At 34.3% G+C, this 72,089-nt stretch overlaps 1 protein-coding gene across 4 annotated transcripts; it reads left to right on the top strand.

The window, feature by feature from the left end:
* The first annotated feature begins 26,107 nt into the window (after window positions 1-26,107).
* Window positions 26,108-65,320, top strand: LOC107852295. Of its 4 annotated transcripts, XR_007052433.1 has the most exons (6): window positions 26,144-26,476; window positions 26,544-26,737; window positions 42,967-43,285; window positions 43,365-43,438; window positions 58,844-58,939; window positions 65,047-65,065. XR_007052433.1 is itself a non-coding variant. In XM_016697354.2 (5 exons), exons 1-5 carry the CDS (start codon window positions 26,381-26,383, stop codon window positions 65,080-65,082), a joined length of 741 nt encoding a protein of 246 aa, XP_016552840.1. In that variant the 5' UTR covers window positions 26,108-26,380; the 3' UTR covers window positions 65,083-65,320. The 4 variants fall into 4 exon arrangements, 3 of the variants coding, with proteins under 3 accessions (XP_016552840.1, XP_016552843.1, XP_016552841.1); XM_016697354.2 differs by lacking the exon at window positions 43,365-43,438 and having other exon boundaries at window positions 26,108-26,476; window positions 65,047-65,320; XM_016697357.2 differs by lacking the exon at window positions 43,365-43,438 and having other exon boundaries at window positions 26,140-26,476; window positions 26,645-26,737; window positions 65,047-65,320.
* Window positions 65,321-72,089: the final 6,769 nt, after the last annotated feature.

Below are 72,089 nucleotides of genomic sequence, written 5' to 3'. Positions count from 1 at the left end.
CATAAAATGTCTATTGTACTTTTTTTATTAAATATTATTAACTTTTTAATATGTAAATAACTTATAATAATTAATTAGGAATAATATAGTAAAATTATAGTTGAAGCGACTGAAGCAGACATGTCATAAATATCTAATTTTTATAATTAAATATTATTAATTTTCTAATAAGTGAATGGCTTATAATAATTAATTAGGGATGATATAGTAAAATCACTATTGCAGCAGCGGAAGTGGACATGTCATAAATATCTATTTTATTTTTTCTAATTAAATATTATTAATTTTTTAATACGTAAATGACTTATAAAAATTAATTAGGGATGATATAGTAAAATCACGAATGAAGCAGCTGAAGCAGGCATGTCATCTAGAAGCTGCCTGCTTCACCAGCTTCATTGCTACTTATATATATCGTAGTCTGCTTACGTTGTGCTACGCACGACCCAATGTTGATCCTTAAAAATTCTACGTTATGTATAGTTCTATCATTTAATTAAAACTTTAATTTGTTTGGTCGATAAAGTCTAAGTTAGGCATATATTATTATATTTCGATTGATGAAATTTGTATAACAATATTTTAAGTTGTTCAAACTTTTGTGGCATTGATAGTCAATTATATTTTTAAAATAATTTAAGTTTTAAATTATTATGGTTTATAATATGTTTTTCTTCTATTCTACTAATTAGAAGTGACATAGTAAAATTATTATAATAAATACTTGTGAAATTTTTAACAAATACTTGTGAATTTTTTTTAAGTGATCTCGTATAAAACGTCTAGTTAATTTAAAACATCAAAAAAAATTATCATTTACTAATTACAAGTGACATAGTAAAATTATCATAACAAATACTTGTGAATTTTTTTAAGTGGTCTCATATAAGACGTCAAGTTAATTTAAAACATCAAAAAATAACTTATCATTTTATGTTAATTTTATCTTTTTTATTAAATATTATTAATTTTTTAATACTTAAATGACTTATAATAATTAATTATGAGTTATAGTAAAATCACGGTTGAAGCAGTTGAAGCAGTTGAAGCAGCCATGTCATAAGTTAAACATTTTTAATTTTTTAGTACGTAAATGACTTATAATAATTAATTAGGGATAATATAGTAAAATCATGGTTGAAGCAGCTGAAGCAGGCATGTCGACCATGAGCAGCCTGTTTCAGCTGCTTCTTTGCCACTTATTATATATACTAGATGTCAAGGGCCCGTGTCAGCACGAGCCCAGTATATGTTATTTTTTAGTCTCAATTTATGTGACACAAATAAAATTTAAATAATCAAAAGCCAATTATATTTTAAAAATAATTAATTTTTTAATAAATGAGATTTATAATACTTTTTTTCTATTCCAATTTAAGTGGCACTGATATAATTTCTGGAGTCAACAAAATATTTTATATCTTTACAATTTTTTAAGTTATTAGTTATTGTGGTTCATAATACTTTTAACAGTATTTTTACATATATAACAAATTATTTTTTAGATGCTTTAAGATGTCAACTGTTGTAATTTATAATATTGTTTATGTGATTTTCAAATAATACATGTTACTCTCTTTGTACTAACTGTCTGGCGCTGATATTGAATTATATTTTTAACTATTCTAATTTAAGTGGCGCAGGTATAATTTGTAGAGTCAATCAAATATTTTATATCTTTTAAATTTTTTAAGTTGTTAATTATTATGATCTATATTATTTTTTATGTATTTTTTTGGAATATATAATAGATTAAATTTTTTAAAGATATTTTAAGTTGTTAAATATTGTAATTTATAATACATTTTATGTAAATTTCAAATAATATATGTTATTTTCCTTGTCCAAAATTTTGTAGTATTTATAATCAATTATATCTTAAAAATAATTTAAGTTTTTATTATTGTGATTTATAATACTTTTTATTCTATTCTAATTTAGGTGGTATAATGCTTAATTGATAATAATAATAATTAATTAGATGTGATATAGTAAAATCACGATTGAAATAGTAAATTATACATGTCTTGAATGAATTATAATAACTAATGAGAAGTGATATAAAGAAATTATTATAAAAAAAAATACTTATGCAAAAAAATTAAGTGGATCTCATATAAGACGTAAAGTTAATTTAACATTAAATATTATTAATTTTTTTAATACTTAGATGACTTTATCCTAATTTTTTAGTATTAATTTTTAATACATAGATTACCTATAGGAATTCATTAAGGGTGATATAGTAAAATAACAGTTGAACCAGCTGAAGTAGGCATATCAGAAATGTCTACTTTATTTTTTATTAAATATTATTATGTTAATTATTATGATATATAATATTTTTTACATATTTTTTGGAATATATAATATATTAAATTTTTAAGATATTTTAAGTTGTTATCCATTGTAATTTATAATACACTTTTATACAAAATTTAAATAATATATGTTATTTTTCTTGTCCAAAATTTTATGTATTTATAGTCAATTATATTTTAAAAATAATTTAAATTTTTTATTACTATGATTTATAATACTTTTTCTTCTATTTCAATTTAAGTGGCATAATGCTTAGATGACCATAATAATTAATTAGGGGTGATATAATAAAATCATGATTGAAGCAGTAAAGTAGATATGTCTTGAATGAATTATAATAACTATTTAGAAGTGATATAATAAAATTATTATAAAAAATACTTGTACAAAAAAATTAAGTGGATCTCAAATAAGACGTCTAGTTAATTTAACATTGAATATTATTAATTTTTAATATTTAGATGACTTTATACTAATTTTTTTTTAATATTAACTTTTAATACTTAGATGACCTATAATAATTAATTACGTGTGATATAGTAAAATAACGATCGAACCAGCTGAAGCAGACATGTCAAAAATGTCTATTTTATTTTTTATAAATATTATTAATTTTCTAATACCTAAATGACTTATAATTATTAATTAGAGGTGATACATTAAAATAATGATTGAAGCAACTGAAAAAAAATCCTCAAATAATAATAATTGGAATTTTGAAGAGCTTAGTAGTCATTTTAAAAACTATTATTTTATTAAAAATTATCAATATTATAATACTTAAATGACTTATAATAATTAATTAAGGGTGATATGATAAAATTACGCTCGAAGCAGCTGAAGCAGCCAGGATGACCCTAAGCTGCTCAACATTCACGTTTCTTATATGCAGTAAAGTAATGTATAGTAATATATATATATACATATATATTACTACTATATATAAGCATGAGTAACAGGCAACTGGCGGTTGTCATGCTTGCTTTCAGCTGTCTGCTTGCTCCGTGGTTTTACTATATCACCAGTAATTAATTATTATATGTCATTTATGTATTAAAAAATTAATAATATTTAATAATAGAAAAGTAAAATAGACATTTATGACATGTCTGTTTCAGTTGCTTCAATAGCAGTTTTACTATATCACCCTTAATTAATTATTATAAGTCATCTAAGTATTAAAAAATTAATAATATTTAATAAAAATAAAATACATAAAATGATAAATTAACTCTTGACATTTTAAATTAATTTGACATCTTATATGAGGACCAGTTAATATTTTTTATAAGTATTTTTATAGCAATTTTGTTATATCACATCTAATTAGTTATTATGAGTCATTTAAGACATGTTTGCTCCACTACTTCAATCGTGATATTTGATTGACTTTCAAAATTATATGAGTATCACTTAAATCTGAATAGAAGAAAAAGTATTATAAATCACAATAATTAAAAACTTAAATTATTTTTAAAATACAATTGACTATCAATACCACAAAAGTTTGAACAATGAGAGTCTAATAAATTACAATAGCTAACACCTTAAAATAGTAAATTGCGATGTCAAAAAAGTATTATAAATTACAATATTTAACGGCTTAAAAAAACTAAAAATACATTAAAAAATAATTATTTATTTAAATTTTAATTAAATATTTTATTTTACTTATTATATATTTGAAAATTGTGTAAAAACATATTATAAATTACAATAATTAATAATTTATTTCATATAAATCTGAATAGAGGGATAATACTTGAAAATTATGCAGAAAGTGGTATAAATTATAATATAATTAACAACTTAAAATATCTAAAACTATATAACATTTGTTCGACTTTCTCAAATATTTCATCAGTGTCACATAAATTGGGACAAAAAGAGTAGCGTATAATATATGGAGATAATGTAAAAGTACTATAAATCAATTACTAATAATGTAAAATATTTAAAAATATACAAAAAGTTATTGACTTTTCAAATTTTTTCTATACCACATAAATTGAGATAAAAAAAAGTAACATATATTGGGCCCGTGTTGGCGTGGGTTCCAATATCATGTGTGTGTGTGTATATATATATATACATATATATATATGAGCTTTTGATTACGTACTACGTACATCACTACATATAGTACGTATACATGTATATATCGTGCACATACATACATACTCTATCGATTATCAGATTCTAAATACGTATGTAGCATTTTTGTAACCTAATGATTTATGATAAAAATAAATTGATTAGACACATAATATACTTTCTACGTCTCGAATCATAAAATTAATAAAATTTAATTTTTTTAAAAGGTAAAATAGATATTTATGATATATCTGCTTCAGTTGTTTCAACCGTAAGTTTACTATATCACCCCTGAGTAATTATTATAAGTCATCTTAATATTAAAAAATTAATAATATTTAATAAAAATGGTAAAATAAACATAAAATAATAACTTAACTCTTGATGTTTTAAATTAATTTGACATCTTATATGAGGTCCACTTAAAAAAATTTCACATGTATTTTTTGTAGCAATTTTGCTATAACGAACCAGTTTCGTTATTTCAATCGTGATATTTAATTAACTCTCGAAATTATATATATATATATATATATATATATACACATAAATACTAGATGTCGAGGATCCGTGCCAGCACGGGCTAAATATATGTTATTTTTTAGCCTCAATTTATGTGACATACATAAAAGTTAGTTAAATATATGTTATTTTTTCTATTCCAATTTAAGTGCAGTGATATAATTTTTGGAGTCAACAAAATATTTTATATCTTTATAATTTTTTAAGATGTTAATTATTGTGATTTATAGTACTTTTTAAAGTATTTTTTAAAAATATATAACAAATTGTTTTTTAGATGCTTTAAGATGTCAACTATTGTTATTTATAATCTTTTTATGTGATTTTCAAATAATACATGTTACCTTCCTTGTCCTAACTTTTGTGGTGTTGATATTCAATTATACTTTTAACTATTATAATTTAAGTGGCACTGGTATGATTTTTAGAGTCAATCAAATATTTTACATCTTTAAAATTTTTTAAGTTGTTAATTATTATGATCTGTAATAGTTTTTACGTATATTTTTGAAATATATAATAGATTAATTTTTAAAAGATATTTTAGGTTGTTAAAATTGTAATTTTAAAAATATTTATGTAAATTTCAAATAATATGTATTATTTTCCTTGTCCAAAATTTTGTAGCATTGATAGTCAATTATATTTTAAAAATAATTTAAGTTTTTAATTACTGTGACTTATAATATTTTTTCCTCTATTCCAATTTAAGTGACACAATACTTAGATGACCATAATAATTAATTAGGAGTGATATAGTAAAATCATGATTAAAGTAGCGAAGTAGACATATCTTGAATGAATTATAGTAACTAATTAGAAGTGACATAACAAAATTATTATAAAAAATACTTGTGAAAAAAATTAAGTGGATCTCATATAAGACGGCAAGTTAATTTAACATTAAATATTATTAATTTTTAATACTTATATGACTTCATAATAATTTTTAATATTAATTTTTAATACTTATATGATTTATAATAATTAATTAGGAGTGACATAGTAAAATAACGATCGAGCCAACTGAAGCAGACATGTCAGAAATATCTACTTTATATTTTAATTAAATATTATTAATTTTCTAACAGCTAGATAATTTATAATAATTAATTAGAAGTGATACATTAAAATAATGATTGAAGCAGCTGAAAAAAAATCCTCTAATAATAATAAGTGAAATTTGGAGGAGTTTAGTAGTAATTTTGAAAACTAACTTTTTATTAAATACTATTAATATTATAATACTCAAATAATTTATAATAATTAATTATGGGTGATATAGTAAAATTATGCTTGAAGCAGCTGAAGCAGCAAGGACGATGCCAAGCTGCTCAATATTCACGCTTCCTATATATAAAAATACTAGACATCGAAGGGCCTGTGCAATATATATTATTTTTTGTTTCAATTTATGTGGTACAAATATAATTTTGATAATCAATTAGTAGAGTAATTTAAATTTTAATTATTATGATTTATAATACTTTTTCTTCTATTTCAATTTAAGTGACATTGATATAAGTTCGAGAGTCAATAGAATATTTTATGTCTTTTTATATTTTTTGATATTTTAATTATGTGATTTATAATACTTTTAAAATAATTATTCAATAAGATTTCAATACTCTCTCCGTACCAGTTTACACGTCTTCTCAATTTTAAATAATTTATAGTATTACTTTATGTGTTTTCCTGTCCCGTCGCAATTTTTGTGCCACGAATATAATTTTGATAGTCAACCAAATATTTTATATTAACATATCATTTTGTGTGTATTTTTTTTATGAAATATTATTAATTTTTATATTTTAATGCATAGATGACCATAAAAATTAAATACGGGTGATATAATAAAAATTACGATTGAAACAACGAATCAGACATGTCTTAAATGACTTATAACATCTAATTAAAAGTGATATTACAAAATTACTATAAAATATAAAAAATGCTTGTGAAAAAAAAATGAGTCTTAAATAAGAAATCAAGTTAATTTAACACGTCAAGAGTTAATTTATCATTTTATGTCTAATTTATTTTTTATCAATTTTTTCTTTAGTATTTAGATAACTTGTAATAATTAATTAAGGGTGATATAATAAAACTACGTTTGAAGCATCTGAAGAAGGCTGCACAAAGCATCAAGAGTTAATTTATTATTTTATTTCTATGTTATTTTTTATTAAATATTATTAATTTTTTAATACTTAAATGACTTATACCAATTAATTAGGAATGATATAGTAAAATTACTAATTAATTAGGGATGGTATAGTAAAATTACAATGAAACAGTTGAAGCAGATAGCATAAGCAGGCATGTCGAAGAGGTGTCTGCTTATCTCCCTTTATTATTAAGTAGAATACTAGTTATGAGTAGCACAGACCCATATATTTATGTTAAACTAATATTATAATAATAATAATAATTAAATTATATGATTTATTTATTTATTCATTTCAAAAAGATTTTTTTTCTTTTTTTTAAAGAAAATAATTACTCAAGTCTCAATTTACGTCACACAATTTGTAAATGGTCATAATAATTAATTAGGAGTGACATAGTAAAAATCACGATTGAAACAACGAAGCAGACATATCTTAAATGCCTTATAATAACTAATTAGAAGTGATAAGATTTATTTATTTATTCATTTAAAAATTCAAAAAAGTTTTTTTTTTTTTTAAATAATTACTCAAGTCTCAATTTAAGTGACACAATGCTTAAATGGTCATAAGAATTAATTAGGAGTGAAATAGTAAAATCACGATTAAAACAGCAAAGCAAACATGTCTTAAATGACTTATAATAACTAATTAGAAGTGATATAATAAAATTACTATACAAAAATACTTGTGGAAAAAAAAATTAAATAGACCTCATATAAAACGTCAAGTAAATTTTAAAATAAATATTATTGATTTTTTAATACTTAAATGACTTTATAATAATTTTTAAATATTAATTTTGTAGTATTTAGATGACTTATAATAATTAACTATCGATGATATAGTCAAATTATGGGTGAAATAGCTAAAGCAGATATGTCATAAATATTTATTTTATTTTTTATTAAATATTATTAATTTTTTATTCATAAATAACTTATAATAATTAATTAGAGATGATATAATAAAATCACGAAGGAAGCAGCTTATGAAGCAGGCAGGAGAAGCAAGCATTTTGACGAAAAGTTGCCTGCTTCTCCTGCCTTTCCCTCTTATTAGATATGACTAGATGAGAAAACCCGCGCTAGCGCGAGCCCAATAATAATGACCTAGATATGACTCATAAGCATCAGTTTTTATGTCACAATCAAAACTATATCAGAGTTTTTTTGTTTAAATGTTAATTTTGACATAAAAGTTGAGAGTTTCCAGGCCACTGTTTAGACTTAGTAAATTATAACTGAAGATCATATGTTATTGTGTTCACCATTGGTCATGTCAAGTCATACAGGACTCTCAGAGGTTTCGCCAACACAACCTAAAACAATTTGAAAACAATTGATTATTATATAATACACAAAGAGATAGAAAATTACTTTTTTCTTTTTAAATGAAATACACAAATGTTCAAGAAAAAACTATAACATAGGGCAAAAACCTATCGGTACTTAACAATGCTTGCAATATGCTATAATTTCACCTCTAGCTGATTTATTTAAGAAAATATCATTAAACCAAAGCACAAGTCATAGTGGCAGTTCCTAGCATTAATAAACACAGTTAGATAACATCAATAACCCCTCAAATGTGTGCAAGAAAGTGACTCTTACCAGGAAGTTCAATAGCCAAATTTGCTTGCTGATCTGCATCAGAGTTTGACTCTTATTAAAAGAAGAGCAGGAGACTTGTCAAGTTTCTGAAATTTGATAGTAGAAGATACAACAGTGATAACTACATACCCAGCATAGTCCCACAAAGTGAGATTTGGGTAGGATAGTATACATAGAGGTTATCCCTACCTCAAAGGTAGAGAGGTTGTTTCTACTAGACCCTCAACTCAAGAAAAACTGTCCAATCAAGGAGAAGATAATAGGAAATATTTCCATTTCTGTTTAAAGAAAAACTGCAGGTCATTACATATGTAGTTTTTATACAATAGTTATTGAACAGGTTTGTGACATAAAGTGAGACCACAACTTGATAAGTTAAGTTGTGCAATTGAAAAGGGAGAAAAATATTAAAGAACTGCCCGAAGGATATGAATGATGAGTAAAAAAATGAACCGTTCCTTCAGTTGTTTTGCCTACTCAAATACTGTGGCAGTATTTTGATTTTTAACCTTCCACAAACCTTGGACCTGTGTGGCAAATTACAACCTCATTAAAGTAAAATATCAAAGGGACGAAAAATGAGAAAAACAAGAAGCCATAAAATAAACTGAGAACAGAGGACAACCACTAAGCAAAAGTTGACAATATAGAGCTTGGGGTCAGCAATACTTTTGGAGAATTCGAGAAATACAGAGCAAAAGAACATCTCATCAGATCCTTACAGCCTTTTAATTTTCTTCTTTAAGATGAAAAGAGATTTCCTATGTGCGACTTTTTCTCTACTCTCTTGACCTTTCTGCAGTATGAGGAATCTACCTCTTCTAGACTTTTCTTGTTTTGCCAACTTATTTCAGTCCATCCTTCATTAGTATCATCGCCAAACATAAAACCATTACTCATCTAGAATATTTGTTAAACTTTCCCTTTTTTCAAAATCATATGTTTTCAGCACTTAAACTGAACTTGAATTTACAGTAGTAGCTGACCTACCAATGAATACTTTTTTTGGGGATTTAATCAAAGTTATCAAACTTTTCTTCTTTCTTCTCTAACACAGTGGTTGAGTTAGTTCAGAAGGAAATTATGGTTACATTATGTCACAGAGGTAAGAAGAACCTTATCCCATATAGAAAAAATAAAAGGCATAGTAGATTCTTAAGGAAATGGCACTACAATAACAATAACATACCCAGTGTATTCCCACAAAGTGAGGTTTGGGAGGGTATTATGGAATGAAATTAATAATTTCAAGAAGTAATGAGCAAACAGTCATTTCTCAACAGTCAGAAATTGTTAGATAGCTCGCTTCTAGATAAGCAAAATAATCCACCAATCCTGGTAAATATTAAAGAGAAAAATGGTCAAAATACCCTCTTATTTCCATCTATTAGCTACTATAGGGCCAAATATACCCGACCGCTCTTTTTAACACTTTTCCACCATAACAAGGTGAGAGCCCATATGGTCTGACATTTAATTGAGTTGGAATCCAAGTAAGATGCCACGTAACCAACATATTCTTTTTCTATTTCCATTTCAAACTCTTATTCTTTTTCCTTTTCCTTTACTCTTTATCCATTTACAAATAGCCCTAATACAAAAATTAATTCAAGCTTCTTAAAAAATAGGTGTAGATAAAAGTTCGTATTATAATATTTCAATAACATTGCACCTAAATTGTGCCCCAATACAAAAGAAGCAAAATCCATCAATAGTTGAAATGAAAGCTTTGTGTTGCTCTCTTTGAATTAGGGATCTATCTGGCTAACCCAAAATCCAGTTTGTTCCTAATGCTTTGGTTACTTTAATATTGATAACTTTCAAACTCTATATCAAGTATTGATTTTATTACAGAGGACACATTTTCTCTTATTTTATCTCCAAAACACAAACAGTAAATACAACCTAACTCTTGACCTATTACGGTAATAAAATCAAATCAGAAAGCTGCTAAATAATTGTAAAAATCAACAAATGAAAAAGACAATCAAAACATTATACAAAAATAAAAATTATACCTCTATTAGTTTTATGAAAGTCAAATCAGCTGAAGAAATAAATGAAGTTTTGTTCTGTTTCCAGTAGTTTTAATCTCTTTTGGAACATGAAAGTAAAAACTTTGTTTAAACAAAACCAAGGATTACGGATGTTGTTACCTCAATTAATTTACGTTTCTTAGATTTACATTGCCAAAGAGAGAGGTAGAAGTAGAGGATCGACAAAAACTATGTGCCTTTTTTATGTTTTTATATTAATTCTCAACCAACAATCATGTGGAGATAGTACAGAAGGATACAATAATTTCACTAAGAAGTGGGGGTGAAGTTTATAAGAAGAGGCAGTGTAAACAATGGGCAAAAGAATACAAGTAGCGGTGTAAAATCGAAAAAAAATTATGAAAAGACTTAATTGCCCTTGGAAGCAGACATGACGACTTTCAACTGCTTCCAAGGTTCTTCTATATATTACAACATACACATACACACACATATATGTGTATGTGTGTATATATATTACTTACTAATAAGAGGGAATGAGGAGGAGAAAGGCATCTCTCCGTCAACATGCCAGTTTCTCATGTCTGCTTCATCAGTTGCTTTCTTCGTGATTTTATTATATCATCTCTAATTAATTATTATAAGTTATTTATGTATTAGAAAATTAATTATATTTAATAAAAAAGTAAAATAGAGATTTATGACATGTCTACTTCAGCCGCTTCACTCATAATTTGACCATATCACCCATAGTTAATTATTATAAGTCATCTAAATACTAAAAAAGTAATATTAAAAATTTATTATAACGTCATCTAAGTATTAAAAAATTAATAATATTTAATGTTAAATTTACTTGACTTTTTATATGAGGCCCATTTAATTTTTTTCACAAGTATTTTTGTATAGTAATTATGTTATATCACTTCTAGTTAGTTATTATAATTCATGTAAGAAATGTCTGCTTCGCTGTTGTAATTATGATTTTACTATGTCACGTCTTATTAATTATAATGACTATTTAGACATTGTGTCGCTTAACTTGAGACTTGAGTAATTATTTTCTTTAAAAAGAAAAAAGAAAAACAATTTTTTGAAATGAATAAATAAATAAATTTTATCACTTCTAATTAGTTATTATAAGTTATTTAAGATATGTCTGCTTCGTTGTTTCAATCGTGATTTGACTATATCACTCATAATTAATTATTATGACCATTTAAGCATTGTGTCGCTTAAATTGAGACTTGAGTAATTATTTTTTTAAAAAAAATTAAAATGAATAAATAAATAAATCTTATAATTTAATTATTATTAAATATTAATTTAATATAAATATTGGGTCCGTGTATTGCACGGCCTACTAGTAACTAGTATATATATATATACGTAACGCCCCGAGTCTGCACCTTGGACGCCACACGGTGCTTACGACCCCGAATGACCATAAGCTAACCCATGATAGGTACCTGCTGTGAGCACTGAATAATAATACTGAAATAATGTGGAAAATAGGTTGAAATGCCATAAGGTTCATAATCTGAATACTGATAAATATAGTACTGAAATAACATCTGAAAAATTGAATACTATCTGAACTAGTCTAGTCTGAAAAGCCTCTAACAGAACTGTCTAAATGTGGAGTTGATGGGACAAGCCCCCAACTAACTTTGACTACTAAAATACTAAAATAAAAGCATATTCTCGATAGATAAGGACTTACTACTGAATCTGTTGTTGCTATCTGAATCTATCTAAGAGTGGTCAGGAACCTGAGTATTTGGATCAATGAAATGAGACATCATAGCGCAAAGAGAAAGTATGTATCAGTACGTGGAATGTACTAGCATGCTAGATGAGGTAAGGCTGAATGCAAGAGTTCACATACATGAACAGTAACTGACTAAATGATATGAGTATAACTGAATACGAGTACATAGATAACTGAAACTACTGTAAAATACTGTACATAAACATGTATACTGTATCTGAGTTTTTACTGAAACTAAGTACTAATTTTTTATACTGAGTAACTGATATCTAAGATTACTAATAACTGAATTACTGATATTGAGTGACTGTTTCTGACAATCCTAAATCTGTAAAACTGAACTGAGTTCTATATTGAGGGTGAAATTAGTACTGCGAGAGGAAATCATCTAACCGACATGCCCCTCTCTGAATGGATTGGGGTTATACCTGTAACACCAATCTAAAGGGTGTCAGTACAATGCCATTAGTAAAGACAAGCTAAAGAGTCACCTTCATCTGGCAGGTGCCCTGAATAAGAACGATGGTACCCTCAACTGGCAGGTAAAACACCTTATCAACCCTCAACTGGCAGGTTGATATCTCAACCTACTGCTTCTAAGGGTCACACCCTCTACTGGTAGGTGAGCCCTATCCTTGGGTTCACTCGGTGCTGAATCCTACTCCCAACTGAATAGACACTGATTGTTAAACTGAACTGGACTGAGCTGAGTTTAACTGAGTTCTGTAACTGACTGAGTACTACTGATTGTGACACTACCGAGACTATTCTGTAACTACTGTAGCTCTAGGTAAATAGTTAGATTTTTGGGTATTGAATACCCCTAGGACTCGATAACATTGCAAAAATAAAGCATGGCATAATTTTAAAAGCATAATAATACTTGCTTGTTAACAATACATTCATTTAGACATTTTGTCAAACACTTAATATGCATGAGCTTGTACATGAATGGAACCTCATAATAACATATTCACTATTCAGTTCACATAAGCATTTTATCAAGCACTTTGGGCACATGATTATTTCACATAATAATAGTCAATATATGAACATCATGGATACCATAATCAAATGTAAATTCAAGGGTTTATCATGATAATCACATATTCATCACACATGCTATTTAATTTCATGAAACTTGCAATTTAATCATGGATTGTAACCCAATTAATATCATGAACATGAATACAATCAATTTCAAGCGTGGAAATCATAAATCTATAAACTTGTATGTTTAAATAGGGTTCTTGGACTCCATGGGTGAAAGGGACCCATGAATGAATACCTAACATACCCTGATTGTTAATTTTGTGGAGGTTGTGGTGAGTTCTTTAGAATTGATTCTTGAGCTTGATAAAACTGGGGCTTGTTATTGAGAGTATTTTATGAAAAGGATGAGAAATTATGTTATTTGGGGCTTTAATCCCGTGTTATCTATTGGGTGAAGGGAAAATGACCCATTTACCCTTAAAAATGCGGAGCAAAACTACAAAAATTACTCGGACCGGACTAGCCAGGGTGCTGCGGGCTCTAGAGTACCACTCTGGGCAGGGCACCGCGGTCTGCATCGCGGGCTCCCCCCAACACCAGACTGGGCAGGGCGTTGCGGGCTAATCGCCTTGGGCCACTATTTTGTAGTTTCAAACATGCCCTTACGCTTGTTCGAAAATTCTGAAACTCACCCGAGATGTACTATTTACTTTCCTAATCATGAATAAACTTAGAAACTAACTTTTTGAGGTCGAAAATATCGTAAATAAATTTCTCAAAGTTTGAGGGCTTTAGAAATGACTAAGTCCTAACACTTAGCTTAAATTTTCTAAGTTTGGGACCTCTTTTGGCTTGCTTTAAAGGAATCAAACGACTATGATTCTGCGGGGCCTTACAATATCTCCTCCTTGGGAACATTCTTCCTCGAATGGGACTGATGAAACTGAGAGAAAGTGCTAAAAGGTACTTACACTGACATGCAGTACTAAAGCATGACTGAATTTTAGAGACATGACATATGGCTGAATTATTTCATGAATGTATGAATGATATGAGAATGTTATGCGACTGTAACTGAGCATGGAGTAGAGTAAAATCAAAGAAAGACTGTTACCTCAAGCTGAGTCTGAGTTTGCAGAGAAGAGGTGAGGATACTTGGTCTATAAATCTACTTCTGCTTCCCAAGTAGCTCCCTTAACGGATTGATTCCATCAAAGAACTTTGACCAAGGGAACTTCTTTGTTCCTCAGTTTGCGAATCTGACGATCAAGGATTTGGACTAGAAACTCTTCAAAAAAAAGATCATTTTAAATATTTACATCCTCTAAGGGGACTACAACTGCCGGGTCACTAATGCATTTCTTTAGCAGGGAGTCGTAGAATACTGGGTGTACTAAGGCTAGGTCGAAAGGCAACTCAAGCTAGTAAGCTACTTTTTCAAAATGGCTGAGAATTCTATAAGGACCTACATATCGGGGACTGAGATTTACCTTCTTGCCGAACCCTTTCACTCCTTTCATGGGAGAGATTTTTAAGTACACAAAATTGCCAATCTCAAACTCGATATCCATTCTTCTCACATCTACATATGATTTTTGTTGGCTCTGGGCTGCCCTAAGCCTTTCTTTGATTAACTGCACCTTCTCTAAGGCATCAAACACCAAGTCAGGCCCTGCTACTGTGGCTTCACCTACTTCGAACAAACCAATGGGAGATCTACATCTTCTCCTATAAGAGCCTCAAACGAAGCTATCTAAATACTAGAATGATAGCTGTTATTATACACAAACTCAATCAAAGGTAAGTGGTCATCCCAACTACTCTTAAAGTCAACAACACACGCTCTCAACATATCTTCTAGAGTCTGAATGGTCCTTTCTGCTTGATCATCTGTCTGAGGGTGGAAGGCTGTACTGAGGTGGACTTGGGTACCAAGACCCTTTTGGAAGGCTTTCCAAAAGTAAGAGATGAACTGCATGATGGATAACAGAACACCGTGCAATCTGAACAACTCTTTAACATAGATCTTGGCATAATCCTCAACTGCGTAAGAGGTATGAAATGGCAAGAAATGAGCAGATTTGGTCATCCTATCTACGATAACCCAAATCGAAATCATGTTGATGACGAGTGAGGCAAACTCATATGTGGGATTACTAAACTCCTGCATGGACCTACTAGGCTTCTGGTGCTCAATCTTAACCTGCTGACACGTAGAGCACTTAGCTACAAACTTTGCGATATCCCTCTTCATCCTACTCCACCAATAGATCTTCTACAAATTGCGGTATATCTTAATGGTCCCTGGATGAATCAAGTAACGCGCACCGTGCACTTCTGGAAGAATTTATTGCCTTAAGTCATCTACACCTGGTATAATAGTCGACCCTGGCAACGTAATACACCATCTTCCCCTTGGGAGAAAACCTCTACTTTATGATCTCTGACTGACTCTTTTAACTTAACAAGACTGGGATCTATGTCCTGTTTTTCCTTCACTTCAGAAATTAGAGATGATTCTAAACTATTCTACACCTACACACTACCCTCTGCTGAGTTGACTAAGCGAACACCTAGTCGGGTAAGCTGATGGACTTCCTGAATTAACTTCTTTTTACAATTCTCAATATGAGCAACACTACCTATAAACAACCCACTAAGAGTATCTTCCACTACATTGGTCTTGCCCGAATGATACAGAACGCACTCTAACCACCTTCTCTGACGTAGATTCAAATCTTTTTGAGAGAACGCATACCGCAAGCTTTTGTGATCTGTGAACACATCAATATACACCCCATACAAGTAATGCCTCCAAATCTTTAAAGAAAACACAACAACTGCTAACTTTAGATCATGGGTGGGATAACTCTTTTTATGGGGCTTAAGTTGTCTAGAGGCATAGGCTATGACCTTACCTCTCTGCATCAGGACACAACCCAAACCTACTTTGGATATATCACAGTACACCACAAACCCATTTGAACCATCTGGTAAAGTCAAAACTGGGGCGTAGGGAGTCGAGTCTTTAACTCCTGAAAACTCTTTTCACAAGAATCTGACCACTGAAACTTAACTTTCTTCTGAGTCAATCTGGACATTAGGGATGCGATAGGTGAAAACCCTTTAACAAACTGATGGTAATATCCAGCTAAACCTAAGAAACTCCTGATATCTGATAGAGAGATGGGTCTAGGCCAGTTTCTTACCCCTTCAGTCTTTTGAGGATCAACCCTAATGCTATTATCGAAAATAATATGACCAAGGAATGCTACTGACCTTAGCCAAAATTTACACTTACTAAATTTAACGAATAACTGATGAACTCTGAGAGTCTGAAGCACGATTCTGAGGTGATTTGCTTGATCATTCTCGCTACGAAAATAGATAAAAATGTCATCGATGAAGACTATAACGAACATGTTCAAGTACTGCTTGAACACGGGTTCATTAGGTTTATGAAAACTGCTGGGGCATTAGTGAGACCAAAGGACATGACTAAAAACTCAAAGTGACCATACCGAGTTCGAAAAGCTATTTTTAAAATGTCACAATTTTTTACTCTGAGCTGTTGATAGCCTGATCTAAGGTCTATCTTAGAGAAATAACTAGCACCTTGAAGTTGATCAAACAAGTCATCAATTCTAGGAAGTGGGTATTATTCTTGACTGTGACTTTGTTCAACTGATGGTAGTCTATACACATTCTGAGAGAACCATCTTTCTTACGCACGAATAAGACTGGTGCACGCCACGGGGAAATATTGGGTTAGATGAATCACTTATCTAGGAGATCCTTAAACTATTCTTTTAGCTCTCTGACTTTAGCTGGTGCCATTCTGTATGGCGGAATAGAGATGGGCTGAGTGTCTGGAAGAAGGTCTACTCCGAAGTCGATTTTCCTTTCGGGAGGAACTCAAGGAAGATCTTTGAGAAACACATCCGAGTATTTATTTACTAATGGAACTGACCCAAGACTAGGAGTCTCTGAACTAGAGTCTTTGACTCGTACAAGATGATAGACATATCCCTTGGTTATCATTTTTCTCGCTCTAAGGTATGAAATCAACTGACCCTCAAGCGTTGTAGTACTACCCCTCCATTCAAGGACTAGTTCATTTGGAAACTGAAAACAATTCTATTTCTACAATCAACTGAGGTATAGCATAAATGAAGCTAATCTATGCAGAGAATGACATCAAAATTTATCATCTCTAACTTTACTAAGTTTGCCGAAGTGACTTTCTGAAATATCATAACCGGATAGTTCATGTATACCCGCCGGACTATAATAGACTGACCCACTAGGGTAGAGACCGAGAAAGGTTCTGTTAAAACTTTTGGTTTGACCTTAAAATTGACTATTATTTAAGGAGTTACAAAACACAAAGAGGCCCCTGGATCTAATAAGGCATAAACATGTAAATGGGAAATCCATAATGTAGCAGTGACTACGTTAGGAGAACTTTCCTGATCTTGTCGGGACTGAAATGCATAGAGCCTCTTTGGGCGTTGCCCACTAGTGGCACTAGAAGTGGCACCCTACTGATTCGGGTGACCAAACTGAGTTAGGGGACAATTGTATTGACTCCGTGAACCTGACTGAGGACAATTTCTGATTCTATGGCCTAGCTTGCCAACCCAAAACATACATCACTGTCAACTCTGCAGACACCCTAATGGTTTCTGCCATATTTCTGGCAAAGAGGATTTGTTTGAGCACTACGGACACTACCCTGAGATTTAGAGCCTGGTGCCCTATCTTTGTTACCATCTCTGAACTTAGGTGCTGGAGCACTGACTGAGGACGGAGATAGAACTGAAGATTTTGGACAAAATTGGGTACGGTTACCGCTTTCTTACTTTGGCTGAGTGAAATTGAAACTACCTATTCTAGCTCTCTAGTTCTCCCTCTTTCTCTCTCCTCATTCTTAGCTTCTTCTATCTGCTGGACATGGACCATGAGCCTGGATATATCCATCTCCTTAATCAGCATCGTAGTCCTGCACTCCTTAACCATACTCTCTGACCCCCAGACACAAACTTGCTCATTCTGGACCTATTATCTGCTACTACATGGGGAACATACCATGTTTAACTAAGGAAATTTGAGGGAATACTTTTTCACACTCATACTGCCTTGCCTAAGATTAATGAATTCTAACACCTTGGTTTCCCTCAACTCTAAAAGAAAGAATATGTCTAAAAAAGCAGTAGTAAACTCTTTCCATTCTATGGGCTCTGCATTCGCGCCCCTGTCTACCTTTCACTGCTTAAACCACGTATGAGCTACATCTTGTAGCTGATAGGAAGCTAACTCAACACTTTCATTGGAAATTACTCCCATAATATCTGTGATTTTCTGCATCTGATCAAGGGACTTCTGTGGATCCTCTTCAGACTTAGATCTTGAGAATAGGGAAGGATTCATTCGGGTGAAGTCTCGAATCCTGGCTGCAATAGTATTGGCCACTGGGTTGGCTTGAAAAACAGCTGGCCGTTTATTCTGAGCTACTGCAAAATTGGCTAGAGTGGTGAACGCGACTCTAAATTCTACATGAGAGACATGCTCGTCCAAGGGATCTGCCTGAACGAGCTGAGGTGTTGGCTGGTTTCATGTTCTTCTTCCGTTGTTCTTTTTGGGAGACATGTTCTGTAAATAGAAGAAAGAAAAGAATTAGACTGAGAGTTTAACTTGAGCTCATGCTTACTCACATGACATGAATACTAAAAAAAAGTAACTTTCCTAAAAATGCCTCATAGCCTCTTATCCATAAATGTCTACACACCCATGCACAAGACTCTACTAGACGCGGCTTTCAGACTTCCTAGGACTCTGTTGAACCTTAGGCTCTAATACCCAATTTGTAATGCCCCAAGTCTGCACCCCAGATGCCACATGGTGCTTACGACCCTGAAGGACCACAAGCTAACCCATGTCTGATACTTGCTGTGAGCACTGAATAATAATACTGAAATAATATGAAAAATAGGCTGAAATGCCATAAGTTTCATAATCTGAATACTGATAAATATAGTACTGAATAACATCTGAAAAAATAAATACTATCTAAGCTAGTCTAGTCTGAAAAGCCTCTAACTGAATTGTCTAAATATGGAGTTGATGGGACAAGCCCCCAACTAACTCCGACTACTGAAATACTAAAATGAAAGCATATCCTCAATAGATAAGGACTCACTAATGAATCTGTTGTTGCTATCTGAATCTTTATAAGCACGGTCAGGAACCTGAGCGTCCGGACCTATGATATGAGACATCATAGCATAAAGAGAAAGCATGCGTCAGTATGTGGAATATATTGGTATACTAGATGAGGTAAGGCTGAATGCAAGAGTTCATATGTATGAACAGTAACTGACTGAATGATATGAGTATAACTGAATGCGAGTACATGGATAACTGAAACTACTGTAAAATACTGAGTATGCAATACTATGTATAAACATGTATACTGTATCTAAGCTTTTACTGAAATTGAGTACTAATTTTTTATACTGAGTAATTGATATTTGAGCTTACTAATAACTGAATTACTGATACTGAGTGACTATTTCTGACAGTCCTGATTCTGTAGAACTAAATTGAGTTCTATATTGAGGGTGGAACTGAAACTGTGGGAGGAAATCATCTAATCGACATGCCCCTCTCTGAATGGATTGGGGTCTAACCTGTAACCCCAGTCAGAAGGGTGTTTTTACCGTGCCACAGGTAAAGACAAGCTAAAGAGTCGCTCTTATCTGGCAGGTAACCTGAATGAGAATGATGGTACCTTCATCTGGGAAGTAAAACACCTTATCAACCCTCAACTGGTAGGTTTATATCTTAACCTACGCTGACTACGTAGTTTTGAAAAGGAAGGACTATTTCTAAGGGCCACACCCTCTACTGGCAGGTGAACCCCCATCCTTGGGTTCACTCGGTGCTGAATCCTACTCCCAACTGAATAGACACTGATTGTTAAACTGAAATGGACTGAGCTAAGTTTAACTGAGTTCTGTAACCGACTGAGTACTATTGATCGTGACACTATCGAAACTATTTTGTAACTACTGCAACTCTAGGTAAATAGCTAGATTTTCAGGTATTGAATACTCCTAGGACTCGATAGCATTGAAAATAAAGCATGGCATAATCTTGAAAGCATGAGAATACTTGTTTGTTAACAATACATTCATTTAGACATTTTGTCAAACACTTAATATGCATGAGCTTGTACATGAATGGTACCTCATAATAACATATTCACTATTCAATTCACATAAGCATTTTATCAAACACTTGGGGCGCATGATTATTTCACATAATAATAGTCAACACATGAACATCATGGATACCATAATCAATTGTAAATTTAAGGGTTTATCATGATAATCATATATTCATCACACATGCAATTTAATTTCATGAAACTTGTAATTTAAGCATGGATTGTAACCCAATTAATATCACGAACATGAATACAATCAATTTCAAATGTGAAAATCGTAAATCTATAGACTTATATGTTTAACTAGGGTTCTTGGACTCCATGGGTGAAAATGACCCATGAATAAACACCTAATATACCTTGATTGTTAATTTTGTGGAGATTATGATGAGTTCTTGAGACTTGATTCTTGAGCTTGATGAAACTAGGGCTTGTTCTTGAGAAGATTTTGTGAAAAGGATGAGAAATTATGTTATTTGGGGCTTTAATCCCATGTTATGGACCTATTGGGTGAAGGAAAAATGATCCATTTGCCCTTAAAAACACAGAACAAATTTGCAGAATTACCCGGACCGGACTGGCCAAGGTGCTGCGGGCTCTGAAGTGCCACTCTAGGCAGGGCGCCACGGTCTGCATCGCGGGCTACCCCCAGGACCGAACTGGGCAGGGCGCTGCGGGATAATCGCCCTGAGTCACTGTTTTGGAGTTTCAAACACGCCCTTACGCTTGTCCAAAAGTTTCAAAACCCGCCCGAGATGTACTATTGACTTCCCGGATCATGAATCAACTTAAAAACTAACTTTCTATGGTTGGGAATGTTGTAAATAAATTCCTCAAAGTTTGAGAGCTTTAGAAATAACTAAGCCCTAACACTTAGTTGAAATTTTCTAAGTTTGGGACCTCTTGTGGCATGCTTTAAAGGACTCAAACGACTAGGATTCTGTGGGGTCTTACAATATGTAAGTATTAGTAATGGAAACAATGACACTACCATCAATTGTCATGTGCAACAACTTCATTTCACCAAAGACTTCGAATTTCTGTATGTTAAAGGATCATTTGAAGGTGAGTTATAATAGTAGATTTTGTATAAGTAATAATATGTTTGATAGCTCTTCTAACAAAATTAGTTATTCATGTATAAAATTATTATGATGTATAATTTACAATATAGAAACCCGCATGTATATAAATTATGAGAGAATAAATGTATTATCTTACGCCAGATAGAAGATAAAATAAATAATACATATATAACTAATCCTTGCATAACTAATACACACATAAATAATACATAAATACCTCATAACTAATACCTATCTTAATAATACCTTTGAATCGATATAAGTAGCGACCAATGATCCCTAAGAACTTTTTGATCATTTTTATTAGAGAGAAGTTTTAAAAAACCCCTAAACTTGTAAAGTTGTATTTAGTGTACACCTAAATCTCCGAAACTTGTTGTTTCAATACATCGTGTAACCCCTCGTGGTCCAAAGATCACAATTGTGTAAAACACACCCGTACACGATGAAATAATAACCTATGTGTATGTCCACGTGGATAAATAATATCGGAACCTCTTTCATATTTATCCTATATCAAAAATCACTCACTTTCACTACATAAAAGTTTTGCGTAGGCTTTTAGTGAAGAACAAGGGTGAACTTTTTGAGTTTTTCTCGGCTCCAAAATAGAGAAAAGTTGAAAGTTTTGAGTGAATATTTAATTTTTGGATTGAATTTTCTCCGATTACGTAAGCTAATCTATATCTATATCTATAATCTATATTTATAATCTATAATCTATAATTTATAATCTATATCTATAATCTATCTATTCTATATCTATATCTATAATCTATATCTATATCTATAATATATTAAAAGTGTGACGGGCCTTAAAAATGTTGTTTGAACTTTTTGCCCTTCATTAAAAGTCTTTGCTTTAGACAAAATTGTCTTTTCACTATTTTTTTCTATTTTTTTAAAAGTTATTAGCTAATTCAAGAAATTAGGAGTCATAAATATATGGTAAGAGTTTAACTTATGGTAAATTAGGAGTCTATAATTCTATTCTATTTTCAATTGGACCATAACATTGAAGCAAATTTTACCTATATAAAGAATAAAATTTTGTTCATGCCAAATTAAGAAAACATCTCTGCACAAATTATTTTCGAGGCGATAACAAATTTCTCTCTTTTAGTATCATATTATCTTATATATGCATACTGGTTGATATATTTGTCTGCATCTTTATTATTGTGCTTCAATTTTTATATTTTATATATGTGATTTTGAATTATACTTGGAATAGAGACTAACATCAATTCTTCCTTAACCTTTTGCTATAATGTTCATAAGGCCAATCAATTGAAATACGAGTTGCCAACAAATATTGTGACGGTCCTTGAATTCTTGAGTGAGGATAGTGGAAGCTGCATAGGAAAGTGATGATTGGCTATCAAAATTCTATAGTCAAGTATTCTATTCGATAGCTCCTCAAATTATACTATTTTCTACCAAAAGTTATACTATTTTTCTATTAAAAATTATATCTGAATGTGATTCTCTATCTTCTATGTTATAATCTATTACGTTTGTTATATTAATCATAAATAACATATAACTTATTTTATTGAGTCTTTAACATAATTTTTTTATTTAATTTTCAGGTTTCAAATTTTCTTTTCTATTACATTGATTTTATCAATCAAGAATATCAAAACAAGTTTTTATGTTTGTGAGTGACTTTCATTATTGAATTTCCAACGTAATTTGTTGTTTCTATAGATTTCAGATATCCTATTCTATTACATTAGTGTTATTGATCATAAATAACATGCTTTCGTGATTGAGTAATTGTTTGTTTTTAACTTTCAATTTTTTTTTTCTATACATCAGTTTTATGGATCATAAATAACAAATCGCCCTTTTATGTTTGTGCATAACTTAATTTTTTGATTTAAATTTCAGGTTTCAATTTTTTTTTTCTACATTAGTTTTATTGATCAAGAATAACAAAACATCTTTTATGTATGTAAGTAACTTCCGTTATTGAATTTTCAATGTAACTTTATTATTTTAATAAATTACAGATATCTTTTTTTATTACATTGAGTTTATTGATCATGATTATCTATTTTAGCTTTCTTTTTAGGTGTTGAAAAATGATAAATATATGTTTTGACATACTTGAGACAAAGACTGACGACTTATTAAATACGAAGTTCATATTTAAGTCGAACTTTTTTTTCCTTGTAGTATTTTTTGTAAAATAAGGTACGTGTTTTATTCACGCTCATATATCTATATCTGTAATCTATTTTATATTTTTAATATTTATTTATAATATATTTAAAGTGTGAAAAAACTTAGAAATATCGTTTACACTTTTTGCCCTTCATTAAAAGTTTTTGCTTTAGACAAAATCATCTTTTGACTATTTTTTCCTAATATTTAAGAGTTGAAAATTAATTAAATATATTTATTTATGACAAGTAATACTTTTTTTCATTAGGTTAAGAATTCTAAATCAATTAAGTTTGATTTTAAGAAGATTTGAAAAATCTAGAAATAAATACAAAAGCGTTAGAATAAGAAAAATTTAAGAAGTACCAAATTTTTAAAAGTGTTAAGTTCATAATAAGAATGAAAATGATTTTGTAAAAATTTGACTTTAAAAATAAGGTAAGATTTTAAATATAGAAAAAAATAATTGTACCTTGACTTTAAAAACAAGAAAAAATTTTAAATAAGAAAAAATCATACCATAAATATGGTTCAAATTAATGCGTTTCTCTTAGCCTCTGCAAGGGAAAAAGGGCAAAAGTGATGATCAACCACTTAAAACTTCTGGTGGTAAAATATATATGTGCTTACACTAAAATATATCTTTATGTTTACATTATTGTATTAAAGTGAAGAATATTTGAAAAGTGATTTAAACTTTTACACTTAATAAAAATTCTCCGTACAGATAAAATTATTTAATTTTATATGAATAAATGTTACACGTGCAAGGCACGTGCGATTTAACTAGTATCTAAAAAAAGTGTTTTTTTGCTTATTTTCTTGTGTTAAATATGGAGTTATTTTTCCCGATTAGTGTTTTGTACTAGATTCTAATTGCTGTTTCGATTAGAGATTTGAAGCATAGAAATCACATTGAAAGAAAATTACTTTGAGAAATTTGAAAGTAATATAAGCAGAATGGAGAATAAATAGGAAGAAGAGAGAGATGGAGGCTTTGAAATTATGATAAAAATAAAGAAAAACAATATTATTTTTCGTTTTTTACCATTGCAAAATGATGATGTGACAATTTTTTTACTCCATCACACACTTTCTTGAGTTTGAACTCACTTTTCATGCTAGGTGGATCACGAAGGGTGGTCCACATATTAAAACAACAAATTCTAAGGGGTATTTGAGACAATCGACAATTTAGGTGTATACTAAATAAAATATTACAAGTTTAGAAATAATTAAATTTTCTCTCTTTTTATTATTACAATTTTATTTTATTTTTTGCTATTTTGGGGTTTTACTCAGAAGAAAAAAGAAAAGCTAATTTTGGACGTAATCTTGCCCAGCAAAACTCGATAATTACGTCCAAATTTTAAAGAAGTAACAAACACATTCCACAAATCGGCCCTTTTGCCATTTAATAACCGGCTTAAGAGCTCGTTTGGTAGAGTGTATAAGAATAATGCAAAATATAGTGTATTAGTAATGCTGACATTAACAATGCTTGTATTAGTTATGCTTTTATTAATTATGCATATATTATTTCTTATACATTATTTGGTTTGATGTTAAGAAATAATATATCTTATATAGTTTCTATAAAAAAAGTATTTGTTTACAATAATACTCTTCTTTGACTTTATAATTCTTTTTTGCAACAAATTTTTTTTGTCATCTCAAATATAATTAGTATTGTTGAACTAGTATATATAAATTTTGGATTAATTAACTTGTCTTTGCGCATGAAATGTTACGCCGACGAATTAACAAAATCGAAAAAATAAAATACAAGATGTAATTAATGAATAGTCTCAAGAATTTATTTTAATCTTTTTAAAAACCTTCGAAGCAAAGAAAAAATATGTTGCGGTTATTTAAATTAACTATCCATTGTTGTAAATTAAAATGGTCGTAAAAAAAAACTGATGAAATATTTTGATATTGAAAATTAAAATGATGGGAAAAAAACTGTAAAATATTTTGAGGTTGAAAATTAAAATGAAGAAAAAAGAAATTATGAATATTTTGTATTACTAATACATATCAAATGAAGTATATTGGTAATACACACTTTAATATAAAATAAAGTGTATAACTAAACATCAAAAAAAAATATATCAAATAAAATATTAGTAATACACATTAGTTAATGCATTCATTATATTTTTAAATGTACTCCGCCAAACCACCCCTAAATGGAGCAGCAAAGGCAGGATTGCTACTTGTTCACTGATCCAACGAATGCACATTCAATTGGGAGGAAGTGGCGTCGCTTTGTTCCGTTTTTGAGAAGCGAAATCGAACGCTTTTCAATGTAGAACCCCCCGTGGGGCGACGATCATCCTCTTTCCCATCTTCTGCTTTTCACTCCTTTTTCTTCTCTGTCTAAAGTGTCCACTGGATTTTCTTACTTTTGTGTATATGATGCTTTGTACTGCATTTAAGACTCAGATACAGACGTGGCTACGAGATTATGACAGGATTCAATCCTTTGCAGTTATTCTCATCTATGTTCAGGTACACTTTATAAGATTTGTCTTTTTGGGTATTAATTGGTGATTAATTTCTATTTTGATTGCCGAAGATTGGTTGTGCACTGATTGGATCTCTTGGGGCATTATACAACGGTGTTTCGCTAATCAATTTGGGTATTGGGTTATTCGCATTGGTCGCTATTGAGAGCAGCAGTCAGAGTCTTGGTAGAACATACGCTGTACTTCTCTTCTCTGCAATCTTAGTCGACATTTCTTGGTTCATTCTTTTTGCATCCGAAATCTGGTAAGCTTCATTTCATTCTCTTCCCACCCCTTTTCAGTTTCTAGTTCAATAAAATAAAAGGAAGAAAGATTATAATGCAGAATTTTATAATGTAGAGAGTCAATGGGGAAGGATTCACTACCAAGACATTATAATGCAGAATTTTATGGCTTTAGTGTATTAAAATGGGACTATAAACCACTTATAAATATTTCTTTGTGGTTTAACCAACCTATTAAGTTAAACATAATTCACCAACAACTATGTTACTTCATATGCTTCTGCTTTTTGATAATCTCTACAAGTTTGAGAATTACCTTCTTAAGATGTCCTTCCTCGGAGGTTAGTTGATACCAAACTTGTTATAAACATTTTTGAAGACCAAAGAAGTGAAACCTTAATGAATGCAAGGAATGTTTAGGGGTTTCATGGTGTCTTGATAATCATATTCATATGATTCTTTGTGTTTGAGATTTGTTTTTTCATTTTGGAAAGAACATATAATTTTACTTTTGATGATCTATTCTTCGGTAACTTATGCAGTACCTCCTAATTGATACATGCATTTCTTATCTCATTAAAATAATATGTCATCTATCCAATTTTTTTTATTTTTTTCAGATCAAGTTTTTTTCTAAAGATGCAAATTGTTAAAGTGAACTATTTGTGTGGATAATTGGTCGGTGAGTAAGATATTGTGGGCAAGCGTGTACTTTAGAAATGGAGTGAGTGAGCTATGGCTGAGTTTAAATTTTGATATATAGCCCCCTGTAAACATAAATTTAGGAATTTATTTGACGTTGAAACCACTATGATTGAGTGACAAACAGATGTTCATTTTTATGTTCTTAGATATAGCTGCAGATGCAATAGAAAGCTTTAGTTCATGCATATGACAACATGAAATTGAGAATTTATGAGGATCTAGAGAAGTATGATACTAACTGTAATGGTGGAATGTAATGGTGGAAAGCTGAAGTCTTTAAGAGTTCTCACAACTAAATGCATTGGTGTTAAATGGAAGATTGGAGCAATGTGAGAGACAAATAATTGATATCTTTAGTGATATCTCTTTCAGGGATAAGGCTCTGTAGAGATGCTCCAACTGTTTCTATAAAATGAGATGAATATAGGTAATTAAACTTGAATATATATGTGGTTCTTTCATTTCTCATGTAAGATTGGTACCAAAAATGTACATTTTATTCATCTGTGAGCTACAAATTTATAGTACAAGAAAGCAAACAAAACAGAATCAAATCGCTTGATTCTAGCAGCTATGACTATATCTATCAAGATGTGATCTTTTTGATCTAATTACCTAAACTATCTACAACAAATCAAATATGATTTTATCAGATCAATTAAGATCCTACAAAATCAAATCTTAAATATTCACAAATCAACACTCCCCCTCATGCCTATCTTGCTTACAAGAATTTCAAATTTTGATTTAAACAAGCCTTTTGTGAAAATATCTGCAATTTGCTGATTTGTTGGGACGAAAGGCATGCACACACTTCCTTCTTCAATCTTCTCTTTTATGAAGTGCCTATCCACTTCAACATGTTTTGTTCTATCATGTTGAACTGGATTGTGAGCAATACTTATGGCTGCTTTATTGTCATAGTACAACTTCATTGGTAAACCAAACGTTTTTTTGAGTTCTTCCATCATCTTCTTGAGCCAAATCATTTCACAAATCCCATGGGCGGCCATAGGTGTATTCATCTTCAGCACTGCTACAGGCTACAACATTCTGCTTTTTACTCCTCCAGGTCACAAGATTTCCCAAGATAAATGTACAATATCTAGGTGTAGACCTTTTGTCAGTAGTAGAACCTACCCAGTCTGCATCTGTAAAGCTTTCAATGCCTCTATGTTGACTTTTTCTGAAAAAAATCCTTTTCCCGGAGAACTTTTAAGATATCTTAGGATCCTGTAGACCGTTTCGTGGTGCTCTTCCTTTGGAGAGTGCATAAACTGACTGACTAAGCTTACAGAAAAAGCTATATCAGGTCGAGTATGTGACAAGTAGATCAATTTCCCCACTAGTCTTTGATATTGACTGTGGTCAACTGAATTTCCTTCTTTATTTCCGAATTTTATATTCGGATTAATGGGTGTTTCAGTTGGACGACAACCACTCATTCCCGTCTCTTTTAGAAGATCTAGTGCATACTTCCTTTGTGACACTATAATGCCTTCTTTTGATCTCGCTACTTCCATGCCAAGTAAATATTTCAACTGGCCCAGATCTTTAATCTCAAACTCCGAGGCCAACTGTTTCTTTAAATTCTCCATTTCGGGCAAGTCATCTCCTGGAAGTTTTATATCATCAACATACACTATTAGAATAGTTTTCATTTCCTCAAGAGAATGTCAAATGAACATGGTATGATCTGCTTGCCCTTGAGTGTACCCTTGTTTTTTCACAAACTGAGTAAACCTCTCAAACCAAGCTCTTGGAGATTGTTTGAGCCCGTAGAGAGATTTCTTTAGCTTGCACACTTTAGTTCCATAGTCCATGTAGACTTCTTTTTCGAGTTTTCCATTTAAAAATATTCCTCACGTCTAGTTGTTGGAGGGGTCAATCAAGGTTGGCCGCAATGGTCAGAAGAACCCTTATTGAATTCAATTTGGCAACTGGAGCAAATGTCTCAAGATAGTCAATCCCGTAAGTTTGAGTGAATCCTTTTGCTACCAAACGTGCCTTATACCTCTCCAGGGACCCATCTGATTTAAATTTGATGGTGAACACCCACTTGCAGCCCACTGTTTTCTTTCCACGAGGTAGTTCCACCATTTTCTAGGTTTTATTTCTCTCCAGAGCATTCATCTCCGCAAGAATTGCCTCCTTCCACTTGGGAACGTTCAAAGCATCCTGCACATTTCTCGGTATCTCCATTCCAGATAATTGAGAAAGAAATGCTAAGTAGGAAGGGGATAAGTTTCTATATGACACAAAGTTTGACATGGGATAGTTGCTGACTTTTCTTACCCCTTTATGTTTGGCAATTAGAAGATCAAGGTCTAAACTAACAAGGGGTAAATCACAGTTAGGTTCTGGAAAATTACCTTGTGTATCAATAAGATCTTGCGGGGCAAACATTTGGTTCTGATGAGAGTTCTTGATCTCTTTTTCTTCTCATGTAAACCTGTAATTCCTTTGCTTGTTCCCTGTTCTTGTCATTAATCGTATCATGAAAATGCTCTATTGCCTCAGTATCCTTATTTTCATTATTTAAGTTGGGATCTCTTACCTTATCTAGGTTGTTATTACTAAAAAAATATTTCCTGTATCCCTTGAAGGTGAGCTTCAAAAAACAGCTGTGATTCAAAAAAGGTGACATCCATTATGACAATAACCTTTCTAGTAATCGGGTCATAACACTTGTAACCCCTTTGACTAGGGGCATAGCCGCATAGCCAACAAAAACACATTTTTTAGCATGTGGATCAAGTTTACTCCTATTATGATCATGAACATGAACAAATAGGCTACACCCAAAAACTCTTAAAGGTAGATCAATTGTCAATCTAGAAGTAGGGAAGTATGTCTTGAACATATTGAAAGGGGTTAACTTAGAACACGGGAAGGCATCCTATTAATAAGATATGTGGATGTCAGAAGAGCTTCTCTCCAAAGAAATTTAGTGACCCTGCTTGTGAACATTAAGGCTCTAGTTACTTCCATAAGGTGCCTATTTTTTCTCTGCTACTCCATTTTGTTGGGGTGTATCGGGACATGAACTGTGGTGCACTATTCCCTTAGAAGTGAAAAAATTGCTTAGGTGGTCATTAAAATACTCTCCCGTTATCACTCTGAAATATTTGAATCTTCTCATGAAATTGTGTCTCAACCATAACATAAAAAGCCTCAAATATATGTTTTACTTTCCCCCTGTCTTTCAATAGGTACACCCAAGTTAGTCTAGTGTGATCATCTATGAAATATACAAACCACCTTTTTCCATTTACGGTTGCTATCCTAGAAGGTCCCCAAACATCACTATGGATTAACTTAAAAGGGTTTTGTGGCATGGTAACTTTGGGATGAAAAAGATGATAAACATAGTGAAGATTTAAGGGATGATAAAGATGAACGTCTGTGTTTAGCCATTTCACAAAATTCACATTGAAAAAGGATGTAGTTTTATTCATAAACAACTGTGGTAACAAGAGTTTCAAATAATGAAAACTAGGATGACCAAGGCGATAGTGCCATAAACATGACTTTATTATCAGCTAGAACAGAGTTCAAACAAGCCGAACTAAAATTTACTGAATTGCGGCCAGCTTTAAGAAAATAGAAACCTTCAGACTCTCTAGCATTGCCAATCATCCTCCCCGAGACCTTGTCCTGAAATACACATGAAATATCGTCAAAGATAGCACGACAATTAAGGTTTTGAGTCAACTTGCTGATGGACATAAAAGATTATGAGACAATTTTGGAACATGAAGGACATCAAAAAGAGTCATACAAGGTGTTAGTTTGACTGTCCCTTTCCTAACAATTGCTGAGAAGGAACCATCAACAACTTTGACTTTTTTATTTCCTGCTAAATGAGTATAAGTCGAGAAAAAATAGGAGTTCCATGTCATGTGATCACTAGCCCCTGAATCTATGATCCAAGAGCTTATACTAGTAGAATCTGTACTGAAAAAACACATGGCACATTACTTGTTTGGGTAAAAAAACAAGTGGGAGTAGAAGGACTAGGTTTACTGGATTGGAGTTGAGATTGGAGAAGTTTGTGCAGCAGCTCTAGCTATTCCTTGGTGAATGGTGGCATTTCCGAAGAAGATTTCAGCCCCGGTTCTTCGCTGGTACATTGAAAGGCTTGATTGCCATGGTTTTCTGCCTTTTTTTTGTTCCAGATGGGCGGTTTCCATGGATCTTCCAGCAAGTCTCACGAGTGTGCCAGTATTTTTTGCAAAAATCACACCATGGCTTCTTTTTCTTCTCGTTCTCATTTTTCGTAGCAACTTAAGTAGATGACTATATTTTTTGATTCCAGATTGAAATCTTTTTTCAGCATAACATTCCTCCTTGTTTCTTCACGCCTAATTTCAGAAAATGTTTCACTTAAAGTGGGCAACAAATTTTTTTCTAAGAAGTCGAGAATGAAATTCGTCAAAATCTTGGTTCAACCCTGCTAAAAATAGATATACCCTCTCACTTTCTTCTTTTTTCATTGCTTTTACGCTATCCTTCGAACATTCCCATTTTTCGTTACAACACTGATCTAATTCTTGCCACAGAGAAACCATCTCATTATAGAAAAGAATAACACTTCTCTCTCCCTGCCTTGCTTTCCACAGTTTAATTTTTAATTCAAAAATTTGAGAGGCATTTTCTACATCAGAATAAGTTTCTCTAACCGCCTCCCAGATATTCCTAGCAGTGGGAGGAAATAAATATGGTTTACCTATGGTAGGTTCCATGGAGTTCAGTAGCCAAGCAATTACCATCGAGTTTTCTGAGCTCCAGGAGTTCATTTTCGGGTCTCTTGGTTTACGCTTTCTCGTTTCTCCAGTCAAGTGCCTAAGTTTTCCTCGACCGTAATTGCCAAATGGACAGATTGCGCGCTATTCCAAATAATTCTTTCCATTCAGCTTGTGAGAAGTAAGCTGAGAGAAAAAATGAGAAGAATTGCCGCCTTGGTTCATTGTTGTCTCGGTCGGAACTTTGTTAACAGATCTCGGCTTCTGTTAGTGCCGCTGGGTGACGTAGCCTAGTAAATGCTGTTTTAGTCATCAACAACACAAGAATAAAACTGTTCCGATACCATGTAAGATTGGTACCAAAAGTGTACATTTTATTCATCTGAGAGCTACAAATTTATAGTACAGGAAAGCAAACATAACAGAATCAAATTGCTTGATTCTAACAGATATGACTATCAAGATGTGATCTTTTTGATCTAATTACCTAAGCTATCTACAACAAATCAGATATGATTTTATCAGATCAATTAAGATCCTACAAATCAAATCTTAAATATTCACAAATCAACATCTCACATCAGGGTTGAACTTGTGCTTTGGTACCAAAACTGACATTAGGCAATTTAAGCTGGACTGACCTGAAACTTTTGCCTGAAATAGAATATGAAAAAGGACTTCATTTTAAAGACTATGAAGCGCCAAAAAATGATACAACGGACAAGGAACTAATACACCTAGCTCTCTGAGGATTACATTGAAAGGTCAGAGTTGCCTTACGCCATTCAAGATGGAGCAGTATTTCTGTGAATTTCTCAATTGAACAAATTAGTTGAAGCTTATAATGGTTATTCCCTAAAGAAAAGGGCGATATCTTTGATTCTAAATGAGAATCTTATTATTATAAAGAGTGCTGGTGTGCTCAATTTCAAAAGAAGTGCTGGTGTGTACAGAAGGATTACAAAGAATAACAAATGTTGAATCCTGGGTCTTCTTATTTCTTTTTTTTTTCAGTAATCTACAGATTTTATAAATAGCTTAAAAATTAGACAATAGGAGTGACACAAGACTATGTTTGTATCGAGAGATTCCAACCAACACAAGAACAACAAGATGAACAACAAGTTGCTAGTGAATCGAAATAGGCCTCACACGGCTTCACTAGACTTTGAGTTTGTGTTTTGAACAAAAAAATGAGATGAATAACAAGGCAACAATACTAGTGAATCGAAAGAGCCCCACACGGCCTCACTAGACTTTTAGATTCAACAACACAAAGTTAACAAAATTACAAAAGAGATAGAAACTTGACACACAATATTCAAAGATCTAAAAAACCCTAACAATGAGAAAGGACCCTAAGACTGGTGAATATCAATACCAAGTTCTTACTTGGACCAAGAGGAACTCAAGAACCCCAAGATCCTAGTTTCTAGCTAAGATACAACACAAGGATCATTCTCCTTGTGAATTTCGGTTTTGGGGCTTCTCAAGTGAAGATAGAAGTTCACAAATATTACAATGTAGTTGTTGTCTTCAATGTTATGGAAGAACTAACTCAAAATAACCCTAACACTATCTATTTATATTACTCCACAAAGTGGGATAACAAATGACCATCCTACCCTTGCCAAGGGGTGGCCTTGGAGTGTAAGTTTATTACACTTCAAGGCTCCTCTTCACACTTAAAAACATTTAGTCCATTGGAAGGCTCAATTACCAACTCACACACAGCCATTTGCATGAACATAGCTTGGAGTTTTTGTAACTCCCAAGCTTGGCTACGTGTGAATGGTCGTGAACTTGTTGGACAGTTTGTAGAACCTGTTGGACAACTTGGTACACCCGTATCATCCTCTTCATCTTGAGAGGAATTTGACCTCAAATTCGGCATTTGGTCATCCTCAACCGCATCCACTAGAGAAAGATCATACACGTTGAAAGTGTTGTGCACTTGGTATTCCGGGGGAAGGTCAATCTTGTAGGCATTATCATTGATTCTTTTAAGTACTTGGAATGGACAATCACCCCTTGGTATCAATTTAGTCTTCGTTTGAGATAGAAACCGATCCTTCCTAAGGTGCACCCACATCCAATCTCCCAGTTCAAGAATGAGTTTCTTTCTTCCTTTGTTTGCTCGCTTTGCAATCTCTTGATTTTTCTTCTCAAGTCGAAGCCGCACCTTCTCATGCAACTTTTTCATAGAATCTGCCCGCTTTCTTCCATCTAGGCTTATTATAAGATCACTTGGTAAAGAAGTTAAATCCAAAGGGGTAAGGGGGTTGAGGTCGTATACACACTCAAAGGGAGTTATTCCCGTACTTGAGTGTATGACACGATTATAGGCAAACTCAATCAATGGTAGGTGTTCCTCCCAAGAAGTCAATTTTCCCTTAACCATGGAACGTAGCATAGCACCCAAAAGTCCCAAAAGTCCTATTTACTACTTCCGTTTGGCCATCGGTTTGTGGGTGGCAAGAAGTGGAGAACAACAACTTGGTACTACCAAGCCTACCCCCCATGGACTTCCAAAAGTGACTTAGGAACTTAGAGTCCCTATCATTCACAATGGTCCTCAGAACACCATGCAACTTGACAACATTATCAACAAACAGAGAGGCCACACTAGGTGCATCATCACATTTAGAGCATGGAATAAAGTGTGCCATCTTAGAAAACCGATCAACCACAACAAAGATACTATCCTGACCTCATTTAGTCCTTGGCAACCCTAACACAAAATCCATAGATATATCAAGCCAAGGACGTAAATGGGTGGGTAGCGGGGTGTACAACCCATGAGGTTGGAGCCGAGATTTGGCTCCTTTGCAATCTACACATTGGCCGCAAATCCGAGACACATCCTTGGGCATTTTTGGCCAATAGAATTGTTCCTCCAATATTTCGAGGGTCTTTTCGACCCCACAGTGACTCATTAGACCGCCATTGTGTGCTTCCCTCACAAACAACTCTCTCCAAGAGCTAGAGGGTACACACAATCGTCTACCTTTAAACAAGTAACCGTCAAACTTGGCATAGAGATTTGAACCCCTAGTCGTATTCCACTTGTCTCTACCCCATTCTTTGCATTCCCTATAGATAAGTGCAAAGTGAGGGTCCTCGGGATACAATTCCTTTAAGCTCTCAAAACCCATCAATTTTGAGGACAAAGTAGACACAAGAACGTGTTTTTGAGACAAAACATCGACAACCACATTGTCCTTACCCTTTTGGTAATGAATAACATAAGGGAAAGTTTCAAGAAACCCAATCCTCTTGGCATGCCATTTTTTAAGCTTATCTTGTGCCCGAAGATGCTTCAAGGACTCATGGTCCGTTCGGATCACGAATTCTTTAGGCCATAAATAATGTTGCCAAGTGGCCAAGGCTCTAATCAAAGCATACAACTCTAAATCGTACGTATAGTAGTTTAAAGTTGTTCCTTTGAGCTTTTCGCTAAAGTAGGCAATAGGCTTCAATGCTTGCATTAAAACTGAGCCTATGCCAACGTTGCTAGCATCACATTCAACCTCAAAAGTCTTGTCAAAATTCGGTAAGCATAACTTTCAAGTCCTCGAATGCCTTAGCTTGTTCATCTCCTCACTTGAAAGGCCGATCTTTTTTAATCACTTCGGTCAAGGGGGTGGCAATGGTGCTAAATCCTTTGATAAAACGTCTATATAAACTAGCCAACCCGTGAAAGCTTCTCACTTCACCTATGGTTTTGGGAGTTGGCCAATTTTTGATGGCATCAATCTTAGATTCATTTACTTCGACCCCTCTTGAGCTCACCACAAAACCGAGAAATACAACTTCTTGGACACCAAAAGAACACTTTTCTAGATTAGCATATAACTTCTCCTTTCGGAGGACATCAAACACACATTGTCAATGTTTTATATGCTCATCTAAGGACCTACTATACACCAACACATCATCAAAGTAGACAACAACAAACTTTCCGATAAAAGGCTTCATCACATGATTCATTAGCCTCATGAAAGTACTTGGAGCGTTTGTTAGGCTGAATGGCATAACCATCCATTCATAGAGACCGAACTTGGTCTTGAAGGCGGTTTTCCATTCATCATTCGGTTGCATACAGATTTGGTGATAGCCACTCCTCAAATCAATTTTAGAAAACAAACACGAACCACTCTATTCATCAAGCATATCATCTAGCCTAGGAATAGGGTGACAATATTTTACCGTTATCTTGTTGATAGCTCGGCAATCAACGCACATACGCCAAGTCCTGTCTTTCTTGGGAACTAGTAGCACCAGGACCGTGCAAGGGCTTATACTCTCCTTGATGTACCCTTTATTGAGAAGTTCCTCAACTTGGCATTGCAATTCTTTGGTATCCGTCGGGTTGCCTTTATAAGCCGGTTTATTGGGCAATTGTGAGCCCGGTACAAAATCTATTTGGTGTTCAATTCCCTGAAGCGGGGGCAACCCTTGTGGAAGTTCTTTGGGAAAAACATCTTCATAATCTTGCAACACACAAGAAATCAAAGGAGAAATAGAAGAATTAGTGGGGTTATTGTTAAAACAATGTGCCAAAAGAAGCATGGGTGTGTCCTCATCATGATCCACGAAGAGCTCCTTCTTTCTAACCGACATCACCATATTTTTTTCCCCTAGGATGTTGAGGCAGCCCTGGATACCCCTACTACCCCACCTACAGTTTCCCCTTCTTTTTCTTCATTTTCGGGTTTCTTCCTCTTTTCTTTCAATTCTCTCATCCTTTGATGCAACTCGTTCACTTGTGAAGGTAAAAGTGGATGAAGTGTGACCTTCCGGCCATCCTTCTCAAGTGTATATCGATTAGACCTCCCATCATGTTTGGTAGACCTATCATATTGCCAAGGTCTACCTAACAACAAGTGACACGCTTGCATTGGTATCACGTCACAAAACACTTCGTTATGGTAGTTTCCTACCTAAACCGTATTACACATTGCCTCATGACTTTCAATTCGCCACATTCATTCAACCATTGCAACTTGTAAGGGCTAGTATAAGGGCTAGTATGAGGTGTAGTTGGCAATTTCAAAAAGTTCACCATAGCAACACTAACACCATTTGCACAACTACCACTATCTATCACCAAAGTGCACACCCTCCCCTTTACAAGGCATTTAGTATGGAATAGATTTTCCCTTTGACTAGGGTCATCTATTGCCTTACTAATCATGACGCGTCTAACTACAAAGTTTGGAACCACACACTCCCCTTCTTGTGGGTAAATATCTTCACCATCATCATCATCGTCGTGGGGTCCATTTTTGGTTTCCTCGCCATCTTGAGGCTCGGCCTCATTCTCTTCTTTTTCAAGACCCACCTCCCCACCAAGGTAATACAATCTCCCTTCCCTTAGGATCTCATTGCGTCGGTTTGGACATTCATTGGCTTTATGTCCCCACCCTTGGCACTTAAAACATTGGAACCCTTTAGGATTAGGATACATGTGTGCTTCTTGCCGGGGAGGAAATTTGTGGACTGCTTTAGGCTCGGGCAGCCTTGTAGAGGCGGGTTGGTCCTTGTTTTTGGGCCAGCCCGAAGGTGGTTGAACCATATCTTTGCTCCTCGGCCAACCCGAGGTTGATGGTCCCTTTGCCTTGAATGACGACCTCTCTTTTAGTTCCTTTTCAATCTCAAGAGCCGCTTAGAAAATTCCTTCAACAGTATCAAACTTATGAAACATCAAATGAGTGGAGATCTCTTTGTTCAACCCACACTTAAACCGAATGATGTCATGGCCAATTTGTTCCCCCGATGATCAAGCTTCAACATGAGTTGTTGAAACTCGTTATAGTATGCCATAACACTTCGATTTCCTTGACGCAAATTGTACAACCTAGCAAGCAACTCATGACGATAACTTTCGAGAAGATACTGTTGCCTCATTAAATACCTCAACCGAAACCATGGTGGTGGTTGCCCCTCTACCAACTTGTTGCCGAACCGCTTGATGTATTCCCACCAAGTGTTAGCATAGCCTTCAAAATGAGCGATGGCATAATAACTCTTCTTCTCCTCCGAGATATCATTCAATTGAAACACTTTATCACACGCCGACTCCCTAGCAAGATACACCTCGGAGTCACTTTCACCCTTAAAGATAGGTAGGCTCAATTTGATTATTGATGCTTACGTCTTTCTCTTGGTGTCGGTTTCCCCTTTCTCCATACCCTCGGTATCTCCTTGAATCCACATGTCCCCCTCTCATCTCCTCCTCCCTCATGTAAGTATCATCGAAGGCTCCATACCCTTCATAATCCTCTCTACCATATTCCTCAAAGTGGATGGGACGGTTTTGGACGTTTGGAACTTGATTTGGAGGAATTGGATTTTGTGGAGGTAGTTGTCTTTGGTTTAGTGGAACTTGGAAGGGAGGGTTTGGATTTAGTGGAGGTATTGGACGTCCAAGTCCCTTTTACGGAACTTGAGGAGTTTGGGAATGGGTTGGTCTATTGGAGTCTTAGGTTAGGTGGTTTTGGGTGGTTTGGCTTGCGGCATTTAGTGGAGCTAGTGAAGGATTTGGCAATTTAGGCCATGTTTCGGGAGTAATGGTAGCGGAGGAATTTTTATCATGTCCACTTGACGAAACATGTCAAGGAGTAGAAGGGCGAGAGTTCCTTTGACTCTCCACTTGTTCTAACCTCCCACTAATAGTCGTCACTTCCCTCCTTATGGCTCCCACTTCCGTACTCTACCTTTCAAGAGTTCGGGTCATAGCCTCAAGAATATGATTCTCCATTTCATTAGAATCCACGGTTTGAGACGTGGTTCCTTCTATTGTCAAGGGTATCACCTACACAAGTAACAAACAAGTTAGTTTAAAACCTCCCCTTACTCACACTCTCTCAGATCACTCACTCACACTTGAGCTCCACAAGTGTTGTAGATTGGCTAGTAACCCGTGAATATTTAAGGTATGAGTATGCTCTTGTCCGGAGTGGATTCTTGTTTGAAACTCAAAGAATTCTCGTCGAACTAAAGTCAAGAGTTACAACGTATTCAAACGATAAAAGCACACAAACAAACGATGACATGAATACAAGGCTTCAAAGGACTAATTGACAACCTAGTAGGAGTGTTCTAGCTTGTTAATTAGTTCTTGAGTCTATTAGAGGAAACTAGGAATCAAAAATTAGAAACTAGAACATCCAAATTTGAGCTTATTAGTGACGTGGCAATGGCAAAAGGTGACATGGCAACATTGTATTAGGTCTTGGCCCTACACAATTTTAGTTGCAATTTTGAAGCTTCAATCTTCACACACTTTGGAGTAGATGACAATTGGTTTTGGAGGGAAAAGTATAAGTCTTGAGTCTTCTTTAAGTACAATCTCAAATGGCAAGACTTGACTTGTACCAATCTCACAAAACAAGGTCCCTTAAAAGATGGTAAAAGTTGTTGAAAAGTAGATGTCAAGTCATGGAAGTGATGTGCTCAAGTCTTCTTACAAACAACTTTACACTTTGTCCTTCAACTTTTTGGATCTATTTTACTCTTGTTAGTGTTCAAGACATGAGATGAAGAGAAGATTAAGATGAACACAACAACACCACCTTAAAAACACAACACCAACACCAACAATGGCCACTTTAACATCCAAACACAAGCCACAACACACAGCCAACTTCAAGAGCAACAACAAGTCACTTATCATTAAGCTCAACTTTAGATCTAGACACCTTTTGTGTTGATGAGATAGAAACCAACACAAGAAACAAACTAAACAACTAAAATCTTTTGTAGATCTACAACCAATTTCGACCAAGACAACAACACAACACAATTTTCTCGGCCAAGAATAAGATGGACAGATTTCTCTTTTTTTTTTTTCTGGAATTTTCAGATTTCCACAATTTTTTTTTATTTGTATTTTTCAACTACCAAGTCCAAGATTGATTTTGTTGGAACAAAATCAACCACAAGCTTCGATACCAAATGATACAAGACTGCTTGTATCGAGAGATTCCACCCAACACAAGAACAACAAGATGAACAACAAGTTGCTAGTGAATCGAAATAGGCCTCACACGGCTTCACTAGACTTTGAGTTTGTGTTTTGAACAAGAAAATGAGATGAATAACAAGGCAACAATGCTAGTGAATCGAAAGAGCCCCACACGGCTTCACTAGACTTTTAGATTCAACAACACAAAGTTAACAAGATTACAAAAGAGATAGAAACTTGACACACAATATTCAAAGTTCTAAGAAACCCTAACAATGAGAAAGGACCCTTAAGACTGGTGAATATCAATACCAAGTTCTTACTTGGACCAAGAGGAACTCAAGAACCCCAAGATCCTAGTTTCTAGCTAAGATACAACACAAGGATCACTCTCCTTGTGAATTTCGGTTTTGGGACTTCTCAAGTGAAGATATAAGTTCACAAATATTACAATGTAGTTGTTGTCTTCAATATTATGGAAGAACTAACTCAAAATAACCCTAACACTATCTATTTATATTACTCCACAAAGTGAGATAACAAATGACCATCCTACCCTTGCCAAGGGGTGGCCTTGGAGTGTAAGTTTATTACACTTTCAAGGCTCCTCTTCACACTTGAAAACATTTAATCCATTGGAAGACTCAAGTACCAACTCACACATAGCTATTTGCATGAACATAGCTTGGAGTTGTTGTAACTCCCGAGCTTGGCTACGTGTGAATGGTCGTGAACTTGTTGGACAGTTTGTAGAACTTGTTGGACAGCTTGGTACTCCCGTCTCAAGGAGGTGATTGGGATGTACAATGCTGGGCAGTTCCCTACTTAAAAATAACATTAAAGAAGGAAAACCTCTATACAAAAGATCCTATTCTCGAAGGAGTTAATGAAATCAATCATTTTGTGTATCTCATAAACATCCTGGAGTTCACACCAGAAATCTAATGTTCATAGGTACCTATATTTCATCTGATGTACAGTGTTTTCTTTGCCCTCATAGAACCTAGAATTCCTCTCCAGAGTACCCAAAAAACATACATGCTGGACCATTTTATTCCTTAATACCCCGAACTAGCAGTAAATCCTTCATTGAGCTTGGTGTGACCCATTTTAAACCAAACAAATCAAGGAACAAATCCCGAAGCTGTCTGGCAACTCAACAGTGAAAGAATGAGGGGATACCATTCTCTTCCTGTTTGTCGCAGAGGTAATGTCAGTTACATAATGCAAAACCCAAAGAGAAGGGTCTAAATATACCTGTTATGGAAAGATTTAAATGAGACAATCTCTTTCCCATTCCATTTACGTGTATCTGAGTTTAATACTAAAGTGACAAAGAGCCTTGGTCTTTGGCAGAAGTGTCAGTTGCAGCTTCTTTTTTTTTTTTTTTTAAAAAGTTCAAGAAATTTACTTATTAAACACCAAGTTGGTGTCAAAGAATATGTACAAATTATGAAGCTGACTCAATTTTAATCATCCACAGTTATCTACCAAGTTTTGATCATCTATTTGTACAACACAGTATTTTCTCTTTACCTTAAGAAAATGAAACAAAAAACTTTAATGCTTTTACATCATTCTCACTACTCTGAAACATTTCTCGATCTCATTCGTTAACATTGCCCTAATGAGACAAAATGGTGTTGTTTTCCTTGCATTCTTTCATTCATGTCGATCCTGTGTAATCTCCAATGGCAATTCGTAATTGCTTCCTCCATTGTCCTTGATAATGCCCATGAGTTGTTGGACAATGAGAATACAGGGTTCATGATCGAACCTACTGTGAAACAAGAGATGATTAGTATTTTCTTCAAAGTTTTCACATGCAACTCCAGTTCAAACAATAAATCCTTCTGCCTTCTTCAGATTGTCTCTTTAAAAGAGCATCATCTACTTGCAAACCAATCAAAGAAAACTATTTTTTTATTTCCGGAAATTAGATTTCCTCACCTTAGATCCTCTTTCTAAAAGATGCTAGAACAGAGAGAGTAAAACTTTGCCTGGCCCTCCCTCCCTCCCTCCCTCCCACAATATCATTATATCTCCCTTAGTTTGCGTTATTTTGAAGTTATTTCCAGATTTCCTTCTTCACAGATGCAGAAAACAATTATGCATGAACTTTTACTTGTCTTGTTTGATTTTTCCGAATCCACGAAATTCCTTCGCTTTCGAATCCTGGGTTTGACAGATTATCAGTGCATCATCTTTTGGAAGATTTTTCTTTTAATCTAGATGGGCTGCTATACTTCGGAAAAAAGGTTCCTGGCGAGGCCTCATCTTTCACATTTAAGGATCAATGTGCTCCAAATTTATTCTTTCCTATTTTATATAACATTCTTATCAAATGCTATTGAAGTAGTATGAGCTCCTGTAGCCCCATGTTATAACTTTTCTGAAAGAATTGCCTTGCGACCCCATAGCATAAATAGTCCTGGACTGATGATAAGCATTCACCTTTATCCTTCCTATTTGTAAAGCAATCAAGTAATAGGCTAATAAAATTGGCGTGCAGGCTAACTATCAATGAAGTGATTAACTTCTAGCTTTAGTTTTTTGCACTCCTTTGACCACATAATTCTCAATCCTAAAAAATGGTTCAGCTCAACTTTATATGTTGTACTGTAAGCTGTTCTATTGGTCACCTCATGGATATTTTCAGTTTGGTTTTAGTAGCATCATTGGCTGTTGCATCACTCTCTAAGATTGCAGGTAGAGCGGCCTTCACTCAAACATTGCGTTCTCAAACATCCTTGTATAGTAAATTTACCACAGCTGTAGAAATGTTAGAGAAAGTGAAATCTTTCTTCCTGAACTTCATTGATTCATGCAGGAATATTTCGTCTGGGGTTTATGGAACCTTTATTATCTTCTCGGTGAAACTCACTCTCTCCATGCAAATTATTGGATTTTGTGTGAGATTATCATCTTCACTACTGTGGATTCAAATGTATAAGCTGGGTGTTTCTTATATAGACTGTTCAGTTTCCCGAGAAGCAGATAATGATATGAGAAACAGTTTTCTCAATCCTGCAACTCCTATAACTAGACAGCCATCCAATTCTGATGATGCTTTAGGTGGTTCTGTATACGATCCTGCATATTATTCCTCCTTGTTCGAAGATGGAAAAGATGAAACGTATTTTTACAGGGTACGCAGCTCCACTTTGGAACTTCCCGTCCTCTTTTTCTGTTATCCTTTTATAAACAATTGAATTTGTCCTGTTTCAGTTGCTTTGAATTGTTTGACCAAGTGATGTGGACATTGAATCTGATCTGTTTTAGAATATTTGAACTCCTCCATGGTATATCCTCCAACTTGTTTGCCTCACAAAATTTACAAAGTATATGAAATGTAATGGACGTGGAATCTTATTAAAAGCATAGTATAATTGGGATGCTGACATGGGAGTTGGCCGGAGGAATTGCTGTAACATAAAGATGAAGTGAATTAGAAAAATATTTTCCCATATGCTTAATGAGTTCATATCTCAAGATATATGATTTTATTTTCATCTTTTACTGTTTTCAAAAAAGATATATGGTTTGGTTTTGGGGCTATCTATTAACGGGTATATAATGCTAATAATAATCTTCATTTCTTGAATCCTCATTGAATATTTAGTTTGATTTGAAATCATTAGCTTGGTGAGAATAAAAACATGTATAACTTTCGTATTAGAATGGAGGAAGTGGTCAAAGTTACAACTTTACCTTTTGTTCTTTTCAACGTATTGCTATAACTTATCGCACAGATGTTTGGAATTGGAGGTTGCTGATTGATTGAATGATTGCTGCTATACATTCAGAAATAAGCTAAATTTGTTAGATGAGTAAAACTTTTCAACAAATTGGTATAGTTTTGGGGCATTGTACAAAACTAGCAACATTTGATTAGAAGAAATCATTCTATAAATTTGCAAGAGGAGGTTATGAACTGGGATAAGACACTTGATTGCTCTAATTTTGAGATTTAACCACCTTAACTTGTAGAACCTAATTTCTCGATTACATTAGATTCCTCTGCTAGTTTGTTTGATTGACCAAATTCCTCTTTACCTGTTACGAGTTTCATGTATATCCTGGAGACTATTTTCTATAGCACGCCAGTGTCTTTGTTCCTATATATGAAGCTTCACTAAATTTAATATATGGAAGAAAGTACTTTCACCAACATTTGTATGAAATGATACAACATTTTAAACAAAAGTTTCAATCTATTGGTTAGTACTGCTAGTCGTTGTTTTCCGGCAACATGTTTGGAGTCCGTTCAAAACAGTATGTGAGTGTTTATTGTAATGCCGATTTCAAGTCCTATGAGATTGTCAGATGCGAGTACGGTACTGAAAGGTGGTTTGAGTGGATAGAACGCAGCAGAAACTTAATGAGAAGAGTTAAAGTCAGCATTAAATTTTTGAGATGGTTAGTTACAACATTTATTGAAGCCTCAAAGATACAGGGGAATGTTGTGAAAAGACGGAAAATGAAGGACCACTTCTTAGAATTCTTCTGTACTCTCAAGCACAATGAGAGTGGTAGGTACATCAGCTTCATTGCTATTCAGGGGCTAAATAAATCAGTAATCATCACACCAGAATCTTCATACAAGGGGGGATGGGGAAACATTGCTCAAAAAATTGCTAGGTTCATTTATGAGCCTGAAAAGGAACAACAACAACAGCAACAAACCCAGTGTATTCCCACCTAGTGGGGTCTGGAGGGGTAAGATGTACGCAGTCCATACCTCTACCTCTAAAGAAGTAGAAAGGCTGTTTCCGATAGACCCCCGGCTCAAGGCACGAGATACCACACAAACACATAGTAAAGCACAGAAGCAGATTACATACCATAAATACGGCACCCATAAGTAATATAAAACAGAGGAAAGCAGAGGAAAGCACACAGATTCGGAAAGCAGAGGAAAACACAGGTTCATTTATGAGCCTGAAAAGGAACAGAGCATTCAAAATCACAATCTGAGGGAGCTTGAAGTCTCATACAAAGAGGCTTTAGATAGAATCAGATGGACGACGGAACCAAACAAGGAGGCTCAGCTACAAGCTAATGAAGACAACATCAAGTTCTTGGGGAATCCATCGATCTTGAAGAGGTGCATCGTCGGTAGTTTCCAAAATCATTCCAAGAAACCCCAGGTCTGACTGACGTGAGAAAATGAGCGTGTAATAGCCGGAAGGCAGCGATGGGAGTCAATGTATTTGCAATGAACGACAGTCAATTCCTGTTCTAATTTCCATCAAAGACAACCGTAGAGCACATCTTAGCAGGGAAATGGTCTTGGAAAAAGATGACTTTGGTCCTTGACTGGTGGAATCAAACGATGGGTTGTTGGCCGGCACAGATAAACAGAGACGGGGTCTGGATAAGAATTCTGGGCCTTCCTTTATGTTTGTCGTCAAAGGAAATGTTCAAATTGATCAACGATAAATGTAACGGCTTCTTAGAGACAGAGGAGGAGACATCTCTGAAGAACCACCTACACTGGCTTAGGATAAAGGCGAAAGGGGATGGGAGTAAGGTTTCGAAGGAAATCGAAGTAGTCGGTTAGGGTTTTGTATAGACCATTTTGGTGTGGTGCGAGATTCTGTGACAGTCAGGAAGCTGGAGGACAAAGAAGAAGGTTTGGGCTCTTGTCCAACGGTCAATGAAAATCAATAGCCCCATTCTAAGAAGCGCCAGCGTCCACAACTCGTGATCCAAAGGTAGGAGATTGTGCAGTTGAGGCTGCTGGTAGAGATATATACTTACTTTCTCAATACTGAAGATACTTATTATATTCCTCTTTAGATAAATAAATCCATTGATTACCTGTGGTGTTAGACAGAGTAACAGGACCATTTTTAGGTGGTTGACCATGCCAAGAATAACATATTTCATGAGTATGTCCAAGCATATCACAATTACACTTGTACCGAGAGTAGCATATGTCACGAGTGTGTCCAAGCCTATAACAGTAACTACACCTAGGCCGAGATCTTTCAAAATGACGTTCCTCTTGTCGATTCTTCATGGACTGTGATGTTTGATTGTCTGATCTTCTCATTAAGGATTCAAACTTAATCATAGGACTAAATTGAAATTTAGTGATGAACGTTTGTAGAAATTGTACTGAACCACCGGAAAAAATCGAAAGGGGTCTGACAGATCTCGCTGGAAAACTATTAGAGAAATAGTTGCTCGAACTGGTTGGAACAAGCCTATAATCGCAAGCATAGTGCTGAAGCCGTCAGATTATTAGATTGACCACTAAAAAAGTGGTTAAGATCTGAGAAAAATCATAGGGTAGGGTTGGAATGATGGCACGACCCTACTGGAAAAGAGAAATTGCTGAAAAAGTATCTCACATGCCGAAATTGACGCAAGTGACTTGTCTGATTGAGTTTCTCACTAACAATCTGACACCAGATGAGAAATGTAGGAGACAAATATTATTGAATTGTTGTTTCTTTACTATTATGCTACAATATAATCCTTTCCCATCTAGGAGACTACAATATAATCCCTTTCCAACTAGGACACGACATTGCAATCTTGTTTCAACTAGGATTCTATATACTATTCGCGTTCCTACTCCTATCTAACATGTCGTATTTGTTGAAATTTCTTGAGCAAAAGAACTTTGAGAAGTGGTCCCGGAAATTCCACCAGCGTATTGAGCTTACTCGATATTTTGATGCTTCCTTGAGTGCATATACTAGCCACTCCTAAGTCTTTTGACTGATACTCATCCTTATCATCATATTGCCTTTCTCAACCCAATTGTACCATGTTTTTGTTCTAGAAACCTGCCTGGTGATATCATGACTTAAATCCCACTGCAAAATATATGGTATCGTCCCACAGGGCTGTAAGGGAATTCTAAGAGAAAAAAAATTGAAGAATAGGAAAGAAGGAATGTGATTCCGACGATGGAATATCGCGGTAAAAGAGGTCCAGAAGGGACCTATAAAAGGTTAAGTCAGGAGTTGTGCCTGAGTTTTTTTAAAATAAAGAGAAAGGATACTACTGGACAGAATTCCTCTGAAGATGAACTCCAAAAAAGCCCTTTTAGGGTTCGTTTGGTAGAGTGTATTGGAAAGTTAATGTATGCATTAGTTTAATGTGTATTAGAGAAGTACCTTGTTTGGTATATCTTTTTACCCCATGTATAACTAATGCTTACATTAGTTGTACACTCTATTGTGTATTGAGGTGTGTATTACTAATACCTCAAAATCCATGGCATTAGTAATGCAATAGATCTAATGCATGCATTAATATGCTTAAAGACACTATTATCCCTCAAAAAATTTTCCGCATCCTTTCCAACATATATATTGAGGGTATTATGTAAAAAAAATAACTTTTTCGAAATTATGTAATTCATATTATTTTTAATATATCGAACCAAACACTGCATAAGAAAAATACAAGCATAACTGATGCAAGCATTTCCAATACAAGCATTACTAATACACCATATTTTGCATTATTCTTATACACTCTACCAAACGGCCCCTTAGAGAGTTTGAGCAAGTGGCTAGGAATTAGGAGATAGCTTGGAGGCAAAGATCTAGAATATAATGGCTTATAAATGGTGTCGAGAACACCGAGTATTTTCATTGAATTGCCACAACGCGTAGGACATTTAATTCCATTGACAATTTAGAGGCGGAAAGGGCCTCCTTTACAGATCCTGAAGATATTAAAGTGGCCATTATCAATCTTTCCTAGAATCTTTATAAAGAAACATAATGGAGGCCTGTTTTTAAGCTTCAAGGGGTCTCAAGTATCAACATTGAGGAAAAAGAGTAATTGCAAGAGCAATTTGATGCAGCTGGACCTGTGGATTGTGCCATATTATATGCTAGGTATAAGGCTCCTGGCCCATATAGTTTTGAAATGAGGAAGAAATAGAAGAAAAAAAAAAAGAGAAATTAGTACTTACTAGTCGCCATCTCACACAAAGTCATAGTCGCAATCGCCAAGCAGTAAGCAATCGAACCAAAATGGAAAAAAAAAATCCTAAAATTACCTTTTATCCCTAAAACCTTAATTTTTTTAAAAAAGTAAAATGGCGTTGCCATTATCGCCTCGCCTCGCCATGTCGCCATCCTCACCTAGGCGTCGCCCTTTTGCAGGTCACAGTGCCACGAAGGCAGGTGACGACACTGCCTCGCCTCACCTCGCCATTCGCCATTGGCGATGTGGCGAGTGACATTAATAACATTTGGTTCGATAGTCTCGAGAAAGTATTAGTCATTGATGACCATACTTTCGTAAAAACACCATTGAGCGGTCGTTCCTCTCCTTTATCTTGAACCTCAAACAAAAGATCGACCTCACCATCGCTCGACTAAGAATTTCAAATGGAAAAAATAATTGAACTCCACTTAAGGCGAAGGAATCGAGTGAAGGCTTCAAACTAATAGTCATTAGGACTTCTATGAATGGAAAGTAACGAAGTCCTTTTCTTGACTTAGCCTTCTAGTGAATGGAGAACCTGTTGTTTTTGTTCCTTCATGATGTTTCCTCTTTCTCCTTTCCTTTTCATGTTAGCCATGGAAGGTTTCAACAACATGATGAGGGTGGGTACTCCAAATAGGTGGTTGAAAGGGTTCAAGTTAGGCAACAATTGAGGAGATGAGATGCATAAATGTCTATGAAGCTAAGGCAGAATAACTTAGTGGGCATTTTGGCGATGAAAACAAAAAACGTTTCACTTTATTTGAAATTTTCAAAGTTGGAGTTGAATTGTCTTTGCCCATACTTCTTCATATGTTTAGAATTTGAATGCACAAAATTATAAACTATGATTTAAACATGAAATATAATGTAAATGGGGTTAATTTTATAAAAATAAAAAATTTAGGGTAAATTTGAAAAAGAAAAATTTATAAAAGTGAAAAGAATAACAGGGTTTTGGGTGTTTTCGAAATTTTAAGTACAACTTCAAGTTGTATTTGGAATTTTTTGGCCAATGATTTTCAAATAAAGTGATTTTTTTGGGAAAAAATTGAAAAGCCAAATAGGTCCTTTACTTTATGAGAATGATTTTGGTGATATTTGTGGCTACTTCTGGTTTGTGTGTAAATTAGAGGATGATCAGTGTATTTCCTATCAAAGAAGGTGTCACACATGCAAATTCTGACTAGCGTATGGGTATGTAGAATAGACCAATTCCTAACTGTGTATCTAGGCATGCTTTTAGGCAACAAACATAAGGAGTTGGAAATTTGTGATGGAATAGTAGATAAACCTGAAAGAAGCTATCAAAGTGGAAAAGTCAATACCGAGGAAGAATTACTCTCATAAATTCAGTATTGGATTCACTACCAACAACAACAACAAACCCAGTATATTCCCACGTAGTGGGGTCTGGGGAGGGTAAAGTGTACGCTGTCCATACCGCTACCTCCAAGGAAGTAGAGAGGCTATTTCCGATAGACCCCCGACTTAAGGCAAAAGATAGTAAACAAAGTCGTAATACAACATGCAACAAGGTGGATAGAATAACAAAGATACAACACCCACAGAGTAATACCATACACTCACAAATCAAAGACACTCACCACACCCAAACTCTCCTAACTACTTGCTATAACTCACCCACACACTAGCCTTCTAACCTAATCCGCGTCCTCCAAACCTTCCTATCTAGGGTCATGTTCTTAGTAAGCTGTAACTGCTCCATGTCACATCTAACCACCTCCCTCTAGTATTTCTTCGGCCTGCCTCTACCTCTCCTGAAACCATTCAAAGCAAGCCTCTCACACCTACAAACTGGGGCATTCGTGCTCCTCCTCATCACATGCCCAAACCATCTCAGCCTCACCTCTCGCATCTTGTCTTCCACCGAAGCCACTCCCACCTTTTCCCGGATAGTCTCATTCCTAACTTTATATCCCCTATTAAGTCAACACATCTAACACAATATTCTCATTCCTTCCACCTTCAATCCTTGGATGTGAGAGTTCTTGACTGGCCAACACTCCGCTCAATACAACATGGTCGGACAGACTGCCACTATGTAGAATTTGCCTTTAAGCTTGGGAGACACCTTCTTATCACACAACACTACCGAGGCGAGCCTCCACTTTATCTAACCTACCGTATTACCCAATACCATCAATTTCTCTATTCCCTTGTATCATAGACCCAAGATACTTAAAACTATCCCTCTTACAAACATCTTGGGAGTTCAACCTCACTACTACCTCGTCCTCCTGCCTCTGGTCATTAAACTTGCATTCCATATACTCCGTCTTGGTCCTACTCTACCTGAACCCTTTGATTTAAGGGTTTGTCTCCAAACCTCTAATTTCTCATTCACACCCCCTTGCGTCTCATCAATCAGAACTATGTCGTCCGCAAATAGTATACACAAAGGCACCTCTCCTTGAATACTCTGCGTCAACACATCCATCACCAACGCAAACAAGAACGGACTAAGCGTCGATCCCTAGTGCAACCGTGTCAAGACAGGAAAATGGTCTGAATCTCCTCCCACCGTCCTCACCTGAGTCTTCGCTCCATCATACATATCCTTAATAGATCTGATGTATGCCACCGGAACCCCGCTCACCTCCAAGCATCTCCAAAGAACCTTCGTAGGGACTTTGTCATATGCCTTCTCCATGTCGATGAACACCATGTGTAAGTCCCTCTTTCTTTCCCTATACTGCTTCACCAATCTTCGCACCAGGTGAATTGCCTCTGTCATCGAGCAACCGGGCATAAATCCCAACCGATTCTCCGAAATAGACACGATCCTTCTCAACCTTCGGTCGACCACCCTTTCTCAAATCTTCATAGTGTGACTCAACAACTTAATACCCCTGTAGTTGTTGCAACTCTGAATTTCACCTTTGTTCTTATATAACGGGGTCATAGTACTCCATCTCCAAGCCTCAGGCATTTTCACAGTCTTGAAAATGTCGTTAAACAAATTGGTCAACCACCTTAAACCTGTCCTGCCAGTATACTTCCAAAAATCCACCGGGATCTCGTCAGGCCCCGTCGCCATACCTTTTCGCATCTTGCAAATAGCCTCTCTAACCTCAACCCTAAAACGTTTACAGTAACTGAAATCATGACACTCCTCAGAGTGCTCCAGCTCCTCTAACTCAATGTCTCTGTCTCCCTTATCGTTCAAGAGTCTATGAAAATACGTCTGCCATCTCCTCTTAATGTGAACGTCCTCCACCAGCACTCTACCATCATCCCCCTTATGCACTTCACTTGATCGAGGTGGCGACCCTTCCGTTCCCTAGCCTTAGCAAGCCTATACAACCTCTTTTCCCTGCCTCTCTCCTCTAACCCCACATACAGGCTCTCAAACGCTGCTCTTTTAGCAGCCGTCACTGCTAACTTAGCCTCCTTCCTAGCTAACTTGTACTCCTTCCTATTCACCCGCTTCTCATCTTCATCCTTACTCCCAACCAACTTAACATACGCCCCCTTCTTAATCTCCACTTTCTTCTTAACTTTTTCGTTCCACCACCAGTCCCTTCGATGTTGTCCAGCCCGGCCCCTCAAAACACCCAACATCTCTTTAGCAGACTCCTTGATGCAACTGACAGCCCTATCCCACGCACCATCCACGTCTCCCCTACACTCCCACACCCTCAATTTTGCCACCTTCTCCCCTATCTCCAACGCACTAACAGGCGTCAAGCCGCCCCACTTAATTCTGAGTCGACCTTCCTGGTCCCTTCTCTTCTTTTCCTTCTTGATAACCAAGTCCATCACCAGAAGCAGTGCTGGGTCGAAAGATTCTCACTCGGAATGACCTTACAGTCCTTACACAACGCCCTATCACCCTTCCTAAGCAGCAAAAAGCCAATCTGAGTCTTGGCTATCGCACTTCGGAAGGTAATCAGGTGCTCCTCCTTCCTCGAAAAACTTGAATTCACAATCACCAGCCTAAAGGCCCTCGCAAACTCCAATAGGGAAGCTCCCTCTCCATTCTTATCCCCAAAACCAAAACCTAAACCTCTATGCACATCGTCATAGCCTCCTGACAATACCCCAATGTGCCCATTGAAATCCCCCGCTATGACAATCTTCTCTAGGCACACTTCTCATCACCTCGTCCAAAGCCTCCCCAAAACTCATTTTCTCCTCCTCGCCCAAGCCCACCTGCGGTGCATAAACACTACATACATTCAGAGTAAACCCCTTAATGACCAACTTAATTGTCATCAACCTATCACTGACCCTCTTAACCTCCACTACCTGCCCTCTAAGATCCTCATCTACTAGGATGCCTACTCTATTCCTACGCCTCTCACTTCCTGAGTACCACAACTTGTACCCATCCACATCCATAGCCTTAGACCCTACCCACTTAGTCTCCTGAACACATAATATTGATCCTCCTCTTCCAAAGAATCTTCACAAGCTCTAGGACTTACCCTGAAGGGTCCCTATGTTCCATGACCCTACCCTCAACCTATCCTCTCTTGCCTCACGCCTACCTCTACCACCCCTCCACCCAACCCCAAACCAGCCCTGACCCCAGACCTTGACCCCACTCCCAACCCTGCCCTCCCTTCTTCCCCCACTCCCAAAACAACTCCCAGCCCCAATCCCCTTGGACATGACCCTATCCTACCATCAACCCCCAAAGCCACTACTCAAAAAAACAAAACACAAACAAAACAAATAAAACAGTAGCCACCAATACAAGCAAGCAGGCAACACACTAAATTCAATGGAAAATTGAGAGACACAGAATGGCTAAGTTGCTTGGACTCGGGTGCATACGGGCACGGATCTAGAGGTCGGATCCTTCACGGTCTTAATTTAAAGATTCGAGGATATGGATCTAGGGATGGATACGGGTACGGGGATTCGATAAAAAAATATTTATTTAAGTATCTAAAAATAGAGTTATAAAACATAAATTATGAGATATTATATGAAGAACTTGAGGAAAAAATGTTGTTCAAGAAGAAAATCTTGGAAGACGATAAAAAGAAAAGCAATAACATAGAAATTTCTATATACAAGGTATTCCATTTTCTTCAATTTCACCTTAGCTTTTTCTTATTACAAAATTTCTTAAATTTGTTTGGACTTTTCCAGTTGATTTTAGTTAAACTACCCAAAATCGGTTGACCAGATCGGGTACGGATCCAACACCCACACCCACACCCATGTCGTGTCGACACGAGTGCAACACCAAAAGTGAAGATTCTGAGTAACTTAGCAGAATAGTAATTTCACTTAATAAACAGAAGTTAGAAGTCACCGTGATACGCTTGTAGGCCAAGTCCTCTCTTCTTGCGTGCTATGTTGGATTCCGACAAATTGATGTAGAAATTGATTGCTGGAATATTGTCGTTGGGTCTTCGCCGAAATGTCGCTGGAATGTCGTCGGAGTATCGTTGGAATTCGATCTGGTCGAGCACAACCTATTAATCTGGGCACCGGCTGTCGTCGGACCAACCCGAGTGGCCGGCGCTGCATACTCACTACCGTCGTCGGGGTCGAGCCAGCGGAAATCCTGTCCCGCCGACAATAGCAGTGAAAAGACTGAAAAGAGAAAGAGGGAGAGGGGGAGGGAGAGAACGGGGGGGAGAGAGATAGTACACTTACCTGTCGTCGGCGCGATTAAGCTGTCACCGGCATCGGAGTAGCCCAGATCACGTCAAATTGACGTTAAAGAGACGTTGGGGTGAACGACTCAAGAGAGAGAAAGTCTAAGAGAGCTAAAAGCGATGAGGTTAATAAAATAAAATCGCCGATTGGATTCATTACCAACTTATGTAATATCATTATTCCCCATTCCTTCCAAGGTGGAGAAGTGGTTGGATAAGTTGAGAAGAGAATTTTTGTGGATGGGGATATAAAGAGGGCAAAAGAATACATTTAGTTAATTGGCACACTATTTAGTTGAGCAGGCATTAGTTGAGCAGGCATTCTGGTGGCCTTGGTATTAGGAATTTGAAGTGATGGAGAAGCCAGGGGGAAACAGGTCTAGAAAAACATAGCTCCAACCATGGTAAAGTGTTTTTCTTGATTGATAGTTAGAGGAGCTGGTCTTACCCATGCCTTAACCAAGAAAGATTACGAAGGAGATGTTTCTAGATAGCATCTAAGTGTATCCTGTGCAATGAGGCCGAGGAAACTAAACATCCACTTGTTCCTACATTGCGAAGTAACTTCACAGATTTGGCCATTATTTCTTAGCCTCACAGAAACTAAGTGTATAATGCTAGAACATACGACAAATTTTCTTAGCTGGTAGGGAGCAAACGTCAGAAGAAGTGCTGGAGAATAATTCCACCTTGTATATGGTGGACAATATGGAGAGAGAGAAACAATAGAGGTTTTGAAGATAGTTTTATTTTCACTCAGAAGATTAAATGGAATGGTATTGTAACCTTTCGTTTTTGGTGTAAAGAAAGTATAGAGGAAGCTGAGTTAGTAGTACATCTTTTAGGATCCTTGAAATTGCCTTAGTTATTGTTTTGGTTCATAATTTTTTGGAGGTCTTCAACGTGTCCTTAAAGCTGAGGAGTACAATAGGCTGAATACATCCGTATTGGCATCTCAATTAGGCCATATAACTATTGAATCCTTCTATCATTCACAAACCGTGTCAATTAAGCACAATCTGCTGATGTGGCAAGAAATATTAAATGCGTGTAATACACATGCTAATGATGTGGCAAAGTGGCAAATCAAATAACGACACATGACATTTTAACTTTAAAAAAATCATAAAAATGATTTTTTAATGTAATTAAATCTAAATAAAAAAAAAGAAGAGAAAACCCCATTAATACACCCCACCCCCACTGCAGCCTACCCAATCCTTACCCCCCTTCCAAACACCCTTTTCCCGTGTTTGAGCACAAAAAAAGGAAAAAAAATTGAATCTTCTTCTTCACTTATCTCTAAATTTTATTTCTTTTTTTATTATCTTTTTCTTCACTTATCTCTAAATTTTATTTCTTTTTTTTTTCATCATTGAAACACTTCTTCCAACTTTTTTTGCTTTTTAAAATTTTTCTCACTTCTTAAACCCAAGTTTTAGTGAGAAGAAAAAAAAATATCTCACCTTCACTTCTTCATTTCTCCACCAAAACAATACCCACCAACAATTTTAGATGAAAAAATAATAAATTTTGGATTTTGAAGAACCAATAATGGGTAATTAAAGAACCAATCAAAAGAAGCCATTGATTGAATTTTTATTGTATACAAAAAAATACCATTGATTTCTGATGCAATTTGAAGTTATAAAATGTTATGTTTAAAGATTTATGGAAGAGGAAGATGGTGCATGGGAGGGATTACAATGGATAAGATGATAACTTTTTTTTTTTTTTTTTTAAAATTCCTTCCACTTGTCTTTTTTCAATTGGTTGTGTTTTTTATGTTTAATTTTTTTGATTAATTATGGCTTCTCACTCTCCTAGTGGAGAGTGTTACACATGCTATGCCATGTCAGCAATTATGCTTAATTGACATGGTTTGTGAATGATAAAAGGATTTAATAAATACATGGCCTAATTGAGGTGGAAATACGGAAAAAGTCAAAAAGTTTTGGACCTGTGTATGTATTCATCCAATACAATATTGCTAATTTCAAAAAGATAATGATAATTATTTCTAAAAAATGGAGAGCTGAAAAGTCGACATCTGTAGATACCTCAACTCTTGGAGCGTTAAATTAAGATTGAACTCAAAAATTCTAAATGTATATATATTGAGATTAGCACACTTATTGTCTAACAACATAATTATTGTCAGGTTCAACAAGCATGTTTGGATCTAATTGTATTGATGGAATTTGGTTCTCAATCTTGTTAAACGATGTTTGTTTAAATATTTAAAAAATTTAAGACTTCATTTTTTTAGGTGTGCAATATTGAAATTTTAGTATGAGAGGAATAAAATTTTTGAGTTCAAATCTTGGCTCCAATTAAATTTCATTGAGGTTTATTGGATAAGTGTTTTAAAGTAGAGGTGGACATAAATACTGAAAAACCGAAAAACCAAATTGAACTGAATTAATTCGTTTTTTTAGTTTCGGTTTTACCGTTCAGGTTCTGTTCATTTTTTTTATAATTTCGGTATTTCGGTTATAGGGTTTAGGTAATTCGGTTTTTCGATTAAACCAAAATTTATAACATACCTCTACAAATGTTTTTTAGATACTAGATCACTTTGATGAGTTCAAACATTACACTAAATAGGATAGTTGTTTAAATTATAAAGATGAATATAATAATTAAATTTAATATCTTTTGAGTATGTAAAGATGGAGAATTTATTTATTAAACCTACCATTTACCAAAAGTATTTTTAAAAGTCGATCGATATTTATCTACCATCTGTAAATTGCAATAAAACAATACAATGATAGAGACATTAAAATAATACAACTAAATCTAATCTCTACACACAAAAATTTTCTCAAAGTCTTCCGAAATTCTTTAAAGCCGACCAACATTTATCTATCACTTGTAAACTGCAACAAAATAATACGATAAAAGTGATATCAAAATAATACAATTAAACTTAAATTTTACGCACATAAATTTCTCAAAAACGATCAAGATTAATCTACGAACTATAAACTACCACAAAATAACAAACTAATAGAGATATTACAATAATACAATTAATCCTAACCTTTATTTAATTTTTTTTTTAAAGCCGACCTGCATTCATCTAGCATCTGTCAATTAAAATAAAACAATAATAAGATAATAAAGATATCAAAACAATACAATTAAATTTAATCTTTACACAAGAAATTCTTCAAAGTCAACTGACATTCATGTACGACCTGTAACTATAAAAAAAAATAATATAATGGTGATCACAAAGCTTCGATTTTGATCCAACTAATTCTTGTCTGAGTGATCTTGTTGGTAGGTGGTAGATAAAGAAGATAGTTATGAGCAACAAAAAGTATAATATATTCTATTAAAGTGACACATAGAATGGAATATGTTGAGGTATGCTATGAGAAGTAGAAAATAAAAAATATTGAACTAAAAGGACACATTAAGCTAAGCAAATTAAGTTGGCATAACAAGTAGTGTTGTGTTTAAATTAACAATGTAAAAAGGGAGAGATTATATAACGATAAAAAACCTGAAATTGTTGAAACTGTGCTGAGACGGAAAACAATAAACTTTGTTAAGACAAACAACAATGAAAGATCGCAGCTGTTTATAATAATGAACAATGAAAAAAAAACTCAAACGTTTATATAAAAGGACAGAAAAAGCCGTGGTTGAAAGAAACCAAGTAGGAATCAAATGGGATTAAAAAAAATAAATTAGGTAAAGAAAAATTTGGGTAAAGGAAAATTTTATTATGGAGAAAAGCTAAATTTGGTTAAAATACAGAAATCGAGTAAGAAAAATTTGGATATAAGGAAAATTAGGAAAATTTTAGTTAAGGAAATTTTATTATGGAGAAAAGCTAAATTTGGTTAATATACATAAAACGGGCAAAGAAAACTTTGGGTAAAGGAAAATTTGAAAAATTTTAGTTAGGAAAATTTTATTATATTTATTTTGTAGAATTTAATTATAGGGAATAGGGTAAAAGACGGTTTTGTCTAAAGTGTACTGTTTTAATGAAGGGCAAAAAGTTCTATTCACTTTTCTAAGGGCCTTCACACTTTTAATATATTATTATAGATATAGATATAGATTTGTACATATATATACAAAATACAACAATCTCTTAAATAATCCAATGCCCAAATGGCAAATACAGTAGCCCACTTACAAAGTTAAACCAACAGTCCCTAGGGCTAAATCAACATTCCGAATTCCACAAAATTTTGAATTTTTGTAAGTTGTAAGCAAATTCGCAAGACATAAAGACCTTCATTACCAATGAAGCAGTACATAAATCTTGTTAATAAAATTCACAGACAGCATAACATATATATAACAAAGTTAAAAGTTGTAAAACATAAATTTATTTTACTTTAAAGAATAGTTCAATTTACAAACAGAAATAGTCCCATTAAGTAGGCCCAAAACCGAAAAAATCGAATTTAATAAACCGAAACTGACCCGAACCGACCCAAATTGTTCGGTTCAGTTTTCGGCACACATTCCCATAACCGAAAACCGAAATAAATAAACCGAAATCGAACCGAATTACTGAATGCCCACCCCTAATTTAAAGTGACACGTGAGTAGAGTGAGACACGGATATGGGAGATTGCTGTACTGCCAGAAAGTTAATCTTGTATGTAGCGGTCGTTGCTAATCAGAATGCATCTCGAAGGTCATATGTCCACTTAAAGAAAAAGTAGCTTAGACAAACACTTCAATGATTGAGGTTATAATGTGTTTCTCAAGAGTTATGCAAACCTTAAAAGACAAAATATTAAATTAGTAGATCAAAAGTTAATTTATTTGGAAACATCTCGACTTAAATTTGAATTATTAAATGATAGATAAATTTTTAGGTCATCCTAAAGTAGAAAGCGTCTTTCTTAAGTTTGGAGGAGTGTTTCTGAAGCTAGTAAAAGCAGAATAATACATCTCTGTAGGAGAAAATTTGGTGGGCTTTTGTTAAAAAATGCATGCCTACTGTGGTATTTACTTTGATATTGAGAGCATATTTTACTGTATTTTTGGGGTTTAGCTGGGTCATGGTTAACTATTATGATACTTGTTATGTTATATTTGATGGCCCTTATATTCTCGTCTTGATGTTTCTAGGGTAGTCAAAATAATGGCTTTGTGATTGGATCACCTTCTACGGCGAAAACAGCTCAATTTAAGACATCAATGAGCAGATCTATCCACATCACAGATGTGAGTTGTCCTTAAGATGTTTGATGTTCTCAAGCTAGCTCCTCATAACGCTTAGTTTTAGACTTTATATGCTCTAAATGTTGGTATGGATTGCAATGTCCTTCTCTTTATTAGTTAGTATAGTTAAGAATTGCTCAGCGATACTTTTGGATCATGAAGAGCACTTGAGTCTCGAGACCTTATAGTGATAGGAAAGTTTAGTCACATATATAGATGGTCTGCGTACACTTTACCCTCCCCATACCCCACTATGTGGGAATGCACTGGGTATGTTGTTGTATAGATGGCTTCCCTTGAATATTTTCATCAATGGAATCAAGTTGGAGTTTATCTGGGAAGTTCTTCCAGATCTCATAATCAGACTTATTTTTAGTGTCAATTGTGAACAACTTTGAAGTGTTCAGTCCTAAGCGAGAGATAGTCCTCTTGTGATTGGCGTCCTGTTAATAAATGATTGCAGATCGACTTATCTGCACTATTATTTCGGTCTCAGATTACAATGAAGAGTGGAATATATATTCCAATAGACCTTCTTGGTTGAGATTTTGCAAGTCATCCAAATAGGAATTGGTCCTATTTCTACTGTTGTAATATTACCAATTTTACTGCTGAAAAGGCTTCGGATTTATTTCCATTTATATCTCATAGACCATGTAGTCTCTACTGTCATCAGTATTTAACATAGCTGCAAAACATTAGTGTCTGAGAGAAGTGCAAGTCCTTTCTGTTGCGTTTGAACTTCTTTGAGCTTTCAATAGGAAGAAAACTATGTCTATTTGTAAAATATACATTTTGCAGTTTCTTTTGGTGCAAGTACTTACATCGATCTCAGGGACAAGGCCAAAATGAATCATGTACCATCATCTTATTTGCTAGCTAGTTTCTCATCTTTTATCTTAGTTTCATCAGACAATATTTTGCAAGAAATATTTTGGCCATGTTTATGGATAAAAAACATTAGGGGTTGTTAGGTAAGTTGTATAAAATAGTTCTGAATAGGGTTGTATTAGTAATATGCCGACATTAGTTATGTTGAGATTATGCTGTAACGGTTATTTGGTTTTGTGTATTAAAAATAACATGCATTGCATAATTTCTAACAAAGGTTATTTGATTACAAAAATATCCTCCACAAAATACGGTGGAATGGATGTGGAAAAGGTTTTTAGGGTCAATTGTGTCTTTACCCATGTTAATGCACGCGTTAAAAATCCGTGCATTGCTAATCTCATGGTTTGCTATATATTAGTTATACATGGGATAATATAAAATAGAGTGTATAAGTAATGAGGTTGAAAAAGTGTACCAAACAAGGTATTGGTAATACAGAAATGGATTATTTTTTCTAATACATTCTACCAAACAACCCCTTACTTGATCAAAAAATATTTTGCAACACCTAAACTGGAAAGGTGCCTTGGTCAACTGTTAATGCTCCCCCATCTTGTTATTGCCCAAAAGGAAAAGTAAGCATGATGTTGAAGTGTTGGAACTGTGGAGGTTGTCCTATAAAAACCCATCGATTGTCATGAAGCTGTTTGTTGAACTATTGGAGATGAAGTTGTTTGTTGTTTCAGTTTGGCTTAGCCAACAATTACTCCTTTTTGGTCTCTGAAATCCATGTGATACTCCAGCTTTTCCTTTGTTTTCCCTTTTTACTACTCTTCCATGCCCGTGGGTTGATATATATGTATGTCTTCCTTGTCAATTTGTTTGTCATAGCAGATTTCATTTTCCATTGTTCTGAAACTTTTTCCTTGTTTTTTAGTTTTAATTTCTTAAATTGTTTTGAAGCCTGTAAAGTCTTGTTTCATACATGTTCCGCATAGCCCTGTCTACAAAGATCTTTGTGATCATCACCATAACAATCTCAGTTTATCCATACCTTATCAAAAAAAAAAAAGGAACATTCTTATTCTTATCCCTCAGGTTAGTTCACCCCTCTTGAGTTTTTCAAAATTTCGTTGCGGGTTGCCCATCTTTCTTTTCTTTTATTTTCATCTAAAAGTATGAAAAGTCAAAATACAATGATAAAAAATTAACTGCTCTCTCTGGTCCATATTAAGTGAATTGCTGAGAAATGGCACACCCTTTAAGAAAAATATTTAAGCACATAAACCAGAAGGCTGTTTTCCACTATTACCTTTTTGATTATTTTCAAACTATTCTCCTAGAAAATGTAAAGTAGTTAAGAACCATATCTAAAGGAAGGATAAATATGGAAAGAGTCCTAACTATTCTCTTGAACTTTAAAAAATTCACCTATTAAGAACTATGAAAAAAGTCTCAACAATTCACTTAATATGGACTAGAGGACTACCTAAGTTTGTACCAAGAAAGTTAATATCACTTAAAAAATACTAACTTATTTATCTAAACCTAATTAAGAAGACAATGTTATTTTGTGAAATTTCTCTTTCTTTTGAAATGAAACAAATCTGCTATCCCAAAATGCGGTGTAGTTTTCGTCTTTTCATAAGTAAAATGAAATAAAACTCTAAATAATGAAATTAAGTCTAACAGAATATTCGCTAAAATAGTGTAAAAACAACGGTGGGTTAAAATGACATGTCTACATCTGCTCCTCTTTGACTAGAAATATGAAAAGTTTTCAAATAAAAAAGTAAACAACAAGACAAGTTTTGATCTTGACTTTCTTACATTCTCTTGTTTTTTGGTTTCATTTGATTTGATTGTAGACTTATTTTATATATGGCATATTGATGCTTGCTTCCTTGATATTTCCATCTACTTTGATCAGGAGTGAGCTAGAATTGCACATGCATACGAACGAAGGAATCTATTTTATGCATATTGATGTCAATTAACCTTATATATTCTCTTTCCTTTGGCTGCCTTTTTAAGTTTATTTCTATATTTGATCTCATTAATCATTTTTATCTACCAACTAATTAACCAGCCAATTCCAATATCTTTCACCTTTAGTTCTATCCCCATGCCAACCTCATTCCAGCCTCTCCTTTCTGATTATAACTCAAGGTTTAACAGCTGCAATTGCACCTCAATTCCAAGCAAGTTGGGAGTGGTTATCTGTATTCTCCATTTAAACCTATCAGTCCAACATTATAAAATTAGTTTCTTCGGCACTGAAAGTTCTCTTTATTTTTTATCGCATTTATCTTTTAAAAGACCTTAACCTCTAATATTCATATTGAACCTAAGGTAAGCACAAGGGTAGATCCACAATGTGGCATGTGGGTTCATGGCTTTGCAAAACCCAATAGCTTTTGTCTAGACCTTGTATATTTAGTAAGAGTTCTACTACATATTTATACATATGAGTGTGCATCTAGTTATTATTGTATACTAACTTGAGGTCATTCTAAGAACCCACAAATTTCAAATTCTGAACTTGCCTCTAGGTAAATATATTAACATAGTTAAAGCCTCACCCGTTGCACTTAATGGAGGTCTGACTCCGGATGATTGAGACCTCAAATGATTAAATGGATTTTTTTTATAAGAATAATTTAATCACTTAGGATTTGAATAGGTGGAAATCATTCATGTCTTTAACAGTCTTAATATTATTAAGAGACTATTCAAAGATTTTTTGTGAAGATGATTTTTCACTACCATTTTTGTACAACAACCACTATCAGTTATCGCTGCACAACCACCGCAGCACTACCGCCACTGCCGACCACCATCTATCCATCACCCCCACTGGCCAGTGGCCACTACCATCAACCACCATCATTCCAACAATCTTCACAGTCACAACTATCACCACTTGCATTGCTAACCACCGCCACTAACATACCATTGTCACAATCAATACCAGTCACTACTTAACCATCATGATCAACCACATCCACCGTTACAATCACCACCGCTGCTAGCGATCACTACCTTTCCTACTATACAACATCCACTGTCACCACCAACCGCCACCGTACAACCTAATAGTTTGTGGATATAGTATTTAAATTATCTTGTTTAAATTTTATATTTTTTAATAAATGGGACAAGGGTTAAAAATACCCCTCTACTTTAGTTTATTGGTTAAATTTTCCCTTCGTTATACTATGGGGTCAGTTATACCCTTATCGTTGTACTATAGGACCAATTATACCCCTGCCATTATGAAAGTTAACAAGATTACTCTTGAATTGGATGAACCCCCCCAAATTACCAATTTTCCCAATTTAACCGATTCATACTTACCTAAGTAAATTAAATAAATAGCTTAACTTAGAAGGTATGATCAAAGCAATTCTTCTTCGTTCAACTTCCAAGTATTGGCAGTCAATCTTTTTCGAATTTTCACAATAATTTTTTAAAACAGTGATATCTAAAGCTCTAGACTAATTTTTTGCCTGAATGCATTTTTTATCATAAAGTTATTTGAGAATCTTTAATGTCCTTTGATTTTATCCGAAGAGTGTACAGGCAGATGATAAAAAGGATCACCCCAACTTCTACCAGTGGAGAAATAGAGCTCAATTCTCAAACAGATGTTTGAGGAATCTATGGAAGAACATAGCTCAATTTTGTCGAGAATGCCTTAGCAACCACACTAATTGTCGAGCCACACGCTAGAGCACCGCCTTAGCACAAAAACCATATAAATCAACAAGGACTGAAGGTTTTCCTACTGTTAGCTATGGTGGTTAATTGCTTTCGTGGATCACTTGAGATGGCCGCTTCGCCGGATTACTTGAATGTGTATAAAATCGAGGAAGGGGGGAGATGAAATGAGAGCAAGTGTTGATCGGTGATGGAGCGCTGGAGCAGTGGGCTTGAGACCAAGCTGTTGTTCGTGAAAGAGAAGGAACAATGGGGTGGGGTGAGTGTATTTGGGGTATGTTTTGTATGGGTTTAGGTGGAAATGGGTCAGGTTAAATTGGAAAAAGGGGTAATTTAAGGGAAATTGGGTAAATTTTTTTTGTTTTGGGGGAATTCATCCAATTCAAGGTAATCTTGTTAACTTTCATAATAGCAGGGGTATAATTGGCCCTATAGTATAACAACAGGGGTATAATTGACTCCATAGTATAATGAAAGGAAAATTTAACCAATAAACTAAAGTAGAAGGATATTTTTGATCCTTTTCCCTTCATAAATAAATTACGAACATTTAAATTTGAGAAAACAAACCATCTTATTGTTCATCTGGTTACATCTTAATGTTTATATGTATACACAGATTCAGACTTCTTAATATATATATATATATATATATATATATATATATATATATATATATTTTTTTTTTTTTTTTTTTAAACAGACGTCCCTACAACTTTGTCCCAACTAATTGGTATCCCTTAAAATGATCTGTATAGGTGATACCAATTAGTTGGAATTATGTAACATGGACCTTGAGAATTTATGTAACCTATCCCAACTTGCTTTGAATTGATAGCTGTTGAGATTGGGTGGTTAATTTTAAGTGGTAGATAGAAATGATTAATGCTCTTTAGAATACTACCGGAGGAGGCAGCCAGTAAGATAATAGTAGCAGAAATGTGATGTCAGGGCTTCGTACGTTTCTGAAAGCGTTGGGATAATTACTGCTTTATTATGTATAGACATTTGCCTATTTTGATTTTTAGTTGCATTAATTATAGCTTCCTTGTTAATAGAAAAGTGGATTCCGAATTATCTTTCATTTGAAGGCATGACATGATCTTGTAGCACTTACCAACAAGGTCCTATTGGTTAGTATTACTCCCAAGAAATCATTATAGAATTTAATAGAATTCTCATACCTACTTGCTGCCCCTCTCCTTTCTTTTGTCTCTCCCTATTTCTATCTTAGCCCCAGAATGACCCTGACACAAACATTGCTCCTTTAAGGTTTTAACTATGGTGCTACTAGATACATGATTCTGATCTCAACACTATTTCTGCTTCCTGTGAGCTTCATTTTGCTGTTAAAATAGTAGGTTAAGTAGCTGCCTTTTCAATCTCTTTCAATTCAGATTGGCAGAGGAGGTATTGTTGCCAAATTGACTCTTGGGTGCTACATAGAATATTCTTATTACGTAGTATTTAATTTCGAGGATTGATTCTTTCCAAGCTCATTTATTGAGTTTGAGGATAGATTCTTTCCAAGCTCATTTATTGAGTTCCATTTGCAGGACGACAGTGCTACTAGAAGTCCCCAACATGTCTGAGACTTGGTTGTGTTACAATGAGCATTTTGGAAAAGTCCATTCTCCATTTTTTATCTGGAGATTCAGTTTGTTCACTTGATTCAACAAGTTTGTGTATGGTAGTGAGTTCTGTACAGTGACCGAATGGTAGTATTCTTTTCCAGGATAATACAAATTATAAACCTCATTTAGTTGTCCTGTAAAGATAACCGTGTAAGTTCCTATATTCTGGCAATGCAATTTTAAATCTTTCAAGTTAGCTTCTTGCGGATGTCTCAGTGTGAGGTTCATCAATTGGAGATAGGTTTTAAATTCTATCGCATAGGTAATTGGCTTCTACTTCTTCCCTTGTATCTTCCTCACCATTAGCATTGGACTTGAGTGATGCAACTCAATATGCCATTGGAAATCTGTGATATGATGTCTGGCAAGTCTATCATTAATAGGGAACTTGGCAAGAGCCAGTGCAGTCAGCATCTTTCATCTATTGTTTGGTAGATTTGTCATTGCAGCAGTTTGCGCTTCATTTATTTGGCCACTTACAAATTGAATAATAGAAGATGACCTTTTCATATAAGATATTTTTTTTTAATTAATTATTATTATTATTTTATATTTTTTTAAAAGAGAGCACTAACTAAAAACAAATTGTAAGAGGCTGCTGTACACGTAAATTTGACCCTCCCCAAAAGTCAAATCAAATTAACCCAATCACCTGATCATTCAGCCTATCCATTTGATAATTTTCCTAAAAAAAAGAAAAGAAAACAACAAATCCACCACACCAGTTTTACCCCTCATAGCAAATTTACAACAAAATAATCACCTTCCCCTATCCAACATGGACAACTCAACATCTCACCTCACTACCCCCTCTAGCTCCCCCCTCCCTTTCACGTTTTTTCCCCTTCCCATAACAGATAAACAAACACCTTACGCTATATACGCACACCACTCACAATATACAGAACACACTCATACATACCGGCAAAAAATGATAGTATATACACAACACACACAAAACCGGAGAGAAAATCAGTGAAAGGGGAGTGGGAAAATCATAGAGAATCTAGAGAGAGAGAAATTGAGAAAGGGAGAAGAGGAAGAAAACAGTGAGAAGAAACAGACTGAGAATTTTCGATGAATTCTCGTTAGAAAACGCCGCTACCATCGGAGAATTCAACTTGTTCTCCGTATTTCGTTAGTGCCTGAGCTCGCTGGAGCTTCGACGAGACGAAAACAACACCCCAGTCAAAAAACACTCCGCTTCAGACCCAAATCCACCAAAATACACTAAATAATCTCGAAACCGACCCCCCTCCAGTTCCTGGCGAAATCCACCAAAAAATGAACGAAACAGACCTGTTTGTGTGTGAAATTAGGTACGGATTGTTCTCTATTTCATAATTTTAGGCTTGGATTATTGAAAACAAAAACGGGTGTAGATAAGAGCTGGGTTCGTTCATAGTGCTGTTCGATTTGAGGTCGAAGTTGGATTTGAAATTTGTGTTGAGGTTTTCTGTTGGAGGACTTTGATCGGGTTTTGGTTAGCTCACTGTCATCAAAAATCAAATTTGATTTATCGAGGTTCAATTTTCAATTCTATTTCCTTAATTTTTTTATGTAGCCGTGGATGTGATTTGATAGCGTTGTTCTATTTGTTGGGTGATTTTACTTGATGTTTGTTTGTTGTGAATAATTGATTTTGATGGTATAAATTGATGATAATATAGGTTTGGATAACTCACTCCACGTAGACGGGAATTGTAAAATTGATAAAGGAAATATTGGTTGTTTTGATTCATAGACGGTTGTTTAATTTGGAATAAGTGTGTCAATTTTGATTAACCTCGATAATATCATGTTTAGGTCGAGAATTGATAGGCAAATCTTAGGTTTTGGGTAGGTAAGCCGTAGGATTCTATATTATCGAATGTGTGAATGCTTGTTTTGAATGATTTTTTTTATTTATATCGCATGTTTATTAAATATATTTATTTGTCGGGAAATGCCCCGAGGTCACATGTATATATTTATCGGGGAATGACGCAAAATTCTGTATTTGGAAGATTGTTCGTGTTCAAGGTCTGAGATATCGAGTAAAGCATAGTTTAGGGTAGTTAGGTTAGTTTAGGTTTTCATTTCAACACTTCTTTATTCGGTCTGTATTAATTGGACAGGACATAATTTTTTTTGTAATTTTGATTGTTTGGTTGTTGGTTTTCTTGTTTATGTAATTTGTTGGTTTATACATTTCATAGTCTCATATTAGACGAATAACTCGCCGAAGCGACCGTGATCGAACCACGGGATTGAGGGGTGTCTAACACCTCCCCCTTGGTCAATAAAATTCTTTAACCGAAATCTCAGTTTGTGGATCAGTTTTAAGAGTCAAATCATTTTTTAAAAAGATTTTCAAATGTGACTTGGCATACAGGTTTATGCTAAGTGGTGAATCTGAGTTTAATTGTAATTTTTTTTTTTCGAAATAAATTTTCATTTCTAGTCACTTTCATAATAATTTTTTTGGGCATAATACATAAATATGACCCTAAACTTGACATCAAATTATAACATTGACCTTAAACTTTGACAGTGCATAAATAGGACCTTTAACTATTCAAAACCTGAACAAATAAACACCCCGATCTTATGTGACAAAACACGTGTTGTACACGCAAACGGTGCGCGTCCGAGTTGGAATTGAAGGGTTTTTTTTGTTAAGCGTTTGTATAGTTAAAAGGGCCTATTTGTGCATCAACAAAGTTAAAGGTCATACTTATAATGAGTTTTTTTATTAGGCGGCACCATATGAGTGGATTAGTAATCCACGTCAGAGCAAGTGAGGTACACACGTGTAGTTGCAAAATCGGAGTATCTTTTTGTTCAGGTTTTGTATAGTTAAAGGGCCTACTTGTGCACTATCAAAGTTTAAGGTCAATGTTATAATTTGGTGTCAAGTTTAGGGTCATAATTATGTGTTATGCCTTTTTTTCGAACAAAAACAATCATTTTCGGTAAAAAAGGTGTGTGACGACTCTTGTGATTTTTTCAGAATTCGAGCTTTATTGTTGAGTTGTATTAGCTTTGTTTGATACTATAGATATATAGATGTCTTGTTTGGTTATCGTGTTATCATTGTTGGATGTTTACGTGCTATGTATTTACAACTTTCTTCATCTGTTACCGCTTTATATCTGTCATCATATGCATTACCTCGAGTCATTTCTTTCGCAACAAGTCTCACAGTACACGTTGTGTGACGATCCTTCATTGAGTGACCCTTATTTTAGGAGGAGGAGTCGTCGACTGGTATGAAGTAGGTGGAAAACAATCGCAACCACTATTGACGATATATTCATCTGAACAGTCTTGTTAGTTGAAGCTCAGCCTAGGTGAGCTTTTAGGTCATTCTTATTTGAATCATGTTGAGACCTACCTGGAACCGTTTAGTCTTTTGTAGGAGACTCACCCTTAAACATTCCTACGTGCTAATTATTGCATCTTTGAGGGTAATAGAGTCATTTGACGGACTGATTTAGGGAAAACATGTGTTAGAATTAAGGGAAAGAATGTGTTTGGTTTATAGGAGTTTTTGATAACTTTTGTTTTCCACATTCAAAAATTCAAAAAGATTTTATTTATCTTTTGCACGTATTTTCTCAAAAATTAAAACTTCAAAAAGAATTTTCCTTTGTTTCCTTTAGCATGCATTCACAACTTAATTTTTTTTTTTTTAAAATTATTTGATAGGAGAAGAAAATTGGAAAAAATATGTTAGAAATTTTGTACATTTCATATAACGAAAATGCCAAAAAAAAAATTTCTGCATCAAAAATTTGAAAAAATATTTTATTTTATTGGTACTTTATTTTTGAATAATTCCATATGCAAATACCAAAAGATTTTTTCTTTCATAATTTTAATTTAATTTTTATATAAAGCTTCAAATCAAAAATGCAAAATAAGATTTTATTGAAATTTGCCATCATTTGTTTTGATTGTGTCTCTCAAGTTAGCGTGAAATCTGTTATTTAATCTTTAATTATCTAATTTGAACGAACTATGTACACCTGATTCTCCTCTCTCTCGAGAGTGAGATACGTAGGCAACCCTTCTTAAGTTCGGTGATCTTATTTAAAAAATCAAAAAGATTTTCTTCACTCTTCATTCAAAACAAATGTTTCATATACATCTCTAAAAGGAAAAACACAAAAAGATTTTCCTTTAATAATTTTAGATTTCATTTTGTATGAAATTCAAAAGGAAAAAGGCTCAAATATGTCATCGAACTATCAGAAATGACTCATTTATGCCATCCGTTAAAAGTTTGGCTCGTTTATGCCATCACCGTTACAAAACAGGTTTATCCATGCCATTACTTGTTAACGGTGGTTTTTCAAAAACAGCTTTGCCACGTGTCGTCTTACTTAAGGGCCACGTCTTTAATTAAAAAAAAAAGAAAAAGCTTAAATATGCCATCGAAGTATCAGAAATGACTCATTTATGCCATCCATTAAAAGTTTGTCTCGTTTATGCCATCGCCACTGCAAAACAAGTCCAATATTTTTAAGGCGTTTTTTTATAAGGCATAATACATAAACAAGACCTTTAACTTGTCATTAAATTATAACTATGACCTTTAACTTTGCTAGTGTACAAGTAGACCCTTTAACTATACCAAATCTGAATAAAAAAGTACTTAAATCTTGCAACACATATGCGTGAAACTCAATCGCTCCTACATGGACTAGTACTTCAACCAAATGCTGCCACCTAATTAAAAAGATACACGTAGATTTTAGATATTAACTTTGCCGATGTACAAGTAGGCCCTTTAACTATATAAAAGCTGAACAAAAAGAACACTTCAATCTTGCAACACATATGCATGAAAATCGCTCCTACGCGGACTAATACTCCAACTAAATGCTGCCACCTAATTAAAAAGATATACGTAGACTTTAGATGTTAAAAAAAAACTTAATATACTACCATCACAAATACATGTACTTTTTATATTTTTTCTTTTAGAAAAAAATAGTTCATTAAAGGTTGCCTTCTTTAAAATAACATTCAAGCCCAATGAAAATTAAAAGGTTCATTTAGAAGATGTGAAATCCAATGAAAATCCAACAAAATTTTCATCTCTTATTCCCTTTCAATTAAGAAAAAATTATTGAAATTTTAACGAATGACATAAATGAGCCATTTCTTATAGTCCGATGACATATTTGAACCTTTTCTTTTTGTTTTAATTAAAGATGTGGCTCTCTAGTAAGATGACACATGGCAAAGCTCTTTTTAAAAAACCACTGTTAATAAGTAATGGCATGAATGAACCTGTTTTGTAACGACGATGGCATAAAAGAGTTAAACTTTTAACAGATGGCATAAATGAGCCATTTTGATAGTTCGATGACATATTTGAACCTTTTTCCAATTCAAAATCGAAAATCCAAATAATTTTGTCAATATTATTTGAAAAAAAAAATAATTTCTTTGATTAGTTGTTTTCACATGTTGCTTCATATGAAAAATACAAAAAAAAATTTCTTTGGATAATTTTAATTTTTATTGTGTACGAAATTTAAAATCAAAAATTTAATTTGTTTTTGTCAATATTTTAAAAAATAACAACAAAAACAACAACAACAACAACAATAATAATAATAAAGAAAAAGAAAAAGATTTTCTTTGCTCTTTACTTTAGATTAGTTGTTAGCACGCATTGCTTTATTTGAAAACTAGAAAAAGGTTTACTTTGATAATTTTAAGTTTCATTTTTTCTAAAATTCAGAATCGAAAAATCCAAAAAGAGTTTCGTCATTGTGTTTTAAAAATAAATAAAAAAAAGAAAAAGAAAAGGAAACAATTCCTTCTCTTTATTTTATATTAGTGTTTCAAGCATTTCTTCATATAAAAACAGAAAAGATTTTTCTTTGGTAATCAGATGTTTCATTTTGCATAAGAGATTTAAAGATGAACAATTCAAAAAGATTGTCGCCTACTTTTGAAAATTTGTTATTTTATTTTCCCCATTTCAAGAAACACAAGAAAAAAAGAAAGAGTTTGATTGGTCATTTTGTGGCTAAACTTTGATTGATCATTTTGTGGCTAAATTTTACGAACTGCGCACACCTGATTCTCCTTATTAGGGGGTGAGATACGTAGGCCTGGTCATCTTTTAAAAAAAGAAAAAAATGAGAAGTTTTAAAAAAGTGTTGGACTCTAGTGCATTTGTTATTTCTATTGTTCGGTTAGTTTAAAGTGATTGGTTTGTGGCATTCTAGATGATCTTCCATATTGCACCAAGTCCAAGGAAGAGTTAGTTATGTCCAACAAGAATATTAAGAGTGACATCGTGGATCAAACAAAGAGTCAAAAAAATGAGTGTTTAAAGTAAGATATTTTGAGACTAAAGCAACAAATGACATAAATGCACCGAGCTTGGGCCAGTGGGTTACCTTCTTCTCTATTCCCCGCTATCGAACCTACAAATACGTTTAGTTGTTCACCAATGTTGCAAACTCAATTTCCTACTGCTGTTGATGCACCACATGTATCAGAATTTACTCCACGCAAATAACATCCTAATGCTTCCACCACTCATTTTCTAACTCCTAAGTATAAACCTATCGCATTTACAACTCCCTTTATTTTTCGTGCTTTTATTGCCTAACTCTCTACTAAGTCTCCCACCTTAACTATCTTCCTAACGACTGTGCTTTCCCAATCTGCTAGTGAGTTTATGTACAATGCTCTTGATGATCACTATTATATTTCTGAGCCCACAGCTAAGTTAATTGAACCACCAAAATTTCTTACTAAGAAGTTTGACATGGCAGAAGAGCAAGAGAAAATGGCTAGGAATATAAAAAGTGTTGAAACAATTCTCTAAGACTTGTGAGTTATGAAGGTGTTTCATATAAGGACCACGTCTTTTGGTATTAAATTTCCTAAGATTTGAGATATTAGAATTTGAAAAAGCACAAGGAATTTATAAAGCACTTGGGACGATATTAGAA

This window comes from Capsicum annuum, chromosome 1 (assembly GCF_002878395.1).
Source record: "Capsicum annuum cultivar UCD-10X-F1 chromosome 1, UCD10Xv1.1, whole genome shotgun sequence".
Taxonomy (NCBI): Eukaryota; Viridiplantae; Streptophyta; class Magnoliopsida; order Solanales; family Solanaceae; genus Capsicum; species Capsicum annuum.
Note: the sequence above shows the minus strand (reverse complement) of the source record. Positions and strands in the feature narration are given on the sequence as shown.

Excerpts from the sequence above, each read along its gene's own strand:
- LOC107852295 (XM_016697354.2), top strand. The coding sequence starts at position 26,381 with ATGATGCTTTGTACTGCATTTAAGACTCAGATACAGACGTGGCTACGA. Across the intron at positions 26,477-26,543 it reads TTATTCTCATCTATGTTCAG|ATTGGTTGTGCACTGATTGG; the intron begins GTACACTTTATA and ends TGATTGCCGAAG. Across the intron at positions 58,940-65,046 it reads GATCTATCCACATCACAGAT|GACGACAGTGCTACTAGAAG; the intron begins GTGAGTTGTCCT and ends TTCCATTTGCAG.